This window comes from Convolutriloba macropyga, chromosome 11 (assembly GCF_964194025.1).
Source record: "Convolutriloba macropyga chromosome 11, txConMacr16.3, whole genome shotgun sequence".
Classification (NCBI taxonomy): domain Eukaryota; kingdom Metazoa; phylum Xenacoelomorpha; order Acoela; family Convolutidae; genus Convolutriloba; species Convolutriloba macropyga.
Window position 1 is genome coordinate 15384285 of NC_134478.1, and position 71844 is coordinate 15456128.

At 35.4% G+C, this 71844-nt stretch overlaps 4 protein-coding genes across 5 annotated transcripts in view; all 4 read left to right on the plus strand.

Moving 5' to 3' along the window:
- The first annotated feature begins 2006 nt into the window (after positions 1 to 2006).
- On the plus strand, positions 2007 to 19095 carry LOC142350051 (histone PARylation factor 1-like). The gene is made up of 3 exons (XM_075401965.1): positions 2007 to 2232; positions 2594 to 2774; positions 18255 to 19095. The coding sequence occupies exons 1-3, from the start codon at positions 2049 to 2051 to the stop codon at positions 18994 to 18996; spliced, it is 1107 nt and encodes a 368-aa protein (XP_075258080.1). The 5' UTR covers positions 2007 to 2048; the 3' UTR covers positions 18997 to 19095.
- Positions 19096 to 21723: 2628 nt separating this feature from the next.
- Positions 21724 to 33157, plus strand: LOC142350028 (RNA exonuclease 1 homolog). Its single transcript, XM_075401933.1, has 4 exons — positions 21724 to 23750; positions 24173 to 24315; positions 29728 to 29829; positions 32449 to 33157. The coding sequence occupies exons 1-4, from the start codon at positions 21997 to 21999 to the stop codon at positions 33015 to 33017; spliced, it is 2568 nt and encodes an 855-aa protein (XP_075258048.1). The 5' UTR covers positions 21724 to 21996; the 3' UTR covers positions 33018 to 33157.
- Positions 33158 to 42951: 9794 nt separating this feature from the next.
- Positions 42952 to 45069, plus strand: LOC142349828 (mediator of RNA polymerase II transcription subunit 17-like). The gene has a single exon (XM_075401626.1). The coding sequence runs from the start codon at positions 42990 to 42992 to the stop codon at positions 44979 to 44981; it is 1992 nt and encodes a 663-aa protein (XP_075257741.1). The 5' UTR covers positions 42952 to 42989; the 3' UTR covers positions 44982 to 45069.
- A 4695-nt stretch (positions 45070 to 49764) lies between these two features.
- The window catches only part of LOC142349241 (protein disulfide-isomerase tmx3a-like), a 28271-nt gene continuing 6191 nt past the window's right edge, over positions 49765 to 71844 (plus strand). The window contains exons 1-6 of one of the 2 annotated variants that reach the window (XM_075400675.1): positions 49765 to 50410; positions 55556 to 55694; positions 60358 to 60590; positions 63500 to 63743; positions 69916 to 70151; positions 71252 to 71385. In XM_075400675.1, coding sequence (XP_075256790.1) covers positions 50219 to 50410; positions 55556 to 55694; positions 60358 to 60590; positions 63500 to 63743; positions 69916 to 70151; positions 71252 to 71385 — 1178 coding nt within the window. In that variant the 5' untranslated portion in view covers positions 49765 to 50218. Of the gene's footprint in view, positions 50411 to 51733; positions 52323 to 55555; positions 55695 to 60357; positions 60591 to 63499; positions 63744 to 69915; positions 70152 to 71251; positions 71386 to 71844 lie in introns of those variants that run through there. The other variant, XM_075400674.1, reaches the window with a different exon arrangement.

Genomic DNA, 71844 nt, shown 5'->3' on the forward strand with positions numbered 1-71844 from the left:
CGAGTTTATCAACTTTGCGTTGGGGTATCCTTATAGTTATCTCAATTAGTTTGATATACCAGAGAACTAGCCTAGGAGACCAACGTCTTAGTAGTATGGCGTCAAAGGAAGCTCGTTTACTTCGTAAACCGATAAGGTGGTAACCTACTTTTGACGTTCAGTTTATATTCAAGAACTAATATTGAGGTTTGAATGATGGGGGTTTAAATCATAATTGGCCATTATTCATAATGATAACTTGCACTGTATCTTTTGGTTGGAATTGATGTCAATCATGTAGACGATCAATAAAAAGGAGAACATTTTATTATATACAATGAAATAAAAGAGTGTATAGGTTGACAAATAAAAGCCTTCATTTTTCAAATTTAAATTTTTTTCTTGAAGATGAAGTCACTTTTGCTATAATTGAGTTCCTTGAACATAAATGAAAGAAGAATCGCTTGAAGATTTCCTTAGTTTTATGGCAATTTTGCCATTTTTAAGATTTTGGGAATATTCATGGATTGCTAACCTTTTGAACATGAAATTTCCCAAATATTTTGATTTTCGTATGCTACAAAGAACCTTCTTTGACCGTTCTTTTATTTTTGATGCAGCATATTCTAAAATTTATGTGCTGGGAGTTTTCTCGCAATTATTTTCCAAAATAAGAAAACTAAAAAAAAACTAATATCCTGTCTAAATGTCTGATAGGCAATATTTTGTGTTTTAGATCCAGAAAACTATCGGATTTTTTTGTACGGTCCAATCTTATTCTTTTTCGAGTAAAGTTATCAGATTGTTGTTGATTAGTTTCAAGAAAACTACATAGTAATGAATGCGACTAATGACAAAGGCATTTGGAGTTAAGAGTGTTAATTGTTTGGTTGTACCTCCAGTGTGGATTAAAGGGCTTCATATTATATTCCATTTTATATAGATTGTGTTGACTTCATCTTTATCTGTTAAAAGTGATTCGATATGTACCCTAAGTATTTGTACCATTCGAACATTTTCCGAAAGTTTCAGATTTTCTATCAAAAAAGGAACTGTTTTCGAGGGGTTTAAAATTAGACTGTAATTTGCAAGAACAGAGTTCAAGGTTTTTCCAATGCTTCGTTTGCCTCTATCAAAGCATGTCTGGATGAAAAATAGGAGTATCGTCTAGATATTCCACTAATTGACAATTTTTTTAAATCTGAGATCATTTATATAAAAATTTTAAAAATTGGCCTAAAATCCAATCCGATTCAATGCCGCCAGCCTTTGTTTTCTGAAGACATTCGGACAAGTAGTGAGGTATCAATATTTAGGGGCTGGGGTTGATTCCTGTTTCTTCAAGCTTTGATGTTAAAATGTTGTGATTAAATGAGTCGAATGCTTTAGATTGATCTCGTAGTGCTCTTATTGTGCATTTGTTTTGTTAAATAAGAAATCTTTTGTTTTCAGTGCTAACTATTACAGCCTCCATTGTGAATTTTTCGATCGAAAACCAGACTCAGTTTTTGAGAGGATATTGTTTTCCAATAAAATTTCATTTTATGAGCAAATTTCTATTTGATCTCGATGTAATCTTGCAAAAGCTTTGGGAAGTGAAATAGTTATTGACATAGCGTTGTATTTTTCAGGGAAAGGCGAGCCCCTTTTTTGTATGGCGGTACAATAATGGCTTTCTGTACCAAAGTAATTACCTAGTTCAGAGAAACGATTATTTAACAAATTAAAGATAATTTTAACAAGTTTGAAGGTAATTTAACAAAAGTGCGCAAAAGTGCAAATATAACAAAAGTTTGATCTGCTCAGAAATCATAAGTGTTAAAAGAAGCAGTTTTCAAACTCTTAAAAATCTAAAGGGTCACAATAAAAAAGTACAATTATATTCTTTGCTCTGGAAAACATATGCTATGCTTTTTGTTTTTCTTAATATTGGTTTCCAATAAACACAAACTGGAGGTTTCATTAAACTTAGTTTTCATAGAAAAATTGTTGATCTTTTTTCTCATTACATCTTCAAATGAAAAAGCAGAAAGCAGACGGAATCCTATTTTCAGAGGCGATTAATTAAAATGATGGAAAATATGACACCGCCTAATGAGGACAAACCAGGTAAGAAACGGAAGACTGATGATGCACAAGATGAAGCTCCAAGTGCTACCAAGGGGAAGTTCCAGAAAAGCATCCAGAATAGCTTTGGCTTCAAAAATTCTTCAGACGTTTCCAGTGCTAGCAATATAACAGATTTACTAACAAGTGAGTATAAAGTCTTCCTTGATTTGGCTTAAGACGTATTTTAAGGTTTATTCATTCAAATGAGCTCCTGTTTAATGCGATGTGGTCTCTCAATTAAGGATAAGTGTAGTTAATTAAGGTTGGACATGATATAGATTAATCTGCATAAAACAGATGAGCTAATTTTTTATTGATAAATATCAACATTGGATTTTGAGTGAGTCGATTACTCACTCAATACTTTTCAGTCACAAAACTTTGTGACTTCAATATCATTACAATACTCAATAACTCGATTTAGAGGACTGTTATGAAAATTTTGCTCGGATTTGATTTGGATTGATGACGAATGTCAATTTAAAATTGGATGCAACGATTTTAGGGGTCAGCAGCGTATACAGAATGGAGTTTCCGCATGATTTTTCTCTACTTTGGAGATTTTGTGTGCAGATCTGTCCTTCGTGTCCTAAGAAAGCTCTGCTAGACCCGTTGGGAGTTTCACTATGCGGACCATACGACATCTTGAGTGGCAAAGAGATTTCGGAACCTTTTCTACATTGCAGGTTAGTAGATAAAATATAGCACATTGTTTTTCCGTCTAAAAATTTGCACATTCTTAAGATTTTAGACTCCTAGTTTTTGCAATTAAATTGCCTGATAAATGTTTGATTCTGTTGATTAAATATTTTCTTGGTTAACTATTGCTTGCCGAAAAGTTGGCTGATTTTGCAGTGCAACGTTTTTAGAGTTGTCCTCATTTGTATTTCAGCCCATGTCTAGTATGATTTTACCTTGCTAACTTCCTTGCTCTGAGCTGCCTCAATTTTATTGTCAATCGAGGTTCAATCTTTTTCAAATTTATTTGATGATTGATGCTTAACGCATTTAGCGATACTAACGATCAGAAGCTTTAAACTTTTTCGTAATTTCGTTTTTTGTTAATCCAGTTAGGTTTTCAAGTTAGTTTGTTTATCTGTTGTTAATATTTTATTACGCCTCAGCCAAGTAACTTTTTTGCAGTTGTAGGATATATGGCGATTATAAAATTGTTTTTACGTGAAGTAAATGAAAGAAAAAATAAAAGCGCAAGTGATGAGGTTTGTTCACTGTGATATCCTTGGATATCAAGTAGTCCTGAAAAGGATTGTTTTGATGATCATAGAGTTAATAAACATTTGGTTGTTTTAAGTTACATTTCTTAACCGGTACATTTAAATTATAAAATTATATTTGTTGTTAAATTTACTATGCTGTAAAACTATTGTACTCAATGCCCATATATGCTTCTGTTGAATCCGGATAAATGTTTATTGAATGCACATAACAAAAGTAACTCACTGAAAGCTATTAATTTATAAGAGAGAGAGAGAGAATAAAGTCTTGAGAACAGTTGGTTGTTTTAAAGAGAAGAAAACCGTTGCAATTAAATTGCCTGATAAATGTTTGATTCTGTTGATTAAATATTTTCTTGGTTAACTATTGCTTGCCGAAAAGTTGGCTGATTTTGCAGTGCAACGTTTTTAGAGTTGTCTCATTTGTATTTCAGCCCATGTCTAGTATGATTTTACCTTGCTAACTTCCTTGCTCTGAGCTGCCTCAATTTTATTGTCAATCGAGGTTCAATCTTTTTCAAATTTATTTGATGATTGTTGCTTAACGCATTTAGCGATACTAACGATCAGAAGCTTTAAACTTTTTCGTAATTTCGTTTTTTGTTAATCCACTTATGTTTTCAAGTTAGTTTATTTATCTGTTGTTAATATTTTATTACGCCTCAGCCAAGTAACTTTTTTTGCAGTTGTAGGATATATGGCGATTATAAAATTGTTTTTACGTGAAGTAAATGAAAGAAAAAATAAAAGCGCAAGTGATGAGGTTTGTTCACTGTGATATCCTTGGATATCAAGTAGTCCTGAAAAGGATTGTTTTGATGATCATAGAGTTAATAAACATTTGGTTGTTTCAAGTTACATTTCTTAACCGGTACATTTAAATTATAAAATTATATTTGTTGTTAAATTTACTATGCTGTAAAACTATTGTACTCAATGCCCATATATGCTTCTGTTGAATCCGGATAAATATTTAATGAATGCACATAACAAAAGTAACTTACTGAAAGCTATTAATTTATAAGAGAGAGAGAGAGAATAAAGTCATGAGAACAGTTGGTTGTTTTAAAGAGAAGAAAACCGTGATCCACCACTCCGAAGAGCTTTAAGAGCTCAGGCTGAAAGTTAGACAAGATTATTAGTTGGTGACAGAAGTAAAACGGTTGATCTTACCTTCCATTGAAACTTTAAACTTCTGATCTTTTATTTCTCATTATTTCGGCCAAAGTCAAATTGTCATCATCGCTTTCATCAGAGAGCTAAAAATTCATTCAAATTATTAACAAGCCATGCAAGTCATGCAAATTAATATTTTCAAAAGCTAATTGTTGAAAAGATTGAAAAAACACTTGTTGGATAACTTGCAATTTGTATTATTTGTTGCTGTGGAAATTCGTTATTGAGAATTATTAAGAACGATTTTTATTGAAAACGGCTCTTACTATAAACACGGATCATCAACAGACGACAACCATAAACAGGCACAAAATGAGAAGAGGCCACACAATAAAACAACCGGATTTGGGAAGAAAGGAAGAAAACAGTTGGCTAAGAACTGCAAAGGGCTGAGAACTACAGAGAACAGCCAGAAACGGACTTCAAAAGCTAGTAAGTTTACAATGTAGTAAAACCAATTATCTCAGTGTAGTTTATATATGTCATCAAGTGCTTTCACTGTCAATCTATCCATAGCTAATCACTCCGTGCTGTCAGTGCTTAACTAGTCATCTTTTGAAACATTTAAAAGGGTTTTTGATAGGCGCATACAAGTAAAATACCGACTCTCTCCTCCTTATTTATTAGGATAAAAGTTAAAGAAAATATAATTTAACAAAACGCATGGCTTAACCACATATCTCTCTCAGCCCATTCTCGGGCCTCGAACGTGAAAATTGGCGCGAGTTTGAAGCTTTATTACGCAGTATCATAGCAGTAACAGCAGTCCCTAATGATCAACAAGCAAACTTCTAGCGACTTCACTTAAAAGACGGAGCCCTTAGATTTTTTCTAAAACTAGCTGAAGCTACTCAAAACAACTCAGAAAATGCACTCACAGCACTAAGAAATCAGTATTGTGACCCAAATTTTAGAGAAGTTCATGCAATAAAGTTAGAGAACTTTAAGTTTATACCGGGAAAAACAACGCCAGAGGACCTTCTAGTACGGATTCAAACATGCGCACATCAAGCTTACCCAGATCATATTTTGCCAGTTGTAGCGCCAGCTGCAATTGACGCAGATAGTCCTAGGTTTGACAGCGAAACCGCTGTAAATGCGGAAAGGTTAGCAAGCGCAGGCAGAAACAGAGAAAGTCAAATTAAAAGAGCATTTATCAGAGCAATGCCAAACTGGCTACGCTTTAAACTGTTTGAACTTCCTGAAAATGCTACCCCACAAGAAGCATGTAACGCAGCCCGAAAAAATTTAGTTTTGAAGGACCTTTGTCCCACAGATGAATGGTCACCAGGATCAGTTCGCGAAATTCAACAAGGAGTTACTGAGAATTTAGTAAATGCGCTCACAAAAATGGGCCAAGCACAAGATTCAATAGACAAAAATTTCGGAACTGACACGTAATTTTGTTGATAGTCAAACCCGACAAGAAGGAAGCTCGCAGAAAAACATTACTCAGAACATACAAGGTGGCGGAAAATTTTTTAAACCGCGAAATTGGAATAACTCAGGTCAGCGTTCGTTTAGACCAAATAACAATCAGTGGGGCTACCAAAATTATCAATAAAATACAAATAGACAAAAACTTCCAAGAAATAGAAACCTACAATGGCAATTTGCATTCCAAACATCTCCCCAGTAGTTTTACCAGAACCAATTTCCAGCACCAAATCAATATAATCAACAAACAAGTCAGAGCCAATTTTCCGAGCAAAACCCCCAGGTTTCCCAAAGTTTCCAGACAACAGATCAGAGTTTCCACTACCCACATGTGCAATCGGCACCAAAAATATGCTTCAAATGTGGATATCCCAACCATTTAGCAAAGGACTGTCAAACTTCAAGTAACCAAAATGCTAATCAGTACAAATCTGAAACGTTACCGTTTCCGATGCAAAAAAACTAACTAAGCCACAGCCAAATGAGTCCAATAAAAAACAAAAGAATATAAAAAAAACTCAAAAAATTCATCATAATCATCATGTAGAGTCATCATCTATAAATGCTGTTATAACGTTAGAAGGAGAAGAATTCTATGTTCAAATTAATTTCTTGAAAAATTTTAAACGTCGAGCACTACTTGATACAGGAGCAACAACAAGTGCATTGTCGGAGTCAGTTTTATTGGAGCTACAGAAAAACAGCGTAATAAATAAAAGCTCTTATTGTGAACCAAAATTCAGTCAAGTTAAAACAGCATCAGGCCAAGAAATGAACATTGATAAACAAGTGTCAGTCGATTTCCACATCGGAGACTACAAGTTCGCAGAAGACTTTTTAGTGCTACCTAAAATGAATAACATAATTATTGGAAATTCATTTTTCATAAAATGTAATATCCAAATTTGAGACAAAATACTCAAGTTTGAAGACGTCTGTTCATTTGAATGAACTCAAACCTGTATCAGGCAGACGTAGAATATTGAAACCTTGCAAGTTCAATTTAACTGCTGCAAGAAAAATAACTATTGAAGCACAGTCACAGAGAGTCTTAGAATGCAAATTTGAGGACTCACAGCCTGAAATCAAACATTGTAGTAGAGTCGTTAAGCCTCAAAAACAGTTTGAAACAGATAAAGAGTTAGCTCAGCAATAGTAACAACAACTGAGACAAACACAGTTTTTCTCCCAGTTATAAATTTCAACACTCACCCAATTACAATAAAAATAAACACACCAATAGAACAATTTAAAGTTTTAAACTTCCAGGAGTTACAAAAACTTCAGCATGTTAGTGCAGATACTATACAATTAGCAAAACTGAGAGATGAATCAAACTACTTAGCAGAAGTTAACAAATTAATAGAAATACCAAAAGCGCAACAAATTGAGAAACCAGCACCAGAATACGAGAAATTTTGGTTTCCAACTCCGGAAAACTGTCCAGACATAACCTGTCTATCAAATTGGCAAAAACAGGTATATGATGAAATAAGTGAGTACAGAGAAAGAGAAAAAATTAACCCAATAGAAAATCAGAGAGATAGGAATGAGTTTTTACAACATTTTTCTTGGCAAGACTCAATCTTATCAGACACAGAGCGTAAACAAGTTGAACAACTCCTAGTAGAAAATTTTGACGTATTTGCTAAACACAGATTTGATGTTGGCTACAACTCCGAACTGCAAATAAAATTGACACCATCACATGAGTTACCTGTGTATTTACAAAGCCTTCACACTCCAATTCATCTTAGAGACGAACTTCTGACTGAATTAGCTTTGATGCACTACTTTGGACTAATAACAACTTTGTCAAACTCAAAGTACGGAGGTCCTATTTTTGCACAACGTAAAGAATCGGGTAAACTCCGCATTCTCATTGATCTCCGTCGAATAAACCATTTACTACGAAACGACTACCTAAATTTAAAGTTTCCAATTTCAGATATGCAAGATGCAGTTAATCATTTTGCTGGAAAGAAGCTATTCTGCAAGCTTGATTGCTCTCAAGCTTACCACTGTGTACAGATGGCTGATGATGTTTCTGTACAACTACTATCATTTAACTTCGCATCTCGAACTTACGCATATAAGTGTCTCGCACAAGGATTAAGCAAATCAGTAACTGGATTCAGCGCTTTTATTAGACATTACCTGGATCCTTGCCTAACAGCAAATGTGTGTACCCAATATATGGATGACATAGGAAGTGGAGCTGAAATTGTTACCGAACTTCTGAGAAATCTTGAGCAAATAATTGATTGTGTCAGAAAATCGGGGTTAGAACTCTCACCCAAAAAATGTATATTTGGAACAACCAAAATTAAATTTTTGGGAAACATACTTACGCCAGCTGGAATTCAACCAGAAAGTAAGAAAATAGATAAATTTCTGTCAAAAATGAAAATGCCACAGACCGTAAAGCAGGTAAAGAGATTGATTGGATTTGTCCAGTTCTTTCGCAATCATATACCTAAGCTAAATGAAGTCTTGATACCTTTTTACGAACTTCTCCAAAATTCAGCATTTTTTGCAACAAGTGATCGTCATCAAGAAGCTCTAGAACAGATACGTAATGCCTTGAGGAAAGCAACAACTGTTGTACTCAGATTTCCAAAACCAGGGCTCCAGTATGTTATATTATATGACGCAAGCTACCATGGAGCTGGATACGTACTTCTAACTGAAGATTATCTGAAAGATGACAAACACAAAGAACAGAAAACATATGCTCCAGTTTATTTCGGCTCGAAACTATTTAACAAAGCACAGCTTAAATTGTCAATCTTCTGTAAAGAATTTCTTGCATTATATTTCGCATTGGAAGAATTTTCTCACTATATTTGGGTAGCAGAAAAGCAAGTTTTAGTTTTCTCAGATAATAAAAGCCTAACCCAGTTCTTCAAGGCATGAACACTTCATCCTTCGCTTTGGGGATACTTGGACAGAGTACTAGCGTACAATATTGCCTTAGCACACATTCCAGGTAAAGCAAACGTTACCTTCAGAGCAACATTACCCAAGTGATGTAATGCAAATTGATATTATAGGTCCGTTTGACAGTAATCAATGCAGATTTGCACTAACAGCAGTCGATGTATTTTCTAAGTACATTTTTGCCATTCCACTTTCAAACGCAGATGCACCAACAGTAGCAAAGTCCTTAGTTTCCATTTTTTAAGACATAGTTACATACCGTACATGATAATAGCAGATTTAGGCTCAGTTTTCACTTCTGACTTTATGCATGAATTAGCGAGTCTTCTCGAGATCAAACTAAGACATGCAACCCTTAAACATGCACAATCAGTGGGAGTGGTTGAGCGATCTCACCTTTCTATGAAAAGAATCCTTAGATTGGATTCAAATCAAACAGGCAGTGACTGGCATAAATGGTTAGACATAGCAGTGTTTATACATAACACATCTTACTCCTCAGCTATAGGGTGCTCAACAACCTTAGTCTTTCATGGCCGAGAACCTCATAAAACACTGGATGTTAGATTTAACATCAAAGCCATTCAAGCAGCCATGCCAAGTTCAGACTTTCTTGTTACCTTACAAGATGCAATGACACAACATTTTTCTCGAGTCAAAGAGAAACTTGTCACAATGTATCACAAGAAGTTATTACGATGACAAAGCGGAAGCTAAACCCTTAGAATTATTTTCCTATTGTCTTTTGTTTAATCCGCGCTTAGTAAATCAATCTGATCTTAGTCACAAAGCAGTCCAAATTTGGCTCCCGCTATACAGAGTTGAAAAAGTTCTTACAAACTCTAACTATCTGATCCGAAAAGTTGAAACGCCATTTGCGCAATGTGTTCATAGGATCAGAATACGACCAATAGTACCACAGACCAGAATAGACAATATTGATACATTAACAACCAAATTTGTTGCAGACCCCAGTTTGAGCAAATTTAGACAAGAACCTCAACTTTTTGACGAAAAAGTTGGGAAATTGTTCGAAGAAGAGTACTATGAAGATGGAACAACAAGCAGTAACGAAAACGGTCTTAACACCCCTTCAGCGCAAGTATATTGGAGTTATCCTATAGGTCATCCAGAACCAGCACTACCAAACGGCCCTGGAACACCACCAAGGGCACCAAGTCCCCCAAATATTTTTGAACCGCCGGAAGTACAATCTGACGAAGAACTAGTCCTATTTGTTGACGATGCAGCCCCTGCTGAACCATTTGAGGATCTATCAGTTGCCAATCGTAGTATTGATGAGTCTGAGGAGCCATTAATAACAATACAAGGCCATAACAATGTATTGAAAATTGAAAGTCCAAGATCAACAAAATCAAAATTCCCATTAGAGATGCTAACTGGAGCAGAGGACCTGATTCACCGGTCAGCACTACGCCAACCCCATCACCAGTGGCTAGCAATCTTCGTAGGTCGTCGCACATACCCAAAATGCCAATACCAATCTACACAGAACCAAAAATTTCAAAGGAAAAAAGAGTAACATTCAAAGAGCCTTCAACTTCGAAATCAAACAGAGGAGATAGATCTCGTAAAACTCAAACGGTAGATGAAGCACTGAGCGAATTTGGTATGCGAGACTATAGCTCTATAGGTGATCTAGCAAAAACTATAGAAAAACGTAGAAAAGAAATGGAAAACGAGAAAACAAACAACCCGTCAACTTTGATAGAATCAAGTTCAAAGCAAGATACTTCAAAAAAAAACAAGTCCAAAAAAGCAAACTCAGTAGTTCTACGCAATCTCTGACAAAAGGGGACTACCCTTGTTTTGAGCTATGCAATATAATTTGCATGAGAGCGGAAATGAAAGAAATAAACGGCAATATTGTACAAAGTACATTTTCTGATTCATTTTTTTCGAAACTTGGCAAAATCTTGCAAAATTTTGTCCTAACTTGGTAAATAATGACGTACCAACTAACAATAACCTTGCACCCGGCTCAATACGTGTTCATTACGATAGTTACTCGGACCGATTTGTATATAATCTCACCATAAAACAAAAAGTTTCGAAAAATGAGTTGATAGCAAAAGTTTACCAATCGCTCATTTTACTAAGAAACCATGCCGTAGAAAATCGTTTGACCCATATTTTTGTACCAAGACTAGGCATTGATCTCGACGTAGTGCCCTGGCAAGCAGTGAAGCAATTTTTTCAGAATATCTTTGGACAAACAGCGCTAAAGGTTGTGATAGTTTTTGCAACAGCAATTATTTGAACTTGAATATCTCGCAAACTTAACAACAATTTCGATCAAACATTAGAAAAACATGGCCCCCATGGCTTCATCTTATTATGTGTCAATAATTACAGCCAGTTTGTACCATTTGGGCAAATCAATTAAAATATCAAAAAATCACAAAACTGAAATTTTTGACCAAACTTTGAAAAGCAAATAAATTACAACTGATAGATAGATGACCTCAAAAAAGCGCTTAAATCTCCTTACAATATGCCGTGGGGAAGCAGGGTAACAAAAAAATGCAAAAGTTTGTGTCAAAAACTCAAGAAAAACGAAAAAACCACCCAAAATGTAGAAAAAACGCAAAAACTGCCCGTTTTTGCCCAAAAATACGCAAAGTTCTATGTGAAGGCATCCCTGTAGGAACACCAAACCCTACCATTGTTCCTGTGACTGCCTGCCACGTTTGCTGAAATTTGAACAATAACTTACGAGTTATTAGCTTTTTGTCAAAAAGAGAAAAAAATGGAAAAATTAGAAATTTAGGATTTTTCCATTGGCTATTTTCCCAACTTATAATCACACTAGAGTCCCGTCTTGAACCATACTAAAAGGAATTAGGAACAACAATTCCCTATCTATTATAAGTTAGGAGAACTGACCACCAAAAATTGCCAAAAATCGGATCCTAAAAAGTGCGATTTTCAATGCAAAGGTAGCCCTAGAAAACTGAAAAACAAATCACCATTTCTGACTACACTCAAATTAAGTTCACATCAATACCTCACTACATGCAAAAAATCTCCTTAAAATTCGCTTTATTTGCAGAGTTATACATCTTTCGTGGTCAAAAATTTTCAGACCTCAAAAATCGCCATTTTTGCCGAATTTCGATATCTTTACAACCAATATAAAAAAACACATTTTAGCTTGTTTTTTTTGGCCCAGTATCGAACTTGGTTAGCACAAAATTAAAGCCACACCAGTGTAAGGTCAAATGTTGTTAATTTTTTGAATTTTGAACTTTAATCGGATGTCCAAATTTTGACCCCGAAACTTGGGTGAAAAATAGGCAAATTGCAAGTTATCTCACAAGTTACTGGTTAAATCAACGCAAAAACCACATCACAACTACGCTCTAATCTGATTGTTAACTAGAAACTCAGTTAGCATGCAGTTAAAGCCCACCATCAAAGCAAATTTTCACTCCAACCTGTTAATACTAGATGTGAAAAATAGCTTAAATTTTGCAACTTACAAACAGAGAAGCTACAGGCCCTTCTACACGGCGAGTTTGCCTCCGTTGTTGAAACCTACCCTGAGTTATAGCCTTCCTCGCTTTTTCTTGCTGTTGGGGGCTAATAAATGTAGAGACTGAGAGTAACGAAGTCCATTGGTTGTCTTGCGCAGGAGTCAAAACACAATGGTAACATCCAAACGGTAAATAAATAGTGTCACCAGGAAGCTGCAACCCCTGCGCGCAGCTAGTTTTGAGCTTTGGTAATAACATTAAAAGGCTCTCAAGAGTTCCACTTAGCCTCTCGAAGTCACTGGCTAACTTTCCAGGAGAAAGAAAAATCCATAACTTTTTTGAGGTGCCGTGAAGGGTTATAAAAGCGTCTGCAGGATCTTCCCAGTCGCAATGAAAACTTGTATACTGCTTGCCGCAGCTTAAAACATTAAACCCAAATGACCAGGGTGCTTTTGTGTAACCATCAGGAAGTGAAAAATTAATAAAACTCTCCGTTTTCAAAGGTAAACAATCATTATAGATAGGAGTTTTAAAATAACCAATTTTCTCTTGATTGCATGTTAACTTCTTTAGAACTGTCGAAAATTTTGATGCACTATACAAAGACTGCTAAAACGACAAACAAAAACGATGATAAATTGCCTAGCCCATACTAAAAATCTTTAAAAAAATTGAACTTCTATACTTACATCTAAATTTTTGTCCGTGTAACGAATTAAAGGCTCGCGAATAATAAAGGGCTGATTTCGTACAATTTCATGCCCCAAGCCTTCCCTTACAGTAGGAATTTCACTTCTTACAGTCTCAGAAACGGCCTCAAGTTTATCCGTTGGATCTCAAATACGCCAATCTAGAGTAGTAGCGAAAAGAAGCAAATAGCCAAGCCAAATTAACTAAACACACGAACACAATTGCTCAGAAATTTCAAATTTCCCCGCATGTAACGATAAAACAACACACGTTACGTTAACGCAACAGACTCAGTACAAGTGCTTAATAATGACCTCATGTAAGATTAAACCCATCATACGTACTTAACAACAAACATGCTGTATACTGCTTGTAACTACTTAACAACTTCGTGGCTAAATTTAAATGCAAGAAACATACGCAGTCAGAATCTAAATTTGTCATCCTATTTTCCCAGTCTCCGGATCAATGATCGCATACTTCTTAGCGCTGCAGAAAGAATTATCAACAGAGGCAATAGCAAAATGAGCACGATCCAGGAAAAGTCATAAGACTGTTCTGATTGCACATCAGCTGGAAGCGCAGCAACAGGACATATTGGAGCTTGATCCCGAGTGGAAAAAATTGTCAAGCCTGATTGATCCCATTAATGGGTTCCATTTAAGCAACAGAGTACGCCGAATACCCCAAAGGAAATGTTGAAACTTTTTTAACTGAAAAACTCAATCCACTTTTAGCTACCAATTTCTTCAGATCGGAACGAAGTCTACTGAAGTGAACAAAATAAATTTAAGTAGAAAAGATATGGAAAAAGGAAAACGCTAGAAGTGATTAAAATTTATTATGACAAAACACTCAGTGATAAACATTGCAAAACAAAGCACCAAAAACAAATCAAGATCACAGGATCATCAGTAATCTCTGTTGCTCTCATCACAATCATCCGAATAGTTTTCTATCATTTGTCTCATGGTCCACCTAAGCAGTACGAATATAAATGTTTTTAGGAAAATGCGCTTAACCCGGTTGGTGGGATGCAGCATAATTGCTGCAATACTGTTTGAAATCGATAAAAACATGGCATTCACGCAAATTGAGGAAAATCGAGAAAACGCAGAAAGTTTGTCAAAAGGAGTAATATTCCACGAAAATTCGAAGATTCTCCTAGTGGAAAAATGTGTTCCTGTTATATTTCTCGTTCCGTTCCCGCAGTACCATTTTACAGTGAAGGCAGATCTTGAAAAACTGCTAAGAAAACTTAAAAACATGTGGCATAAACCATCTCTTTTCTGTCCTCTAAATTTTTCCACAAACTTTCAACATAATACGACTGAATTCAACGTGGATTGGATTCTGCGAAAAATTGAGAATGAATTGGCAATTGCTAGAACAGAGGTTAGCTACCTGCATAAGGAAACACAGCATTTCTTGGAGTCAATACAAGACACAGTTCCTAATCGCAAAACGAGCAGCGCCAGTTCTGGCAGGATTGGCGGCAATCGGACTTTTTGGAGGAAGAATTGCCTTCGGATCATCTGGTAGCTGCGGAATTATTGGAGTATTTGGAGGTTGTCACGATAAATCGAAGAAAAACGCAGAAAACATTCAAAAACTGGCCGACTATACAGAACAGATAGCGACCTACGTCTCACTTGTAAAATCAGAGACAGACGACAAATTCTTTCTCATTTCGAATGAACTGGCCACTCAGCACAAGATTCAAAATGAACTTATTGAGAACCAGAACACAAACTGGGAAATAATTCAAAAGCAGTTCGATTTTTTCGAGAAAAATGTTAGATTGCTTCAAGATTGTGACCAATTACTTTTTTCAAATCAGCAGATAAACTTTAATTTTGACACTTAGGCATCGTTACTCAATATGATATACTCAGATGTCAGAAGCTATAGAGCTGCACTTACTGGATTTTGCATGAATCTACTCAATTCAATACCAACACTGTTACAGAAAAGATTACCGATGTCCTTAGTACCTCGAGATTACCTAATGAACATTCTAGACTATGTTGCACGCGAACAGATGAACGCTCGTGACCGACTGACCCTAGCAATTCCCATGGATGATCTCCTGTCTTACTATAATGCAGAACTGTTGACGGATGCACTATCGATTAAGGAAGGGCTACTTTTAACCCTTGCGATCCCGTTGGCTTCTCGTCAAACAGTTTTCACAGTTTTTACTGCAAAAATTGTACCAATGTCACAAAAAGACACTGGACGTGCAATTAGATGGAAAATAGAAGCTCCATACTTAGCCGTATCATAGGACTCTGTGGAAACAGCAGTGCTAAGCAAAGATCAACTAGGAAAATGTTTAGGATCTTCCAACTACAGAATTTGTCATGAGACAATTCCAACGGAGTTGGGACACTCCTCATGTCTAGCCACACTTTTTTTGGGAACGACTATGGACGCCTTACTAACGTGTCCAACCGAAAATGTTTCACCAGTGATAGAGGCAGCAGAAAACCTAGGATATGGTATCTGGGTAATCTTGTCAGCGACGGACACATTTACCATGCGAGAGTCTTCCATGGATAGTTCAAACGCTTTCCAAGTCAGAACTTACCCTGGTTGCCAAATATGTATTATCGCATTGGAATGTGGTAAGCAAATTACGACTCCACACTTGAAAATTAAGATCTGACCTAGGAAGCTGTCACAAGATTCCAGCAATTAAAATTCAAGTAGAACTTTCTGACCCTCTCCAGCATTTATTGACTGAAGCGCCAGAAATAGACCAACTCCCATATTTCAACAATAAAGATCAGGCCAGTCTTACTCTTATTAGACAAGTGCAAGAAAAATTAGTAAAAATACCGTCAATGAGAAAAACAGAAAACCTTGCACAGATAGCCAAGCCAATCGCCATTCAAATGACACATTTGAAACCTGTCTTGAGTAACACCTTTGAGAGCTACATGCCGTTTAAATACGCGCTCCTTATGGGAGTGGTATCATTCTTAGTTTCATTGGCCTTGCACTTACTATGCATGTATCTTTATAACAGATTTAGCTCTGTACGCCGTTTAGTCCCGAACTTTATGAAGGTAGGTAAACAAAAGGTTCCAGTCAAACCAATGGTCGTAGTGGACAGAACTCACTTTCGAAAAATAGCAGGAGAGTGAGATAAGTGGGAAAAGCGTGCACATGTTGTCATGAAAAAGTCCAAATCGGAAAACAGCCTTAGAGCCCCTGACAATGAAAGGGAGGAAGAGCTTACGGAGCGGAGAAAAAGTCTATGCTCGGTATATACAAAAGGTGACTCCATAAACGACTTCGAAGAAGTCAATGTGTAAATTTTTCATTTATAAAATGTCTATCCTTCTATATTTGAAACTTTCTGTAAATCATTCATTAATATTGCAAAAAATTTGGACTCAATTAAGCTGTGGTAAATTGGTGTAAAGACATATCTGTAGCCGTATATTCTTAATTTTTTTTTGAAAAAATAATATGCTGAAAGCAAAAAAAGAGGGAGCTAGTGTGATATCCTTGGATATCAAGTAGTCCTAAAAAGGATTGTTTTGATGGTCATAGAGTTAATAAACATTTGGTTGTATTAAGTTACATTTCTTAACCGGTACATTTAAATTATACAAGTATATTTGATGTTAAATTTACTATGCTGTAAAACTATTGTACTCAATGCCCATATATGCTTCTGTTGAATCCGGATAAATATTAAATGAATACACATAACAAAAGTAACTTACTGAAAGCTATTAATTTATAAGAGAGAGAGAGAATAAAGTCTTGAACAGTTGGTTGTTTTAAAGAGAAGAAAACCGTGATCCACCACTCCGAAGAGCCTTGAGAGCTCAGGCTGAAAGTTAGACAAGATTATTAGTTCCACGACTTATGTTAACTGAAATTTTTTGAGTGCACAGATTTGTTTTTGTGCTCTGAGCGAGCTACTAATAACTTGTGTTAGTGGGAACATAGTTCGCGGGAGGTTAATGCAATTAAAGTTTGAGCTGAACCCGAGCTCGAACTGCCAGCGGTTTCCGAGAACTTTTTCTAGCCTATTCAGACCCAAATTTTGCTGCTCCAAAGTAGCATATTAGTTTTTGGTTTATTTTTTCAGTAGTCATTGGACTTGTAAGAATTTTTTCTAAAGTCTTGCCTAAAGTGTCTAGTTTTTTTGCCAAGAAGTTTACCCAGTATATAGCTCAAATTATGCTTGGCTTTATTTTCTTACAGTATTGGAGAAAGTGTTGGAACAATGTTATCTAGTTTGTAAAATGACATTTAACTACTTCAGCATTCAAAATAATTTTAAGTAGTTGTTTTGATTGCGCTGAAACGAACGCATTGTATCTTCTGTTGATCAAAGTGATTTTGTGGATTCATTTTATTGTGTCGTCTGTAGTCTTTCTTGAACATGAACTTCTGAATTTTGAAAAGAACTGTTTTTGTATAGAAGGTAGAGGCATATAACAGACCGGTTGATAAAAATTAATTTCCTCTGAGTTTTTAAAGTTTCCTTCGTACTTTTGCTGATGGTCTTTAAAAAAATGTCAATGCTCCGTAAACAGCGGTGAGTTGAGTTGAACGTGAAATCTGCCACGTCCATCTCGCCTCTATAGTCTCAAGTAATTATTCGAATTGTGAATTCAATAGTTTGTGATCAAGTTAAATAGTTTATGGGGGACTCAAATCACTGCTTACGGAAAACTGGCAAAAATGTTTATGCATTTTCTGCCGAAGTACTTATGGAATTCTTCTAGATTGTCTCCTACAATTTAAACTCCATCTCTTTCCACTTGATTCATATGAAATTGGAAACGGTCCTCAATCGGAATTGTACCAAAATACTTTTTGAAATCGGAATTGTACCAAAATGCTTTTTGAAATCTGGTCAAATGCAATTCATCTGTTGAATTCCATTTTTCGTATCTATTCCATTTCTAAAATTTACGCGTGAGAGATCACCCTGAAAGATCATGTTCGGACACTCTGTTTTTTTTGGGACGAAGTGAACCAGTTAATTCTGCAATGAACTTGATATTTTATGGCTTTGCAATATATAATTTCATATAATTATAAGGCAAATACTTAATTTCGCAGATTTAAGTTTTTTGCGCTTTTCTTTTTATAAATTGTTAAAACTCACGTATATTTCGCTACATAACAGATCCCAATTTTTATTGAGTTTTTTTTGCTTCAGATACTACCTTGATCCACCTGAAGTACAAACTGTCTTAACAGCTTCAAACAGCAGTGAGCAACTACATTACGGCTACTTCCGAGATGATCCTAACAAAATGCCAGCTTTTGTTGTGTCCGCGAAATCTTCCAAAGACTGTGTTCTAAGATACGCTGGTGACAACTTACTCGAATTTATCTACAAAGAAATCAACTTAAAATTATCTAAGGTTTCAACTGACAGCTCTGTTTCTAACGAGAGAAATAAACTAACAAATTTGAAGTCAAAATTGGAAAAGTTTGCTGCTACTTGTGATCCCGTTGTGCAATTAAACTGTAAGGAAAAGAATTTCCGAGATCGCAAAAGGAAATCTCAAGGAACGACTTTTCACAAATTGGGAATTTCCGTTTACGTCAAAAATGACATTGGTTATCGCCCTATTCATCACGATGACGCAACATTACGTAAGATGATGCAAAAAGTTGCGCAATGCGAATCGCAGTCTGAACGAGTTGCTGCATTTGGACCATTACATGAACAAATAACCTTCGTTCAATTTGCGAATGATGAATCAGATTTTGGTATGGGCTTGGAATTGGGGCTGAATTTTTTCCTCCAGGGAGCGGAATGTTTTCACAAAGCGGCGGGGAAGCTACTGCCTACTGCGTATAAGTTTTTGAAAAGAGATTTGTACGCCGAAATAATTGAGAAACATCTAGCCAAGCGCGAGAAAGATCCAACCAATATCTTGTATCTCAAGTAATTTTGCAGTGATATTGACTTTGAGAATGATGCTTTTCAGGTGTTCAAATTGTCTTTTCTATTTTTGATTACAAGTTTAATTTAGTGAACAGAGACTTTGTTTTCGATTGTAGCAATTGCAACTTGCTTGATTGAAAAGTTTCAACAATCGACCATTGGGAGTTTGAGTTCGCATGCACCTCGAAAATAGCTTTTTTTCGGTGACATTGTTGTATTTTTGGTATAGTTATCTTTCATAGAAATGAAAATATGACGGCTATTTTTTGTCCACGCTGCAATGGAAAACAAAATTTTTGCAATAGCAGTTTTCGAAGTAACTGAAATGCTTGGGGAAATGACTTTTTGTCCCTGCATCACAAATTGCCTTAAACTTATCAATTGACTCAGTTCACTGTTTGAAGTGTGAAGATTTTAAAATTTCGGAAAATAGTTGTTACAAAGGGATAAGAAATAATGTAACAAAATGATGAATGAAAGGAAAAGATGCAAAGTTCAAGGATGGAGTTTACTCATTCTTCAATATTTTTTACTTCGTTTTTTGCGTCACAATAAATTTGTACCTAACCCTGACGATTTTTAAAATAATTTTGTGCGACATGAAAAGTAAGAGTTTTGATGAGATTTTTAAAAATTTTCTGTTCAATTTGTATTTCTATGGGTTTTGGTTGTTAATTGCTCTTGAACGCAGTTCATAGCAATTATTGTAAACGTGTGTGTCTTTTTTATGCAAATTTTTCGCTTGACAGTTTTGCGCTTTTCTTCTAGATCATTCTTTGACTTCTCAAGTGATTTTTTCACGCTTTCGTTCTTCATTTTTGAGTGATCTCTATTGCTCTGAAGTAAAGCTAATATAAATCCGGTTGCAGAATAAGTGAGGTATGTGATCTGTAGCGCAGTGGTTAGTAGTTGTGGCTGTTGATCGGGAGGGCAGTGGTTCGAATCCCGGCGGGGGAAAAGTTTTTTGCACCCATAATTTGATCTAGGCTACAGCCCCTGAATTAATTTGCCTCGCCTGTCGTTCAAGAGCAATTTTTCCGACATTTGTCGGTTTATGTTTCAATTTTCAGCTCTCCTTTTTTACATCTCAACCATTGCTTGGTTTGTTGTTTTAAAAATGACATCATTCTCTGGGAGTAATGTTCTTTTAGACTGATTATTTGTGATATAAGGCAATCCCTATACAATCTTTTGCCTGGCGATATTGCAATTGTGTCTCGAGAAAGGTTGTTAGTCTCAAAACCCTCGGGGAAATTAGTGGCTTTGGGGTGCTCTGAGATTTTTTTGGTCTCTAAGTGTACGTTTTGCCCTCTTAGAAGCTTGAATTCATGGTGTAGATGGGCTGTCATATTATCTCTCAACTCCCTTACACAGTAAACCTATCCACCCTAATTGGAAGGGATCTATTCTCTTTCGAGCATCACCCCTCAGTGTTTTTATGACCCCAATTACAAATAATAATAATAATAATAATAATAATAATAATAATAATAATAATAATAATAATAATAATAATAATAATAATAATAATAATTTTGGTTCCTGCGTAATCGCAGCGGAACAGCATTTGGCTACTGAGGCCTGTTCTCAGCTGCCCTTCTTCCCCACATTCTTATTATTCCCCACATTTCAGACTGTTCTTTTCATGGGCAGCATTGCTCTTTTTTGGTGACTATGGCCAATTTTTTCGCGTCTGAAACTTTCACGTGGCGCCATCATTGCAGCCAACATTGGTCAGGCTATGGTCAACCTGAAACTATTGTTAAATAAGAGCTCATCCTCACACAGACAGCTCCACGGAGGCAGGGATTGAACTTTCATTTCTTGGTGTGTGAATCAAACACCTTACCTCTCGGCTATCACTCTACAAATTATATGTTATATAGCACGTTACTGTGTAAGAAAATAGCACGTGCGCCTGGGGGTCATAAAAAATTTATGTTCACTAAGCTGGGGGGGGGGGGTAAAACAGAAAAGATCCGAAAATTGTTGGAGCAGCAGTTCAGCCTCTATTTATTCATAACGAGGTCAGCCATTGAAATTCTCAAAAGGGGCCCAAATTTTTTTTCACTTTAACTTTTAGTGCTGGCGAAAAAAGCTTTAATAAGATGTTATAAGAATATACCCCCCCCCCCCCTGCTTGAGCAAGCTACAAATGAATCGACCTCCCGCCTGTCAATAGACAGCAGTTCGTCAGATTTAAATCGGTTTTCATTTATTTGTAGGTTTTGGTTGTAAATGATATGCAGTGAACTAAACATGGGGTACATGGCACAAACGGAGAGGATCCAGCTTATTTTTGAGATGAACAGTTCAACTGGCGGTAGCCAATCCTTCGTAAGAAGATCTGGAGCCGGATCTTTTCCGTCTGTGCCCCCCAGCTTAGTGGGTAGGGGCTCAGTATTTGCAACTCCATGTGCACGTGCTTTTTGACTTCATGATGTACTATGCAATGGCAGGTGCTCTGTAAGAAGTCATAATGTACCAGAGAGCACCAGCAGAAACATTCAAAATTACTTCTGAGATCACTGTTTTATTTGCCAAAATCTTTTGCGTTTGTGCCTCTCACCAGTTTTTGGTGGTTGCATGTTATTTGCACACCCCAGACGATTATACCATATTTTTATATAATGATTAACTATGTAAGGGCACGTGCTCTGTTACTGGGGGGTGCATAACGTACTGGGGGGAGGGACATAAACAGAGGAGATCCCAATTGCTATCTAATGGCACGTGCTCCATTTTGCCACATAATTCCTGATGACACAATGTTCTTGAAATGTGCATCTCTTTGTTATTTGCCGCCATTTATTCCGTCATTTTGGGTCAAAAATTGAGAGCAAAATCACATTAGACTATAATGTCTGGATTATCTGCGTTGATCAGTCAGTCGCTGTAATCCGTTAATAAAGTACACATATTTATGGTCGCATTGGATCCTCATTTCAGGTAAATTATGATTATTAGCTAATTAACCACCGACTATTATTTCATTCCACTAAATATGTTTCAAATTACAAATTCTCTCGACTTTATATTATGCCCGTTCCTTCGAAAGGGTCACTCGTGTCTAAGATCACATTGTGTTTTCAACCACAGAAGTCCAAACCATAAAGATAGGTTCAAAAATGCACAAAAATATCCTGGAGGGGTTTTGCTTCCAAATTTGGCTGCTGTTGACGAGCGCAAATCTGACCTAGAGTATGATCCGATCGATAATTTTGCAGTTTCAGGTTTGAGCCCAACTAAAGTTACAGTACCCAGTTACGATCCGAACTTTGTATTTAATACTTACGCACCGTTTCCGACTACAAATTCCTACCTCAGCGGTGTTTCTAAAAGCAACGCACAAAATTTATCTAATTTGGCCCTATGTCAAAGTGTGACCACAAAAACGGATCAATCAATTCAAGTTGAAGATGAACAAACATTAAAAAAACGAGGCTGCGAAACTTTGGATGAACAAAACTTGACATCTGAAGCTTCAAGTTCAAAAAAGGCAAAAAGTGACAAACCTTCAAACACAAAATCGAAGAAAAGTGAAGTAACGCCGAAGGAATCACCCAATAAAAAGAAAACCGAGCCGGTTAAAAGGAAAGTGGTGTCCGAGGTCGATTTCCTTTCAATCGAGGAGGGTGGAACTGATTTTCCCAAAAAGAAAAGGAAGAAAGAAAAATCTACGAAAGAAAAGAAAAGCTCCAAGGATACGGAACTCAAAAATCAAGATTCAGAAGAAATGACAGTTATCGATATAAGGGATGATTTGGACAATTCCGATCAGGAAATTGAGCATTCGAACTCCGATCAGGAATGGCCAGAGATCCAGCCGAAAATTACTATTCCATTCCCGGTGAAAGAAGAGCGAAAAGCAAAAACGTCAAGTCCTTACGACCTAATGCAAAAACGTCTGCAATTGCTCGGTCAGCTCAAAGCATCGCTCACAAAACCAATTAAATCTAAATTTTCATCTGTGGTTTCAAACTCGGTACCTTCAGCTTCTGATATTACCAAAGCGTCTACTATAAACTCGCTCCAGACTTCCGTCGTTAATGGTTCAGAATCAACAATTCCAGTTTCGGCGCCCGTTTGCAAATCTCGCGTGGCGCATCAGCCGAAAGACCAGATTGCAGAAAACGGACAACTTGTTCTGAACTCAAATTCTCCAAGTTACGCTGAAGCTGCAAAAGTAGCCAAACCTCCTATAATTGATCCGAAAGCGGGTTCTGCTAAAATACCTATTTTAGTTCGTCAGCAGTATTTGAACAAATTTTTTGAACAGTATCAGCGGTTAACGTCAGATAAAGACGCTTATACGAAATCTTCAGAAGCCGAGAAAGCAATATATGATCGAATTAATTCTAAAGCAGTTTATTTGAGTTCGTGTGTGAATGCTTTGAAACGACTGACGTCAATGACCAAGTCGGATTTTGCAGCAGAAAGCGAATCAAAAAGCAGTTCGTCATCGTCGAAAGAAAGTAAATCTTCTGTTTGGTCGAAATCAGTTTCCCATAGCCAAGTTCTGTTCGGTTCTAAGTACTCATTGGTAACACAAAATGCGAAAAAGTCTACTTCGAGTGGTAATCAGTTGAAAGTATCGGGTGAACAGTTTTACAAGTTATGTGAACGATTTTGTTTGACGGAAGAGCAGCTGAAGGAACATGGTTTTCCCGGTTTCGGAGAGAGCAAGAAGAAAGTTTTCAAGTTGGCAGAGCTTGAGAATGTTGGTGTTAATGACATTGAAGAGAGAATATGTGCAAGGTATGTGACTTGAGATCAGAAATCCCAGATTCTTGCGATCTCGAATGTGACGTGATATCCTAATTGTTCTTCAAAATTGATTTGTCAATAATTGTTTGTCAAAAGTAAGTTCGCACCCCCTTAGTCTCACGTATCAGATCAGTTTAGTCCATATTGTTAATCTGAGTCTTTCCTATTACCCATTATACCCCCCTCGTCATTACCTTAAGCATACGATAAGGAGGGTATAATGGGAAGGACGCCTTTCCTTTTTATCAACGCCCCCCCCCCCCCCCCCCCCCCAACTAAAGTCCTCTCATTTTGGTACTCATTTTGGTAAAATTACGTAAAGCGGGGGATCCAAAGGTTCTAGTCGCACAAAGCTTTAATGACGAAATGTGCTGATTGTGCGGTGTATTTATTTGCTTTGCTTGTGTGGTTAGATGTGGGAAGAGCTACTCTGTCTACTCTATAAGTGGCTCCCCAGTGACCAGTGTTGGGTGTGAGTCTGTCGAGTGTGTGTACCACTGGGGCAAGCTCTGGCACCAGAGAGGAATTAACGAGCACAGATTCAACTGCTGCCAAGGCATGAATTTTTAAACATCCTGATCTCCCCATAGATGCTGGAAAGTGATTCTGCAAATTAATTCTTATCCACGAAAACATCTCCAGATCTCTGTTTATAGCTGCGAAGCTGTAAGCTGAGCGTAGCTATATTGCGGTGCTCTTGGTTTTTTACGACTCGAAGAGGAGTATTGGTTTTCTCTCGGTCTTTTTACGACTCGAAGAGGAGTATTGGTTTTCTTAAGGTTTTTTTTTTACCGGAAGTACTATTCGTTCAGACGATGTTTTGACCTAAAAGCGAAAGCGAGTAAAATTGCAGTGTGAACTAATTTTTTCTGAGCGAGAGAAGTTTTTTGATCATGCGCTGAGTTTAGTGAATGACTTTTTGATATTGAAAAGTAATTTTTGACTGAATGGCACATAAGATAACCGTTTTTAGCCGTTTTTTCGTCTAAGTGGCCTAGTTTTTTTTCTTGTAATTTGGTTTTTTGTATAAATAATTTTTAATCGATGCTATGTTGAAATGTAAACCCCGGAAATTGATAGCACAGTATTTTGCATAGCCTGAAATTGCGTTTCAAATGCGAAATTGGCACATATTTCTTGATTTTTTTGTTAATTTTTGGCTTTTTTTCTATTAATTTCTTCATTTTTGGATCTTTTATCTGTTTTTTTGTCAAAAATCAGTTAATATGGCAACTTCCCTTTGATAATTCATATACTCAATGCCTCTTTCTACCTCGATGTAATTTTGTTATCATAAAATTGTACATTTGCTAATCCGATTTTCGTAGTTTTTTGCCAATTTTTTCAGTTTTTTGTTTGTATTTTGCTTTTAATTACTAGAAATAGTATTTTGGGGAACATGAGGGACTTTAATTTCGTTTCAATAAAAATGCAATCATTTTTTGGTGTTAAATTTTTGAAAAAACAGATAAATTTTTTTCATAAATGCAGTCTTAAATATTTTTTGACCACTTTTTTGCAAAATGTTTCAATGTTTCGCATGTCTGAATTTTGCTTTTTCTTGTTTTATTCTCTTGAGCAAGTTGGTTTTTTGTCTCGAATGACTCATTGTCTTTTCTATGTCTCGAATGCTGATCAATGAAATATACTCGTTTTTCTTGATTTTTTTAAAATTTAATTGTTAACTTTCAAAAATCAAGAATGTCTTTTTGTTACGGTGTTCCTAACATTGTGTCCACATTCTTCACATTCTCGATTGTATCATTCTAGTTTTGTCCTGGCACCTACTTTTATATTCGTTTTATTGATTTTTTCAGTTGTTAAAAAATTGAATGAATGCAGCTTTTTCTTAGATCTTGGTTTCTTCGGCTTGCAATTGATTTAATTCAAAATAAAGCAGTACTGGGATTTTGCTAGAAAGTCTTTTCCAACATTTCTACTTGTTCCTATTCATTGCAATTTTCTTCCGGGCTTGGTATTGTTTTTAGACGATTTTTTGCCTTTGAATATTATTCTGTTGCTTTTGTTTTTCTATGATTAATTTAATTTTTGAATTAGTATGAAATCTTGTTGTCTAGCATATATACAACAAGGAAGAATCATGTATTAATTTTGTCTTAATTGCCGTGATTAGAAATCTAATTGTTGTGGTTCTCTGATTCTTAAGTTTGAGCACTCTTTTTTGAATTATTTTGACTTTCCTGTCTTTTTTGAAAAGTTTTTATCTGACGTTTGCTTTCGCGATCTTTTTTAGATTAGAATCAATAATTATCTGAGGGCAATTGATGGCCCTGTCAGCTTTGTCAGGCTATCAGCTTTTCGACCATCCTAAAAATTTCAGACTTTTTTAACGTTACCAAACGTTTTCAATAATAAAATTTTGCTGCATTTTCTTTCTCTTGGTGACAGTGGTTTAAATTTCACCGATTTTTAGATCAGACCCGGGGAGGTAATGAGTTAATGGTTTAATACAAAAGGTAATGGCTTCAGCTTTTTGTGAAGTTTTGGTGATTCGAGTCGCTTCCGGAATTCTTCCGGCTATGTTCTTAAGGTTTTTTTTTAACCGGAAGTACTATTCGTTCAGACGCTGTTTTGACCTAAAAGTGAAAGTGAGTAAAATTGCCGTGTGAACTAATTTTTTCTGAGCGAGAGAAGTTTTTTGATCATGCGCCGCGTTTAGTGAATGACTTTTTGACTTTGAAAAGTAGTTTTTGACTGAATGGCACATATAGATAACCGTTTTTTCGTCTAAGTGGCCCAGTTTTTTTTGCTTGTAATTTGATTTTTTGTGGAAATAATTTTTATTCGATGCTATATTGAAATGTTAACCTCGGAAATTGATACCTTAGTGTTCTGCAGAGCCTGAAGATGCATTTCAAGTTCAAAATTGGCACATAATTCTTGATTTTTTAGTTTTTTTTGGCTTTTTTTTCTATTAATTTCTTCATTTTTGGATCTTTTAACCGTCTTTTTGTCCATAATCCATTAATATGGCAACTTCCTTTTGAGAATTTATATACTCAACGCCTCTTTCTACCTCGATGTAATTTTGTTTTATAAAATTGTACATATGAGAATCCGGTTTTGGTAGATTTTTTCCGATTTTTTCAGATTTTTGTTTGTATTTTGGTTTTAGTAACTCGAAATAGGGTTTTGTGCAACATAATGGACTTTACTTTCATTTCAATAAAAATTCGATCATTTTTTGCCGTTAAGTTTTTGAAAAATAGTTAAAACTTTTTTACAAATGCAGTCTTAAAAGTTTTTTTGACCATTCGTTTGCAAAATGTTCCGATGTTTCGTATTTTCGCTAATTTCCATTTTTTGAGTTTTCTTCAAGAGGATAGATCTTCGTACCGGATGGCTCGTCTTTTCTATGTCTCGAATGCAATGAAATGTATTCGTTTTTCTTGATTTTTTTAAATTGGATTTTAAACTTTCAAAAATCAAGAATGTCACGGTGTTCCTTACCTTGTGTCCATATTCTTCACATTCTAGTTATTATCATTCTAGCTTCGGCTTGGCATCTACATTTATTTTCGGTATATTGATTTTGTCAGTTGTTAAAAAATTTCAGCTTTTAGATTTTTGTCATTTCTCTGGTTTGCAATTGATTTCATTCAACATAAGGCAGTACTGAGACTCGCTAGCAAGACTTTTCCGAAAAATCCACTTATTAATGTTTGCTGCAACTTTCTTCCCGCCTTCGTTTTAATGTAAAACCAATATATAGATAACCGTTTTTAGCCGTTTTTTGGGTAAGTGGTCCAATTTTTTTGCTTTTATTTTGGTTTCTTGTAGAAATAAATTTTATTTGATACTATATTGAAATGCCAACCTCGGAAATTGATGCCACAGTGTTTTGCAGAGCCTGAAAATGCGTTTCAATCGGAAAATTGGTGCATATTTCTTGATTTTTTAGTTAATTTTTGGCTTTTTTTCTATTAGTTTTTTTTTGGATCTTTTAACCATCTTTTTGTCAAAAATCAGTTAATATGGCAACTTCTCTTTGATAATTCATATACTCAAGGCCTCTTTCTACCTCGATGTAATTTTGTTTTATAAAATTGTAAATACTCTAATCCGATTTTGATAGTTTTTTCCGATTTTCGTCAATTTTTTGTTTGTATTTTGGTTGTAATTGCTGGAAATAGTCTTTTTGTGCAACATGAGGGACTTCAATTTCGTTTCAATAAAAATTCAATCATTTTTGGCGTTAAGTTTTTGGAAAACAGTAAAAACTTCTTCATAAATGCAGTCTTTAAATTTTTTTGACCATTTTTTTGCAAAATGTTTCAATGTTTCGTATTTATGAATTCTGCTTTTTGTTATCTTCAGGAGGATAGATCTTTGTATCGGATGACTAGTTATCCTTTCTATTACTTGATTGCTGAACAATGAAATGTATTCATTTTTCTTGAATATTTTAAATTGATTTTTAACTTTCAAAAATCAAGAATGTCTTTTTTTAACGGTGTTGCTTATGTTGTACCAATATTTTTCGCATTCTGGTTAGTATCATTCTAGCTTCGGCCTGGCATCTACATTTATTTTCGGTATATTGATTTTTTTCAGTTAAAAATGAATGATTTCAGCTTTTTCTTAGATTTTCGTCATTTCTATGGTTTGCAATTGATTTCTTTCAACATAAGAGCAGGACTGAAAATCTGATTGCAAGCCTTTTCCAAAGTTTCCACTTATGATTATTTACTGCAATTTTCTTCCGGTCTTGGTATTAATTCAAACGATTTTTTGCTTTTGTTTATTCTTCTGCTGCTTATGTCTTTTCTATGATCAATTTAGTTTTTGAATTAGTATGAAATCATGTTGTCTAGCATATGTACAACAAGGACAAGTGTGTGTTGTTTTTTGTCTTAATTGCAACGATTAGAAGTGTCATTATAGATGTTATAGGTGTCATTATAGGTGTTTTCTGATTCTTAAATTTGAGCTTTCTTTTTTGAAAAGATTCAACTTAGTTTTTTAAGATTATTATCTGCCGTTTGCTTTCGCAACCTTTTTGAGAATAGAATCATGAATTATTTGAGGGCAATTGATAACGTTGTCAGCTTTTAAAGACTATCAGTTTTCTGACCACCTCAATTATTTCCGATTTTTTAACCTTACCAAACGTTTTCAATAATGTAAAATTTTGCTGCATTTTAATTCTCTTGGTTACAGTGGTTTAAGTTTCACCAATTTTTAGAGCAGACCTGGAGAGTTAGTGAGTTAATGGTTTTATAGAAGAGGCAGTGGCTTCCGCTGCAATTACGGTTTTGTTAGTGACGTTCTGACGCTTCGAGTCGCTTCCGGATTTCTTCCGGCTATGTTTTTTTGTTTCGTCGTCTGACACTCTTTTTTCGTTTTACATTTCACACAGCAAAGCTGAAAAAGTCAAATATTCTGAATTACTTCTTCCTCTCACTAACAACATTTGCGCGCGTGACGTCATTTCTCACTCGCTTTAGCGGAGGTTTTTAGGTTATTTGCGTGATTAGATTTTGATCATACGTGACTTACCTCACTCAATAAAATGACTTTTGCACTTTAAAACTTGAGTTTAATTTGAATTTGTTTAAGGTCAAAGGAACTTATATGTGCAGTTAAGGTCCCTAATAAGAGGCTTCTGTGGAATGAATGTAACAAGCTTTATTAATTAATCGCTGAAAGTATTTTGAGCGGAGTCGATTTTTTTTCAATTTAGATCTGTATCTGTTTCTATCTCTATTATATGGCACGCAGGTCTATTCTTTCGCAGCTATTCCGGCAATCTGCCGGCTATGTTTTAGGATTACACTTATTCATTAGAAAAGCAATTTTTGCTCACAAATTTCTTTATTAAGATATTTTCTAGATAAAGAATGTGTTCAAATGGAGAGACGGGTGTTCCTTTCTGATCCTCTAATATTTATTGCGGCTGTACTTGGAGGTAAATCATATATAAACCCTGACTAATGTTGTCTCTTAGGTGATGTTTCTGCTACTGGATGCTGCATATCGAAGGGTCACGTGGTTGATCGATGTGTCCTACGGAAATTGGGTTTTCGCAGTACAGACAGCATCCAATCAGGTTCTTTTTCGCCGCCTCATTTCCTTGCTTCTACATACAGCTTACTAATAGCCGCCGTCAGCCTCTCAAACGGCTATTATTTAGGCGCTCTCCTTTTTTTACAATTCAAAGAATTTGAATTGTATTGGGGCACTGTCTTTTTATTGCGACTCGAAGAGGAGTACTGGAGAAGTCCTTTTTTTAATCAATTTTATAGGAGTGAATTTTGAAGCACGAAATGAAACACGTGAAAAAATTGGAGTAATTTTGTTGAACAGAATGAAGAGTGGAGCGTAAAGAGAGTCGTTTTTTGTTCATATCGCTGTTTTCTAGAGTGCGAGAAATAGCGGTCTGAAAAAAAATGTAAGCGAGCGAAATTTTTTGTTCACGTGCGGCATTTTAAAGCAGTTTTTTTTAAATTTTTTTGGTTATGAGGTTTGGTTATGATATTGTTTTAATTTTAGAAGATTTTGGTAATGGTTTTAAGGTTTCTGGAAATTCATATGAATTTTATGCTAATTAGGAGGTCTTTCATGTATTTTGCTGATTTTTGGGCTAATTGTTGGGATTTTTTGACGATTGTTCTGCTTTCCTGTCTCAAATGGGTATTGAAACGACCCCTATTACTTGAGAAAATTTTAGATAACAAGTGGTTTCAGTGTTGTGGATATGAATCATTTTTTTGTTGAGAAATATGACAAAAATAGCGAGAATTGAAACTATTTTTCTTATTTTTTTTTTTAGAATTTTTCGTTTTTTTGTTTCTTAGACAAGTTTCTTATAATGACTTGCCTATTGTTTTCGAGCATCTGGATACCCTATGGGCTGAAAGGAATTTTTCTTTGGATTTGTGTGCTTTTGTAATTTTGAAAAATTTATTAACTATTTCCAGTTTTTTAGTCCAAGTTGTTTTTAAGAGCTTATTTTTTCATGATTTAGGCTTCATTTATTTAAAAAAATCTCATAAGTGCTTTTAGTAGGTACTAGTTGTTTTGATGAAGTAGTTTTGGCAGAGATAGTTATTTCGGGATCTCAATTTATGACAAAATTTGAATAGATTTTTTTAATCATATTTTAACAGATTTGGTTTTCTTATTTTAACTTTTTTGTTTTATGTTTTTGTTTCAAGATAATCATAAATTAGTAGAGGCACGTTTTGTCTGATGGGTAGTTGGATGGCAACTCAGTGGACTTCCACTTCGAGTCGTTTCCGGAATTCTTCCGGCTAAGTTTAGTTTCTAAGATCTGTTCACACATTTTCATTATTTTTGAAGTCACATTGGAGCAGTGATTTTGGTCACGCCGAAACAGGAAGTACAGCGAAACAGCGAATGGTTCTTCGCCATGAATTTTTTTTTAAATTTTAATGTGAGAAAACGGTGATTCAACAAAAATTCGCTTTCTCGCTAGTGGTTTTTTGTTCACATGCGGCAATTTCACTTTGATTTTTACTGTTTTTTCCATTCTGTGGATCCGTTTTTTCTAAAAAGGTTTTCCTAATTTGTTCTGAGTTCATTCTAGGCCTAGTTTTTTGTTTGAACCAAATTTCTATTTCCCGCTAGTGGTGTTTTATTCACATGAGGCATTTTGACATTGATTTTCTGTTTTTTTTCTGATGTTTTTGGAAGGTTTTCTCAATTCTTTCTTAGTCCGTTCTAGGTCTGGTTTTTTTGTGTGAACCAAATTTCCATTTCTCGCTAGTGGTGTTTCGTTCACATTCGCCGTTTTGACATTGATTTACTGTTTTTAATCTGATCTTTATAAAAATGGTTTTCTCAATTCTTTCTTATTCCGTTCTAGGTCTAGTTTTTTTGTTTAATCAATGAAATCTCATTGAATTGTACGTCAGGACTTGTCCTGCTATGTTTTTTAATTCGCATTACCTTTTGATTGCGTTTTTCGTTTTATTTCAGTCACGATTTTCACGTTTGAATTCTGACTTACTTCACTCACTGTTTCAACTGAATGGATTCTAAATTCTTTCAGGCATTGAATTACGCGATGCAGTGACTACGTTTAATGTCAAAAGAGCAAAATCAAAAGAAACGGGATAACTGATAGCCCGGGTGTTAAGCCATAGTGCATTAGGTTATCAAAGTTCATTAGAGCGATTGCTAGCTGATATTAGTATTAAGCTAAATAACCTTCAGTTTAGAAGCTGAAGTAAGTATAGGTTTAGAATCTAACTGAAACTGCACACTGAATTGGAATAATTTTTGAAACTTAGAAAATAATTTTGTCAATTTCAATCTTCTCTTTTTTCTTTCTGTTTCAATCCCGATGTGTGTCTAGCGCGTCAACGGCGGCTATTTTCCGGCAATCTACCGGCTATGTTATTATAGGGGTCATTTCATAGAAAGAGGTTATTTCATAGTAATAAAATTTTAATAGGCCGTTTATTAAGGTCATTGAAGTAACAATGAAGTCAACATACACTGAAGGCAGAGAATTATAACCAAAAAACTTCGAACATCACTTTTTTTAACAAATATTTAATCTGAAGTTTTTTATCTCAAATTTTTGGTAAAAGTGCTAATATGAAATACCTGGGAACTCTCATTTTGTTTGTCGCCTGATGTTGTTTTACTCACGAAGTAAGGCGATGATCTTAAACGAAAATGAGATATAAACCTGATTCAGATAAAGAAAAAGCCAAGAAGAAATCTGAGTGCAGAGAAGAATCTGATAAGAATTCCGAGCAGACTAATTTTTCCAACTTAGCAGTGTACGCTCTTGACTGTGAAATGTGCTACACCACAATGGGCGTGGAACTAACCCGAGTTAGTATTGTCAATGACAAAGGAGAAGTTTGTTATGACAAATTAGTAAAGCCTCGCTTTCAAGTTGTCGATTATAACACACGATTCAGTGGAATTACAGAAGCCATGTTGAAAAATGTTTCGACCAATCTGAAAATGGTTCAGAAAGATATTTTGAACTTGATAAGTGCTGATTCAATTCTTGTGGGACATTCGCTAGAAAGTGACATGTTTGCGTTGCAGTTGAGTCACGGGAAAGTAATCGATACGTCAGTTTTGTACCCCCACAAAATGGGGTTGCCCTACAAAAGGTCTCTGAAGAATTTGGCTCTGGATTATTTAGGCAGAATTATCCAGGAAGACATAAATGGTCATGATAGTAACGAGGACGCAGAAACTTGTATGTCATTATTGAGATGTAAGATAAAATCAAATCCATTATATAAATAGTTAGTGCTAAGTTATAAATCAGAGAAAAATGTCTCTTGCCTTCAAGTCTACTTCTATTTGGCTGTATTACATGTAAATATAGTGCATAAATATCATTTGTTAAACTGATGTTGTATTGTCTAATTTAGAATTCAGACAGGTGGGTGTTTTGAAAGTTCGCTGCAATTTTCCATTTAATGAGGTACAAATTTAGGACTCAAAGTCACAGTAATGCATTAGTAACAAGAAAATTCGTTCTTGTGTGCCTGACACAGAATGTTCCCACATTCGCATTTGAATGCGTAGCATATATATCAAATCACTATATCGAAAATGATGTTTCAGAAATATTTGTTTTAGCAGCAAACATGTTTTTTATCCAGCTGCTACGAAAAAAGCTATTGATCTAAAGAAGTTTAGCTGAAGTTTGAAACAGAAACAACAGGGAAAAATATTTGGGTTCTGAGAGGAACCAAAAAACCTGAGTAATCTTGATTACGAAATACTTATTTGACCTTAATTTATGTTAAATGTTATTAAAAGAGTTTTCCTAAAACGTGTTAAAACTCTACACGAACCCTTTAAGTTTCAATTTTCGATTGTTGACAAATTTGATTGAGCTTCATCAGTCTTTTTCAATAACTCTGCGAGAAATTAAGATTTTTTAAAAACAATTCTAAAGTCAAACTGATGGGCTCTGATTCACAGTTAACTGTTTTTCTTACTCTCTAATTTTCTCCGCAGGAAGGTTTAAGTCAAAGACAACGGTAAATGTGGCTCTAGAAGTTACAATAGTTTTAAAATTAATGTTTCCGTGCTTTATTGAGACAATCGAAGACGAACCCAACAATCATTAAGGAAACAGATGCACCATGTCCCTTGTAATCAGTGAAACCCTTTTCTTTTAAAGCTATTCGTAGCCGTAGCACTTTGTTTCAAATACAAAATACTGGAAAATGAAACAATTTTAAAATGTATGTTATAAATATTGGGATTATGTGGCTTATTTTATCACAGAGACAATATTGTCTCATCTGTTCTTACGTTTTTTATTGCAACACCTTCTAAACGGTGTTTTCGTAAAACGAAGGAATTAAAGAGCACGTAGAAGTCGAAATGATTTGACGCTGTTTTATAAACATGCGGCCAAAGCAGGTGAAACGAATCAATCTTTGAGAAATCACTAAACATAACAGGACAAGTCCTCGAATACAGTTCAAACAAAAACAAAGAAATTGTAATTCCGGATAACTGATTGATTCCATGACGGCTGATGTGTTTTGTTAACGATAAAGCAAATGGTTTTCCAATTTAGAAAGAAAGGTTAAATATACTATTTGAAACCCTTGATTTCAAAGTAATCAAACATTTTTAATACCCAGATCGAGCTAAGAACCCTAACAATGTACCCATACAACATAAAATTTATTCCAAAACATGCTAATTTTAATAGCTTTAAAAAGAAATTATTGATAGTTATAAAGCAGAAAAGCTGCATGTGAAACTGATATTACAAAGTAGCAGTAAATTTTATGCGATTTAAAAAAAGTAAAAGAGCACAGCTGTCTTCTTCATATCGTGAGAGGAAGTTTTGCTATGCAAGAAATCTGAATTAGTTAGACAGTTTTTGTAGCTTATAAGCCTGGGAATTTAAATAAAGCTCTTTGAGGCAGCGTAAATTCTAGTAATTGTTTTATGCTGTAGTCTTTTTGTTAACAATCCGAAAAGGAAAATAGCATTTTTATGTGAGAATCGTTTCTAAAAATATCGTAGTTCTTAAAAAATAACAGCACGTGACAGAACTATAAGCTACGCACAAGAAGGGTAAAAAGGTAGACCATATACAAAATTAAGGAGTATTTCAGACCTCTTTATTGTTTGTTCTGAAATTTGATCGAACAATTGATTTCCGAAATGTTTTAATTTGTTTAACTTTAAAAATCGAAAAAGCTTTCAATAACAAGAAGGAAAAAGAGCCACATAGAGAACACCGATCAGAGCGAAATTTAAAAAGAAATTTTTTTGTTTCGAAGAAACTGTCGTTTCGAAGCAGGCAACCTCCATTAGTAAATGAAATTGAAGGCACAAAAAACTGCCTCTTTTCAATGCGAACTGACATTGTTGATGATGATCGAGCAAGCCGCCAATATGGTACTATGAGTTGGAGAACTAGAATTAAATATCGACAAATTTTTTTCAGCAATTTTTCAAAAATTGATTAGATTAAAGTAATTCACACAATTGAAGCGCGCTGAGGGATAAAACTTCTTTCTTTTTAATAAAAAATCGTGAAGAAATAGGATATTGGAAAGGGGTAGCGCTAAAAGCAGCTGTCAAAGCACGACTCGTCCACAAAAACTCGCAAAATTCTGTTTCCCGTCTTCAAGCCTGACGGTTTTGTTACCTGTGCTGTCTGTGTTACTATGTTCTGCTACCTGATGCGCACCCTAAAACCTGACTTACTATTTACCTCAAATTCATGAGAAATTTGAAGATTTCAAAGACCGCACCCAAAAACAATCTAAATTATATAGAATTGGAACTCAAAAATAGCTGACTGAGTTTGTGGAGCTGCTCCTGACAACTCACATTCGTTGTTGTTCTAATGAATGACACAATATGAGAAAAAGTTTTTTGGCATAAAAGGTGATCAACATTTTAAAAATGCCAAAAAGGTTATCTGATTTCCTTTTCAAATCTCAGTGTAGTCCAAAAATTTACAGAATGCAGAACGGGTCATTGTTGATTGGTGTTCAGTCAGTTTTTCATGCGGACAAATTGCATTCTATCACTAAAATTTATAGATTATTTTATTTTTTCAGGTTCGATATGAAATGGCTTTATTCTTTTTTTTTATTTTTTCAAAAATTTTAAGCAAATAGAGAAATCTCTAATTTTCTCACGGTTTGTCGAGACTTAAACAAAAATTTAGAGCGAACTGAAGAGGAAAAGTTTGTTTCAAACAGGTGAGGGACGGGTTGAGAATTCATAAATTGTGTAAAAATCTGCTGAGAATTTGTGGCAATTTTTCAACTAAAAAACGCAATTTCTTCTGTATTTGTGTACTTGATCAGCAGATATATGCTGATCAACGATACCTTCGAAAAAAACCCTCGCTGTCGTAAATAATTGAATTTTGGACAAAAGTATAGCTAAATTTTTTCAAAAGATAGTCTAAATTGCCTGAAATTGTGGCTAGAAAATGGTGAACTTTTTTTCCAAAGAAGCATAATTCCTAGTATTTCTTTGTTATGAAATTCTAGACGCAGAGAGCTTCAAATTGATACCACATATTAAATGACTAGCATAAAGTTCTTCCATTTCTTTCCAAAAAAATGTGGAAACAATAAGGAAAATCTAGCAAGTTTATCCAGAAATAGTATTTAGTTTATTGGTTAGGTATCCGAGCGATGGAGGTTAGGCTAAACGTCAGTAAAGCGAAGTCACTAAGGCGATATTTGAACATGGCTCAGGATTTGATACCATACAACAAATGCACATGTCCAGACCGAAATTAAGGCATCATTCAAAATACATGGGCTGGATACATAAATGAGAAGTTGACATGACCACACAAAAGTTTCTTACAAGTCTTACCTTTCTTCTAAAATGTTTTTTTTTTGTTTTTCTCCGTCTGGGCGTGTTCTTAGGAAATGATGTTTTAGAACGCGCGATTATTATGGACGGGACAGAAGTCTGAAATCACACTTTCGGTCTCGCGAAAATTCTGTAATCGAGTTCTGTGTAAAATGTTTTTTGAGGCACACGTAAAACATTTCTCCCTCTAAAGCTGCTCCCCCTGTAAATTAAATTGCCCCCGCCTGTCGTTCCAGAGCAATTCATGCAATGTTGGTTGGTTTATGTTTAATATATCTAGCCAGCTAACCACACTAGCAACTAATTGCTCAGTTCCACTAATTATTAAGTTCCCCAGTTATTAAATTTCAGTTATGTATTATTCTCTTTACTTATCTGCGTTATCAGTTCCAACTGAACTATTAATTTTTGGATTATTTTTGTTGAATTTTTTGGCTAATGTAATTTTTGATCTAATTTAGGTAATATGATAACTTTCTTCTTTTGTGCGATCACTTTTTTCCTATCTTTTCAAAGAGGTACTGTAGGTGCTAGTGCTAAGTACTATATTAAGCGAAGACTGAGCTATTGGTGCAATTTCCTTTCTTATAAAGTCTTTCAATTGGGGTTTTTGCTAAGTTCTATCCCGAGCTCCGGTCCGCTAAAAAGGCTCTTTTTCTGCTACAAGATTTCTGTTCGAGTATTAAGGCAATCAATTAAACTGGAATGAGCAAAATCTACTTTGTGAATTTCAAAATGTTAAATGCGTGCTGTATAAATTTACAAAAGTGTTTTTTAACCAACCAAATTTTAGCATCGTCATATTACGGCTCTTTAGAAAAAGCGCAGGCGATTGGTTTCGAAATTTTTATCTTATGATTATCAACAGGTTGCTTAGCATGCGGCGCCTTATAGGCCTCGGTTAGTGGTCTTGTCAAAGTCAAGGGCTTTACTTAATGTGTTAAGTATAAATGGCCACCAGCAATAATAGTGGTTTGTTTTTATTGAGTTTTCCAGATCAAAATGCTTAAATTTTACTTTCTGTTAGCTCTGATTTGTTCTTTTAATTTCTCGTCTGATGTATGTGAAGCTTTCGTTGAGCTTTGTTGAGCTTTGTAACGCGACTGCTATATGATGGGAGAGGAATACTTCTTTCCGCGTTGTTTGGTCAAGTTGATGTGAGTTTCATGCCATTTCGGAGCCATATTTGTCCAGTTGATGAAGGAGATCGAAGATTTTTGCTGTGTTTTAATTCTGAATTTGGTAATGATGTTCGTGTTGGTCATGGCAGGCATAGTACGCGTGCAATAGAAGAATAGAAGCGTGAAAAGTTGTGGAATTGGTAGAGAAATAGTTAGAAATTTCGTATTACCATATGTCGTGACAGGATGTTCAGTTTCAGTTGTTCCTGACCGCCAGAAACTCTCCTTAGATGAGGCACATTGGGCTCCTCCGGTGTATCATAGTGGTTTTCCGTAAAAGGTGGAGATTGGTTGACTCGCCCTGCCAAACGTATCTTATCTGCATATATGTCTAGTATATAGGAGTTTCAGGAATCCCCTTTTTAATGAGCAGAGGAGCCCCCCGTCGAACGTTAAGAGTTGTGGGGGTCAGGCTGGTAGTTCATTTCGTGTGTAATGTTTTCTGTAGTGATAAGTTTAGTACTGATTAAATGAAGTGATGAGTGTTTTCTTTTTGCTGAGTAACGTTAAAGTAGGATGCATTTAAATTTGTATTAGTGTGACAGTTGTTTGATAGACAGTTTGTTTGCATTTTTTTTTCAGCTTTAATGAAGCAGTGATCTGTCAAGCGGTGACATCTCCCGATAATAGGGTGAGCTGGTATAAGTAATGAAGTAATTACCCTGTCTGGTTTGTGATATGACAGTAATGAAGTCCTAGGAGGAAAATTAAGTTGAGAACAGATTGATTGACCGCTCTATTGCTTTTGTTCGGATTAGGTTTTCTGCAAAGAGGTAACGTATTTTATCAACTATTGGATGTATTTATTTGAAATGTTGGGTATTGTACTCTATCAAAATCTGGACGCTAAAAGATTCGTTAATTATGACCAATGGTTTGTTTAGCATTGAAGAAGCTAGCAATAATGAGCGATATTTTTTTGTTTCATAGAAAATATCGTGCTTAGAACTACACGCCGTAGGCGAGATTTGCTAAATGAAATTACCGACTTCGGAAGCGAGTATTACGATCCGGAGAAAGTTATAAGTCTCGGGTGGAAAGAAGTAGAGACCGTGCTTGGGCGTTGTATTAATTGTTGGTACTCAATAAAGTTAAACGAAAAGTGAGAGTGGTGCTAGTCGGAGAGAATGGTTGGCCGAAAGTGCCATTAGCAATAATTAATGAAGGTATTGTTGGATTACAAGAAAGTTCAATAGAAGGGTTCCGGGGCTGTATAGATCGGGACGATTTGTACAATTAATTGTAATTTAAAGTTGGAGAATGGTGATAGCAGGTTATAACAAGAACTTGGGTCGTTTGATGGTTTGTGTAATTCAATGGGATGGACTTCTCGTGTGGATATTTTGATGATTGGTGTTTTATGAATGGTGGTTTTTCTAATGTCAGGAGAGATGCAATGGTACAATGGAATGAGTGATAGACGGCGACACATTAAAATTGGGGGAATGATAGTATTTCAAAAACACCGTGTGGGAAAGTTGTTTCTGAAATGTGATAGTTATCAGACGTCAAGGGATTTTAATGTTGTTATGGGTGCTACGCAATTTTTTATGAAATTAATATCAATGAATTTTATTCAAGTGGTTTCGGAAAGGATATATGGTTTTTTATTCCCACAAAAGACAATGTGTTGTGTCAGCCATCCTTGTGTGGGCAGGCTGTGTTAACTTTCACAAAAGGTGTATCGTTGTAACTGGATGGAAGGGGCGTGATCAATCAAATCAAGTTGTTGTCGATCGGACTTTGGGATCGTTTGATTATGGTATGCGTAAAAGAGTGGTAGAAAATGTGTAATGTCGGATAATAAAAAGTCGGTAATAGATTGGGCTGAAGAAAGTGAATTATCAACTGGTGGTGGTAGTGCTAAGTACTAAATTAACTGAAGATTGAGCTATCGGTGCAATTTCCTTCATAATAATCGCTTTCAATTGCGGTTTTCGCTAAGTTCTATTCCGAGCGCCGGTCCGGTAAAAACGATCTTTTTCTGCTGAATTTTTTTTATGCGAGTATTCCAGCAACCAACAGGACTGGAATGAGCAGCAAATACTTTTTGAACGATAGTGTGTTTTTTATTTCTTAAAATTTTTCATCTTTGCACCCGAGGAGAATGATGAGCCCAATGATGCGTAAGTTTTTCAGTTTTTGCTTCGAAACTTTTTGTTTTCGAAATTCCCTGCGCACTCGTGTTTTTTAACCCGCGTTGTAACTCTCTACCCGGAGGTTGGTGGAAGAGCAAATTAGCGCTGAATCAGTCTAGAGGCATTCTCATTTCCTGGATGGCCATTACTCTGTTCATGTCTCAGTTTTCACTGGCTAGTCTTCATTTTTGAGTAAAATTTACTGCATAAAGAGTATGTTCAGCTTAACTCCCGCCAACAAGGTTTGCTTTATATGCGATTTGAACTTCCGCGTGGGTACTTGTAACATTTATTTTGCGTAACAAGTCGTGACCACTTAGCTAAATAGGCTTTGTGGTAATTGCCTGCAAACTGGCGTAAGTAAAAAGACTGTATACTACTATAGTAATTACCAGTTATAAGCTACAACAATATTTCATTATTCTGCTCAGACTGAATTTTGGGGTATGAAAAATTTCGAGACTCTACATAGATAGATTTAGCCTGGGTGAACTCTATGACCTCAACATAATGTTAATGATGAAAATCTGCACATAAATATGCTTAAAATATTCTGGAGATGCAAAGTTTCAGAACTGAATTAAGTTTTTACTCTAGAAATGTGGTGGTTCAGCACTGAAATGCTCTGCGACTCAAGTCCGGGTAGATGAAAGCTAAATACCGACAGCCAGGCGTAATAGAACCGCAAAAGATGGACATCTTCTGAAACATTCTTCCTATTTAAATAAACGTAAATGTATTTATGCCTCTGATGCTCAAATTGTTTGCGGGAAAAGCCAAAAGAGCATGAGTCAGAAGATATATTTCATGAGACGTTTCATTTTCCCTTAGACTTGAGGATGCTAAAAAGACTTGAGGGTGTTAATAAAGACTTGAGGATTCTCGATTTGAGGATGTTTATGAAACTGCTTAGTTTTAACAATTATTAATACGGCTGATTACAATTTACTCGAAAAAAAAACAAGTTCGATATGCTGGAAGAAGCCAAATGATAAGACGTTGATTCCACGTCAATGTAGAATTTTTCATCGACAAATTAAGGAAAAAAAGTTGTTTACTACCATTTTTAGAAATGTTGAATTTCCGTTGAATCCAATATATGTGCTGTACTGTGCTGTACAAGCAATAATGTGAAATAATGTTTTAAAATTATTGTTTTTTTAAGAAATTTCTTTTGTTCCGACCCACTGTAAATGGGAACTATATACTCGACTGGGGTTTTTTTTGTTGAGTCGATTTTCGCCGTTCGATATATTTCTTATACAGGATTGTGAGTGATATCATTCGAAAGCTTTTCAAGCGTACGATTTCAAATTAAATAGATTTTTTTGGAATTTTTGATTTCTCCGAGGTGTTGCGGAGGTTTTAAGATTTGTGAACGTTAGCCTAACTTCCGTTGTTTTGTTCACATTTTTCGTAATTTTTGCTTTAACTTTGATCAACTTCCGCTGGATTGTCAAAAAAATGTTCACGATAGCCTCAATGATTTTATGTTTAAAGAAAGATGAGAGTTGGTGAATAGCTTGAATTAAATGTTTTTGCAAAACTTTATGCTAAATTTTTGAAAACTCGGCATTTCTTTCTTTTTATCATAAAGATGGCATTAAACACGCCTATTTGGCTCACTTTGTCTTGTTTGACCAGTCTACAGATATAAAAAATGATAGCACAAGTTATTATAAGTCTTAAAGTTATATTAGCCATAAAGTCTTATAACGCTGTTTTATTATTTAAATGATTGGTTTTTAGCGTTGACACGAGTTTTCATAAATTTTTGTTTTCCATTTTTTCAATTTTTCAGTTTTTGAGTTTCTGTTTTGATGTCTTGTCCGATCATCACATTAATGGCACATTAATGTCAAGTTGCATATCAGATTGATAGCGTTGAAATCAGGCGCCATTGATTATATTCCATATTGAATAGATTTGGTTCTTATAGGCCTCGACACCGTTTCCTCGCAAAATTGAATCGACTTTGATTTTCGCCCGTATTTGTTCTTTGTAATCTTGTTACTTTCTAGAAAATGAAAGGTCCAATGTTTTGTATGAAGGTATAAATGAAGCCATTGAATGGTTCAGTTGATTGCTTATTGTTTTCATGCACTTGAATTTAATTGTTTTCAACGTATTTTCTAACTTTGCCCTTTTGTGTTGTCTGTCTACTTGTTAATTATTCTCAATAAAGACAGGTCCCAAATCTTTTCTGGTCAAATGCAAGCCATTAAAAAATGGATAGAAATACAGTTTTGGTCGTAGGTAATACTTGTTTTTATTTTATTTGTTGTTTGTCTGGTCTCTTACTCTCCTTAATGGCAGTTATAATGAGCCTTCTAATGACTTATTGTTTCATTTGTATAGTGGTTAGAGCTCAAAATAATTTTTATGTATAAACCTATTATTTTTGAACAGTAAGTGATTTTTGAAAAGTTTTTCTCTCTCATTTGTGGACAATTAAATCAAAAACGTCGTTGAGCGGGGCCGGAACAATATGTGCAAACGCACATTACAGAGCCTGATTGTTTAAAATGTGGAATAAAATTGTCAGCTAGATAGCACAAATTGTTACTGAGTATTTGTTGTTGCTACAACGTCAAATTAAATATAGATGGATTGCCATAATACTCGTTTGTTACTGCAGGCTGGGTAAGGTTTTGAAATTGGACGATATAATGTCAGTTTTAGAGAGATTAACCGTAATCAGCTATATTTTCGAGAAATTTTGATTTTAAAGAGACGATCTGTTCATTCCGAAAAGGCCTAAATTCCTATGATTTTTTCAATAACTTTTTGAAAAAAGATTTCCAGATTTTTAATTGGAATTGGGTTTAGCAGGCAGAGAGCTTTAAAGATATACCGTGAAATAAGTTTAACTTGTCTGAAGAGAAAAGCCCATTTTTTAAGTTTAGGAACAATAATGGTTGCTATCGATTTTTACTCGACAATTGATTGCTCCTAAATAAGGAAGTCAAGAGCCGTTCTGAAGTTGCTTTCGTTGCCGAACCTAGCGTTCCTGGATATGTTTAAGCTACCGGTTGGAGTTGGTTTGTTCTCAAATCTGTTTTTCAGATGTAGTCAATATGGACGATTCAAAGAAAAGATCTGTAGTAGTAAATTTAGAGCCATTACAAGAGCACCAAATTGTGGAAGTAACTTATGATGGACAGGAAGTCTACAAGCCACCTGAAACTTTTGCAGAACACTTCAGCAAAATTCTCCGTCAAATTGATTTCGGAGAAGCTTTGTTCTCAACGAGCCAAGCGCAAAGGCTAAAGTTTGCAGAAACTTCTAACGAATCAAGCGAAAAGGAACATCTGAAACAGGAAGTCTCGGAGGATGAAGGCGACGTTTTTGACGAAAAGAAAGTTCCAAAAATGTCTAAAAGTTCTCTGAGCAATGTTCGCCAAAATATACAAAACGCGTTGACAGAAGTAAGCGTGTTATACGACGTACTTCAACTTGCCAAAGATCGAAAATTTCTGAGCTCTGATTTGTGCTCACCGAATGTTGCAATCAACAGTGCTCAAAATAATCAAACGCATATTCTACCTCAGCATTCGCCGGCTTTCTTAGCTGTTGCGAAAAGAACTAGTTTTGCCGACTCAATATCTTTGCTTTCAAATTTTGCATCGAAACTTAAAAGGAAACAAGCCGCTCATTCGAAGAGTGATGGTGAATTTTACGGGAAACTGATCGAGTTAAGAAAACATTGGAAGATCCGTAAAACTCCGCACACTTTACTTGGTGATTTATATGTTCAAAGTTCAAATTTTCATCACTCGAGTGTCTTCGAAATTGTGAAACGTGACAATGTTTTAGACGTAATTTTGCCCAAAGATTTGGAGTCGTTTAACTATGAAATCTACGCAGACTTTGTAATGAAATCGGACATTGATTCCTTGCTCAAATTCAGAAGACGTCCAGAAGTGGATGTGAGATCTGAAGATGTGGAGGGAACTGAAAGTGAGCAAAGTAAAGAGGTTACTTTAAAGCTGAAAGCAGCTCAAAAGTCTTTTCTGAATAAAGAGATTTTCTCACAAATGTGCAAGGAAGCTACACATGTGAAACTTGCATGTCAGTGTACAGTTCTTGACGATCGAATCATTTGTCGTTTATCTCCAAATGTTGATATGATTTTGTCTTTAGTTCGAACGACAAACTCCTCCAATGCGGAAAAAGAATCTGTTAGTGAGAGAGAACCATCAACTACTGTCTTGAAACGTTCAGAAAAGTTCCGAAATTTTGAGAAACCTTTGATTTTGTTCATTAAAGAACTGTATTTGAGTTACCTCGAGAAATCGTCGGTACCATACGCCATACATCCAGTCAGCTCGCCTATTGGGGTCAATCCTAGTTATTTAAGCGCTGCCGTTAGGGGCTTCAAAAAGTCCGCGTTTGATCAAATTAAAAGTTCGAAATGCGTTTTAGAAAGCGCAGTTAATTACGCTTTGCACTTCATTTTGAAATCGAGAGTTGATTCGCTTATTGAAAGCCTTCAAGAACGTTATCCTTGTATAAGTTTTGTCAGGAAATTTCAACTAGCTAAAAATTCTTTAAATTTGAAAACTGAGTCGAGTTTAACTCTCTCTTTAAACGTCAAGAAATTCCAATATGCCAAGGCAGCAAAGTTGATTAATATTGTAATAAGTGAACAAACAATTTCATTCACAAATAATGATTCTTGGAGTTACGCAACGTCATTTGCCTGTCTAGAGAATATGCTTCTCGAAAGCGTTTCCGAAATACTTGTCGCCATTTTCTTGCAAGTCTCTGCATCCTTCTCTTGGATTCAACTTACATTCTGTGGAAATGCTTTTTCGTCAACATTCGGAGTTATTGTCCAACACCCGGAAAGTCTGGCCAAGTTGAAGTTCACTGTGTATAAAAATGAGAACTTGAAGATTGAGTTCTGGAAGCTGAAAAAGGCGCCCTTGGTTCCCGAGGACTCGGACGTTGTTCAGGACCAGGCACTTCATGAGTTGCAAGGAGAGTGGATCAACATCAAATATTGGCGAATTCCTGGGAGTGATATTTATGACAAGTTCGAACACTTGTTTGCTTCATTTCTGTAAATAATGAGAATGCCAATTATTGGTCTCAGTTGTGATGTTTGTTTGTTATTGTTAAATTAATTTAAATTTAGTCAACCGATAGTCTTTACGAACCTCTATTTATATTAACATGAAAAACGGGGAAAGTATGTTGAAGACTTCCTCAAAGTATAAAAGGTCCAAACGGTTTAAAAGTTGGTTATATCCTATGAAGACACTATTTTATATCCTATTCAACATACGACACCTCAAAAATTTTCTGTACGGCTCTTCTTAATGACTATATGAAAATGTTTTTCTCTGTAAATTTTAATTGTTTTGTACTGCCTGAGCTGTCTCAGACTAGAAAATGCAATTTCTTGTGACTGAACGCCTTCGCATTTGAATAAAAGTGTGTAGCTTATGTTCCAAGATGTTCGCTGAGGATATTTCCTTGTGCAGCTTTTTTCAAATAAAGTAGATACTTGTAAACGAATTTTCCACTAAGAAAATTGGTGGGTCACAAAATTGTTCTTGTGGGTTCCTTGCATAAAGTTGTGTAATTTTGTTTCTTTTGAAAACGAATTGTAATGTTTTTTAATCAACTTATTTAACTTCCCGAAACAACGATTTTCACAATTTTTTACGACAAAAGTAATGTATGCTTTATTTGTTCTTTCAAAGTCAAATTTGGACCACAGTAATTGGTTGTGTTATATTTGTACCTTTTTGCAACAGTACAACAGTTTTTGTCAAACCCACCATCTAAAAAACACAAATTGGACCCTTATTTTGGAACTAAGGCTAGTTGTTTTTGTAAATGAGATTGCAACTGCTTGCAGATGCTCTCCCAGCAATTACAATTCAGTTCGTAACTTTTTGCTAAGATTAGTTTTTTCAATATCGAATCAGACTGGATTGCTACGGATCACACAATACGGGATCTCTGTATTTATACCAGTTCAATCCGATAGAAAACCAAATCGGAGACAAGGATATATGTCTAAGACCTGTTTATGCAAAAATATTTAAATTTAAACTTATGTTGGTTTTGCCTTTTGTACTCACGAGTTGAAATACCAGAAGCTGGTTTTCGTAACAGTTGAATTACAGCTCCAATATTTCCTGGATACCAGACAAGATTACAAATAATTTAATGCTCAAGAATAACTTTCAAAACAAGACACAGTAACAATTTACTGCTCAAGAATAATTTAAACGCAAGACAGTAACGCGTTCTTTACTGCTCAAATCAAATGTATAGGAAGAAAGCCGTTTTCTGCGGCTGCTTTTGCTGTGTGGTGTTGTGATGCTTTTGTTATTTCCCCCTTTTTCTCCAGATCACGTGACTATGACTGTACTAGTAATTGTAACTAAAACTGCGACTATTACGATGACTAATAGACAACTGAAACAGAAGAGTTTTGTATCTCAATTTTTATGCTGACGTAATTTCCTAAGCATGTTGTGAAAGCTCAGAGTCAACAGAGATTACAGATTTTCTTAATGAGATATTTATTAGATATTTTAAAATGGGGGAGTATATATGCCAGGCTTTTTTCTTTTCAGTCAATTTTTCACTTTTTGTATAGGCTTCGTAGCAATAAAAGAGATGCTTCATTTTGTAGCCCATTGAGGCTAGTTTGACGTTTTCATAAAAAAACTACAAATTTTACAAACGGTGTGAAAGGGCGAGCAGTTTCAAACATTGCGGGTAAAACGAAAAGCAGAGGTTTTGGGGCGTGGGGGTAGGGATAAGGTTGATATGGATAATGAATTTTAGTATGTCTGTCATCAGAATTTGGATGCAAAGTTTTATTAATGAGACAATTACAAGATGACTCAAAGAAAAACAAAAAAGGAACAAAGTTCTGAGATGTTTTGGAATTAATTATTCCGAAGTGTTTTGGAACCTTGCCCCATTTTTTCTTTTTAGTCAATTATTTATTTCAAAAAATTGATTTCAAAGTCAAAAACATTTTATTAAAACTAGTAATTTCAAAACTTATAAAACTCGTAGTAGTAAGGCATTACAAAACCATTAGTTAAACCGTACGACCGCTACAAATACGAAATGTTTGTTCAAAGGAAAGAGATTGCCACCTGTATCTATTGTTCCAACTTTTTAAAAATGGGAGAGTATATATGCCAGGCTTTTTTTCAGTCAATTTTTCACTTTTTGTTTAGGCTTCGTAGCAATAAAGAGATGCATCATGTTGTAGCCCATAGAGGCTAGTTTTACGTTTTCATAAAAAACTACAAATTTTACAAACGTTGTGAAAGGGGGAGCAGTTTCAAACATTGCAGGGAAAACGAAGATAAAAGAGATGCATCGTTTTGTAGCCCATAGAGGTTAGATTTTTGTTTTTATAAAAAACCACAATTTTTATAAACGGTGTAAAAGGGGAGCGGTTTCAAACATTGAAGGGAAAACGAAAAGCAAATGTTTTGGGGCGTGGGGTAAGGGGTATTGATAAGGTTGATGGATTTTAATTTTAATAAAGTAACTGCTGGAAAAATTGTCATTTAAGTAGATAACAGTGTGATTCGATTGTACAATTTTGTTTGAAAACAAAACGAAGAAAAATTTTCTGGACAGACAACTGAAAAACTGTTTTTTTTTTACTTTTCGCTCTTCTTCCTTCTTTGTGCAAATTTTAGGCTTTAGACTTTTTTATATTTCAATAGATTTTCAAATTAATCAAAATCGAAAAACGTTATATGGGAATCGAAAAATTAAACAGCCGATAAAAATTTGAGAAATCTAAAACTTTTTTCTTTTTTTTTGAAGTATTAAATGAATTTTTAAAACTATCTATTGTAGTATAGTTTGCTTCTCTAAGGTATTTTTCTGAATCAAAATCTTGTATCAAAATGATGTTCTGTGATACTCTTTTTATGCCATTATGCCAGCAACTACAGAAAGCTTTTTTTTCTAGAGAAGGAAAAATTTTAATGAAGTTGAATTATATATTGTTTATCTCTTTGGTTTGTTCTCCGGCCCCTGAAGCAAACTATTTTTCTTTGCTGAGTTTCAACTCAAGTTTTTGTTGTGGCCCTAAGTTTCTTCCCAAATTGCTGCAAAACACTTGCTAAAAGTATTTCTCCAGTCAATTGAGGCTTGTTTATGACAGTGGTAGGCCGAAAACAGTCTTCCCAACTTCTGCTTGGTTTAGTTTATTAAAACTTACTATCTATAATTTACTCAGATCTGATTGAATCATCATATTACTGAAACCGCATGTTTGCGCCAATTAAAGTACAATGAACATCAGCTTGGCAATAGGCAAAAATATTAAAAAGAACTTATTCGTACGTTTTCATCCATTTGTCACGTGGATTATGAGTATAAAAATTTTGATTTGAGTTGTTCTGATTTTGGAATTGTTTTATAGTGGGACAAATGAATTGAAGATAACTTCAAACAGAGCTATTACCATAAGGTCACAACTTGACACAAATAACTCTTATTGCTGACATTTTTTGATGTTTTGTAACACCTATTAAAAAATCAAGTGGATCTTTAATCTAACTAAATGGTAAAGAATTCAGCGGTTAAACAATTTTTCATTGAGGAAAAAAATCAGATGTGAAAAATATCAGTTAAGGGTTTTCTGTTTCTAGCATATAAACTGATGCCTTCACTTTTTGAAATAAACTCTTTGTTAATTTAAGATAAGTTCTCTTTGCGATTAATTGCTCTTGTTGAGCATCAATTATAGCTTCTTTATGTTGCAACAACATAATTGACAGGGCATCTTGTTTAATGCCTTCTAAGATAATAACACAATCAGGGTTGTGATTTTTTCAACTTCCGTATTAAAGAAAAATTTTAATGAAGATTGCGCTACAAAAGTGCTTTAATCTATGCTTGTTAAAAGTATTGGTAAAAATGACTTTTTCCTCAAATCAAGAAAGTTGAGAACGTATATTGGAACCTTCTGTGCTACGCACAGTGTCGCACGAGCCTTCTTGATGATACTATGCAACGTTGCAAGAAACTAGGAAGGAAATGTTGGCACAGATAAGATAAATTTGTCAAAAGTTGAAAAATTCAGTGATGTTTTCTCAAAACAAAAACTGTCAATGTGATAAGAACCATTAGGTATCATCTCAAAGCTTTTTATAGGGCACTTCTACCACTTAATGAAACGAGTTCGATCTTTATTTAGTGAAACTAAGTCCTGAGATTGTATAAAGAATAACAAATTAAGTGCAACCCAAGAATCCATTTAACTTTAGGAGATCACTTTATGCAAGCTGTAAAAACTATGAGCATTTCTCTGAAATCATTAAGTATTTTCATATGGCCTCATTTGCTCTTTAATGGGATCTGTCAATAATTGAGCTTTATATGAATTCATTCTGATCTGTAATTAAAATTAAAAAAAGAAGAATTGAGAAAAAGATTTGCAAACCGAGATTGCCCAATTCTCTGTAATCTTCTTCAGACCCTGTTTGTTGAGTTTAAAAAATACTTGTCAGCAATTGCTACAAAGTAGCGAAAGGAGAGAGCTGCGCCAATCATAAAAAATGACAAAAATGGACTATTTTTGAGGATGAATAAAGTGGCACTAAGTCTCCCATAACTACTTTGGTCAACTTCCTTTGGCAGAGCCTAAAAAGTTTTCAGTACCAAAAAATTCATTGAGTCGCGAATCAGTTCAGTTTCATATGTATTTCAGCATTTTAGCTGAATTCAGTGGAGTGTCCCCGCTAATCGACGTTAAGTTCCCTCAACTGTCTGATGAACTGACACCATCGTACTGTCCCAAACTAAAATGGTTTTCAGAATACGCTCATGTTTGTGTGTATGGTTGTCTACATCGTTAATTTGTTGTTTCAGAGGTTGTGATGTATTAGCGTTTTCACGTAAAATGGCCGCCCGCATAGAATTACCAAGTGGTAAAGTAGATTACATGTCACGGTAGTTTCCTGCTTTCTCTATATTTGTTTCCTTATTTCTTTTTTTTTACATTTATTTCCCGTTTTGTGTATTCGTTTGCTTGCAATATATCACTGTGAAAGTGAATTCTGGTTTTTAGTAGCAATTAAAGTGTTTGTGCCTCGCTTACTTGCAACAATTAAAATAGCTTGAAAGCTTTTCCCCGTGAATCAGTTTTTTAGTAGTCTATTAATTATAACAGAAGAAATGGCAAAATAAAAAATTGACTTAGTTTTATTAGTTTTAGTTACACGCGAATTGGCAGAATACTATTTTGTTTCTAACTTTTGAAATCTGTTGCTCGCAATCACATCACTCGGATTTATTATCGACAATGAGCAAGTTGCACAATTCTGCCTACTTATTACTGGGCTTTATGGGCCTATGTGCCCTTCTTTATCTCCCTCCTCGTGTGGAGTGTTTTGGTGCTGTTCTGGAATTGGGTCCCGACTTCCTCCTCAAGAAAGCGGAAGGCGGAATGTGGTTTATCAAGTTCTACGCTCCTTGGTGTGGGTATTGTAAAAAGGTACGATTTTCTGTTGAAGGGTATTTCGCGAAAGAACTGGGATGGATTTTTAGTACCCCCCTTCCCCCAATAATGTAAATTTAATTCTTAGCGAATCATTTTGTTATTATATCACGTGGCGTCGTAGTTTTCAAATGCTATGCGCCTACTAAACTGGGGGGGGGGGGGCAGAAACGGAGTTATTATTCTCGGTCCCCCTTGAAGTTTAAGTTGTTTTTCACAAGTGTTTTTTTTGTGTGTGAAGAAAGCAGGATAGTTTTTCATTGATGCTTGTTGGTAGCGCATGATAAGATGTGACTGCAGATGTACGATAGTAATTCTGCGGGTCTTTCCCTTTATAGCTCCCCCCATCCAGCTTAGTGGTCAGATAACCTATAGCCCCCCAATCATGGTAAACATAGTGGAGGGGGGCTATATTTTCATGGGGGGCTATAATGGGAAAGACCCAATTCTGCTACTAAGGTCAAACGTGGGCAAACAAGAATCCCATGTGGGCAAATAAGATTTCAAATGGGGTCTTTCCTATTATAGCCCCCCCATGAAATTATAGCCCCCCATTATGGTATAATTACTATGATGGGGGGCTATAGGTTATCTGACCACTATGCTGGGGGAGGGGAGCTATAATGGGAGAGACCCTTCAAGTAGACTAAACTTTTCCGGCCAGTTTTTACAATTTGTGAGTACAATCTTGATAATGAATTTAGCTTGGTATTAAATAGACGGAAGCATGGTTATTATATTTCATTCAAGCACGTTAGTATTTAATCTTTAAGTTACAATTTTAATTACATTTGTTAAAAAATTGTTTTCATTTCATTGGTGAACAAATTTTTTGCTTTCGCAGAGCTGCGCTTTAGCATGAAATTTTTTCCGCAATATGTTCAGTAAAAATAAACTGCTCGAAAGCGTTTTTAAAACCTAAACTGTTCAAATGCTATTTTAATGGCTCTGGAACGAAGGTTGAAGCAATTATTATAAACTATTATTATTATATGTGAATTTTTAATGCAGCAATTTTGTATAGCCGTTTTCTTCTTGAGCATTCTTTCGATTTCATTTCTCGAGTGACTTTTTGTTTTTTTTTGAGTGATTGGAATTGCTATCATTCCGATGTTAAATCTGTTGCGAAAATGAAAGCGGTTGTAAGCTGTGAACGAACGTGGTCAGTGTAGCTTAGTGGTTAAGTAATGGTTACGTAACTCTGCTTGAAGTCACTGAGAATTTCTGGCGTTTATCGAGAGCCGCGAAGCGGTTCAATATATGAACTCAGAATTTCCAAGTGACTTCTGCAGAGTCACGTAGCGTTTTCACGTAAAATGGCCGCCCGCATAGAATTACCAAGTGGTAAAGTAGATTACATGTCACGGTAGTTTCCTGCTTTCTCTATATTTGTTTCCTTATTTCTTTTTTTACTTTTATTTCCCGTTTTGTGTATTCGTTTGCTTGCAATATATCACTGTGAAAGTGAATTCTGGTTTTTAGTAGCAATTAAAGTGTTTGTGCCTCGCTTACTTGTAACAATTAAAATCGCTTGAAAGCTTTTCCACGTGAATCAGTTTTTTAGTAGTCTATTAATTATAACAGAAGAAATGGCAAAATAAAAAATTGACTTAGTTTTATTAGTTTTAGTTACGCGCGAATTGGCAGAATACTATTTTGTTTCTAACTTTTTGAAATTTGTTACTCGCAATCACATCAATCGGATTTTTTATCGACAATGAGCAAGTTGCACAATTCTGCCTACTTATTACTGGGCTTTATGGGCCTGTGTGCCCTTCTTTATCTCCCTCCTCGTGTGGTGTGTTTTGGTGCTGTTCTGGAATTGGGTCCCGACTTCCTCCTCAAGAAAGCGGAAGGCGGAATGTGGTTTATCAAGTTCTACGCTCCTTGGTGTGGGTATTGTAAAAAGGTACGATTTTCTGTTGAAGGGTATTTCGCGAAAGAACTGAGATGGATTTTTAGTACCCCCTTCCGCCAATAATGTATATTTAATTCTTAGCGAATCATTTTGTTATTATATCACGTGGCGTCGTAGTTTTCAAATGCTATGCGCCTACTAAACGGAGGGGGGCAGAAACGGAGTTATTATTCTCGGTCCCCCTTGAAGTTTAAGTTGTTTTTCACAAGTGTTTTTTTTGTGTGTGAAAGCAGGATAGTTTTTCATTGATGCTTGTTGGTAGCGCATGATAAGATGTGACTGCAGATGTACGATAGTAGTTCTGTGGGTCTTTCCCTTTATAGCTCCCCCCATCCAGCTTAGTGGTCAGATAACCTATAGCCCCCCAATCATGGTAAACATAGTGGAGGGGGGCTTTATTTTCATGGGGGGCTATAATGGGAAAGACCCAATTCTGCTACTAAGGTCAAACGTGGGCAAACAAGAATCCCATGTGGTCAAATAAGATTTCAAATGGGGTCTTTCCTATTATAGCCCCCCCTATGAAATTATAGCCCCCCATTATGGTATAATTGCTATGATGGGGGGCTATAGGTTATCTGACCACTATGCTGGGGGAGGGGAGCTATAATGGGAGAGACCCTTCAAGTTGACTAAACTTTTCCGGCCAGTTTTTACAATTTGTGAGTACAATCTTGATAATGAATGTAGCTTGGTATTAAATAGACGGAAGCATGGTTATTATATTTCATTCAAGCACGTTAGTATTTAATCTTTAAGTTACAATTTTAATTACATTTGTTAAAAAATTGTTTTCATTTCATTGGTGAACAATTTTTTTGCTTTCGCAGAGCTGCGCTTTAGCATGAAATTTTTTCCGCAATATGTTCAGTAAAAATAAACTGCTCGAAAGCGTTTTTAAAACCTAAACTGTTCAAATGCTATTTTAATGGCTCTGGAACGAAGGTTGAAGCAATTATTATAAACTATTATTATTATATGTGAATTTTTAATGCAACAATTTTGTATAGCCGTTTTCTTCTTGAGCATTCTTTCGATTTCATTTCTCGAGTGACTTTGTTTTTTTTGAGTGATTGTAATTGCTATCATTCCGATGTTAAATCTGTTGCGAAAATGAAAGCGGTTGTAAGCTGTGAACGAACGTGGTCAGTGTAGCTTAGTGGTTAAGTAATGGTTACGTAACTCTGCTTGAAGTCACTGAGAATTTCTGGCGTTTATCGAGAGCCGCGAAGCGGTTCAAAATATGAACTCAGAATTTCCAAGTGACTTCTGCAGAGTCACGGAGCCATGCTTAAAACACAAAATGAGCGCGTTTTAAAATGACGGAGTTCAACTTCTGGCTAAGCGGGAACTTCTGGCAATGCAGACTTTCGGCATTTTAAAATGTGCACTCAAGTTCTTTTTAACTCGGGTTACTGTATGGCCGCTAAAGTGACATTTCGCGACTAAGATTTAAAACTTGAGAGGTTTCTGGCAATATTTTTCACTCAAATCTGTGCTATAATTGGGGAATTCTCGTTGCATAACCCTAGGATCCATTACTTTGAGTGTCATATTTCTTTAAATACAAGTAAACCACTCGGTCCTTCAGAAATAATTGCAGTGGCAAAAGGATGAAAGTTGCTACATCAGCAAAAGTGGAACTACTGTTATCTCACATCCTGAAAAAAATTTTCTGAATATCTGAAAAACGCATATCTAAATTCTCTTAAAACGTAAATCCCGAAGACCCACTCAATTAAAGACCTGTTTCGTCACTTCAGCTTTGTCAAAATTTTTTGAAAAGGCATGAAGTTCTCAAGTAACATATTTCGTTCAAAAGGGAGCAATTACTGTCTGTCAAAGAGTTGGGTTGTAGAAAACGGTTTTCAACAATTGGTGGTATTTTGAAGTCTACAGAACAAAAGAGATTGGAACTCAAGAGAAGAAAAACGGTTACACGCACGTTTTTAGATCTTTCAAATGATTGAGACCTTCGTTACGAGGACTGAAAATTATAAGATTTGACGAACACGCTAGTTTTGAGATTTATTTGAGTAAAACAACGAGAAAAGTTGTGCTAGAAGGAATTCAGTTAGGCTGAATGCCAAGCTACTAATTTGGGTCTTCTCTTATTCAAAGTTTACGTGAACAATTTTTAGCGAAGATTGTAGAAGATTGTGCGGTCGTCCTGTATGAAGCCGACACTTTTTCTTTTTACATTCAACATTGATGAAATTCCGTCAAAAACAAAACTTCTCTGAATTTTTTATTCTTAGTCCGAGTTAATGGTGAAACAAACAAAAGACAGAATATGTAGTACTCAGCACCAGGAAAAGTTTGGCAAATACCGTTTTGAATGTCGGCAACGAAATAGTAGCAGAATCAACTTTTGTGAAGTATCTTGGCGTATTTATTGGTAGCAAGCTACACTTTAATGAAGTAATGGAAGATACAGCACAGAATGGCTTGTGGAATAAAAGTGGAGTACAATAAATAAAAGATTGTCGGCGAAAACAAAAATTATATTACTTAATGCAATTGTAGTAAGTCACCTACGCTCAGCTTTGAAGAGATTCGAAAAACATAATCGCAACTTTTTAAGAAGCAATTGAATTGAAGAATAAAAATCAGTTTTGATAGGAGAAAGTACAATCGGTCCACAGATCTCTTTTCATTTTAGTTTTTTTTTAATTTAAAGTTTCTTTTCATTTCCAAGTTTCTTTTCATTGCCAGTTTCTTTTCATGTAAAGTATCTTTGCGCAAAATGTTTTTCTCGCATGCTCAGCATCGGTCTTCCAGCATATAAATTGAATCTTCCTGCAATGAGAATAAGAAACCGGACAGGTCAAAGAAAGATGCCTGAAAAAAAGTTGAGAGAAATTTTTGGAAATGTTCTTTTTAAAATATATAATTTTACGTAATGATTTTTTTCTTAACTGTACATTGGCTCCTTACCTTTTGTATTTTATTTTTATGGATATTAGAGGAAATTAGCAATGGTTTTTTGAACTGGGTCATTGACTGATTATTAATTGATGTAATTGAACCTCAAATTGGAAAGGATTCATGCTTATAAAAACTTAGTTTTCTGTTTTCGCATTTCGTTGTATACGTTTCCAGTTTAATATTCTCTTTTGATATAGCGTTAACTAATGTATCATCAACTTATTTTACATAGATTAAGCGTCTTCTTTTTTTTGGGGGGGGGTGTTGATTACTCTGACACTTTTGTTTCTCTTCAGTTAGAGCCTACGTGGAACGAGTTAGAGAAGAGGGTTCGTACCTTGGGAGTGGTGGTGGGGCGCATAGATGCAACCAGGTTCGAGGAACTGGCGCACCAGTTTGAGATCAGAGGATTCCCAACTCTCATATTCTTCAAAGGTTAGTTCCAACTCACACTATAATGTACTAAAATATTTGTAAGTCTAAAATGGGCTGAAATATTTTTGAAACTATCTCAATGTTGACACTAAAGAGTCTAAAGTTTTATTTGCTCTGGAACGAAGGTTGAAGCAGTTATTGTGTGTCTTTAGTGGAAATTTTTCGTTCTGACCTGCTTTTGGATTGAATTTTAGATGGCTTGACTTGTCAGTTTCACAATTTTAAGTAGCCGAACTCAATCTGCTGGCTACCAAAAGTCAAATGAAAACGAAATTTGTACGACTCGAGGATTTATGGTGGAACTGAAGAAAACTGTTGAGGAAATTGCTGAAGAAAACTGAGGAATAGAAAGAAGAAGAGTGGATTTTTTATTCATGCCGCAGCTTTGAGAGATATCGAGAAAAGTCATGAAACTAAAGTTTATTTAACCGAGCAAACTTTTTTCGTTGATTTTTCAAAGCAAACGTTTGTACGTTTGAAAGCACTTTTGACCATCTGAAGCCGATGCTATGCTTTTAGCTGCAGTTTTAAATTATAATAACATATTGCACGCTTTTCTTATCTTTCATCAAAATTTTAAATTACTCGGAAAGTTCTGTTTGTAGAAGATACTTTTTCCAGAATTTTTGTTTTCCATTTTGTTTGATTGATTTTATTTAGTTCGTTTTGTTAAAGAAATTTGCTTAAATTTAGTCAAGATTTGGCCTAGGGTTTTTCGCCATTTTTCTGTTTTTATGATTTTGGCAAATGTCTTCGTTGTTTAATGGTATATTCTTAACTATCTTTTTTTAATGTTGTTACCAAGAGGAGACTGAGTATTACTGAGTGTTAGCTAGCACGTTTTTATAGTACAAAATTGAAATTTGTATGTAAAATTGTCTTTTTTTTTGATTTTTTCGGCCTTTTAATTGTTTCTGTCGGTCGGGTGTTTGGTGGGTCGCTGATCGAATGATATTTAGGCGTTTGGACATATCATTATTGTGGCGTTTGGACATATAATTTTCTAGAATTTTTTTGTAAAACTTGTTATTAGATACTGAATTTTTCCTTCTTTTTGTTCTTTGGTTCTCACTATGTATCGTTTGTTGTTTTATCTTTCTTTTGATGGTTGTGTTTTGAGCGTAAAGATAACTGGTTTGCAATAACTTTTAGGAATAATTGTGAAGAATTTTTTGGGGGAAATGTTATCATAATTCTCTTGTTCTCAGATTTTTTAAATCCAAAATGAACGGTATAATTGATTAAGATACGGTATAATTTTCTACTTCGAGTTGATTCTGGCTTTTTTTCTTTTTGAATCTGACTAGCGGCCTATGTACGATTTAATAACATCTTTTGAACCCTGTAATTTCATATTGACCCTCTACTTAGCCCCGGGTGATGCAGACTACAAAACAATTGAGCCCGTCAGTAGTTTAAGAGCGATTCGTCCGTCATTAGTTGGTTATGCCAATTTTGTTTGTAAACAAAGGGTTAATGGTGTAACCAAAGGGTTAAAAGTATGGCATGCTCTAATGTCATTGATTTTTCTCTTTTCTTGTTTAACTACAGGGATTTTTAATCCCTTCAATTTTCTGAACTGATATGCGAAACTGTTTAAAGGGTACATAGAATTTTCGTTAGAACATGAGCTGTTGAGCTATTTATTCTTCTTAAAGTGTATGCATACAACAGGACTCTCAAATTAATATAGCAAATCAAATTGGCGTTGTTTTTTGTCATCAACATTGCGTTGTTTTGGATCTGTGCCTAAAGAGATACTGGCCCAACATACACAAGCAAAGTCAACATGCACAAGCGAAGTCAACCCAACATGCACAAGCAAAGTCAAATCAGAAGTCATCAGCAACAGTAAATTATGTGATCAAAAAGAAAGTGAAACTAGAAACTGACAAGGAAGCTCAGTAATGTGCGTTCGCACATAGAGTTCCGACCCCGCTCATCCACATTTTCGGCTTAATTGTCTGCCAATGAGAAAGGGATAGATTCAAGTATTTTTTCGAAAATAACTGGTGTATGAATAAAACATTGCTTCAAACTCAAATCACTCAATGGAATTTCAAAAATGCCGCTTGAGAGCGCCATGGAGATTTGCCATTATTAAGAATACGAGACCAGACAAAGAACAAAATCAAATAACAACAACAACAACAAAAATTAATAACATCCAAAACTCGATTTCTTTTTTTAGAAAAACTTAATAACAAAGTCTAAAAACCAAAATTAAAAAATAACTAGTTCATTTTTCATCACTAGAAATGACATGGAACCAGCCTTTAATGAGACTCGGTAACAAAAAGACAATAAACAACAAAAACGGCTAACTTAAAAATTACTGTCATAATTTTTGAAAACAATCGTTTCCAAAGTAATGAAAACCATTAGATATGAGCTGAAGTCGTTAAATACGTTTGTAATACGACCATTTAAAACTTCATTAGATGGGACTTTGGGACCTGTCATTATTAAGATTTTTTCATACAACTACAAAAAAAACAAATAGAGAAAAAAAGTCAAAAATAATTGTTGTTTTTGTTTTGGTCATGAAAATCATTAGCTAAAAATTGAAAGCAAAAATTAGTTTTTTTTCAACCCTCTAAACGAGGTCATTGAGACTTTGTTGATCAGAATATGTCCTACTTTTTAAACAAAGAACGTCAAATGATGCAGACAAAAAAATCAAAATTATTTTTCGAAAAACCTTTGTCGAAGCCGTTAAAACCATAATTAATACTTGAAACATTAGATATGCTAAACTTCGCCTTCTTTCAGCAACGTGGTATTTGACCTGTAATTAATCAGATTAGGTATTTAGCAACGGACAAAAAAAACAGAAGATGCAATATCAAGAAATACTTAAATTTTTTGAAAATAATATTTCTCAAGTCATGAAAACCATCAACCTTCAGCTATCAATTCAAATCATGAAATATGCTCCTTCATTCCTGCAACGGAGGCCATTGAGACTTGTCGTTAATCAAAATATGTCATACGTTTACAAAAAGAACCTAAAACAGACGAAATTCAAAAAAAAATTTGCAAAAACGTCGAAGCTGTTAAAACCATATATTCACTAAAAATTGTTTTATTCATTTCCGCCTTCCTTCGTTGACGCAAAATTTGATATCAGACCGGTAGTTAATGAGACTGGGTAACAAAAAACAGAAAGAACAAAAGATGGAAAGCAAAAAACTTTTTTTTGAAAACAATCACTTTCAAAGTCATGAAATTTTATCACCTGTAAGTTTAAATGTTTAAATATGTTTGCTTTTCCCCCCAAGGAAGCCACTGAGACCTGCCACTAAGCAGAATTTGTCATGCTATTAAAGAAAAAAAATTGAAATACAGAAAAAAAATTTACGAAAAACCGTTGTCGAAGCTATTAAGACCATAATCATTTCACTCTTAAACCATCAAGAAAGTTATCTCCAAATGTGCTTCCTTTTGAAGCTAAAATGTGATATGTGAGCTGTGATTATTGAGACTAAATAACATTTAGAAAAAATGAATAGAAGATGAATAGAAGATAAGTTAACAATAGTTTCATTTGTTCAAAAATTATTTTTTAAGTCATGAAAACCATCAGCTATTAACTAAAATCAGTAAATAAGCTAATGCGTTCCTCCATTAAGAGCCATTGAAACCTCTTATTAATTCAGAAATTTGCATACGACTACAAGAAAAAGTCAATTAAAAACAAAGTGAAAAAAATTCTTTTAAATTCTTCTAAAAAACGGTGTCAAACCGTTAAAACTATAACCCATTCCTTCATAATTATATGTTCAAGTGTGCCTAATTTTTATCAGCAATAAAGTGATAGGTGATTTTTGAACAATTTGATAGTGTGACAAAACTTGAAAAAAATTTAACGTGAAAAATGGGCAAAGGTCCAAAAATCAAATTTTTTTGCGAAACTAGTAGTATCGAAGCCAGAAAACAGTTTCTTGAAGCGTCACGCCGCAATATAGATTCAAATTTAATTAAGTAGAAGACAATTTTAACCTTTTTTAAAACAATTTTAACTTTTTTTGGCAAAACTGACAGAAATTTATGCAAAAATTCCGGAAAGTTTGTCTATTATTCACAAAACTTTAAACCTCGTTAACTCACTGAAAAAATCGAAAATAAAAAAGATCTTTTTAATTCCATATTCTACGCTGGATTGGGCTTTCTAATGAAGCCACTCACAGCTCTCTTTGATGAATATATCGATCGGCCAAAATTGGCTGAACAAAAAAGCCCATGAGTATATAGTTCCCCCCCCCCCCCCGCTCAAGTGGGTCGGAACAATTAATTTTTGTGGTGATATTGGATAGTTGAGATGGACACTATGCTATAAATTAAGTTCATGTGACCATTGCTTTCTGACTTTCGTTATCAGTAGTTTCACTGCCTATTGGACTTGTTTTAGTCCATAGAGTACTCCTCCCCCCCCCCCCCCCCCCCAAGTGCTTCATTTTTTTACATAATGACATGCTATATAACAACAACACAACATTTGTAACTAGTTGTCATTTGAAGAATATTTGGGAGATCCTAAGTCGATACTTCACAAGGCAGTAAGTCTGATATAGACATAAACCTTTTTTATCCATTTCAATTCAATTAATCCAATCACAAGTTTACAAAACCTCTTAACGTGCCAATTTTAATGTTTGTCCAGGCGACAAGCAGTTCACATATTCTGGTCCTCGCACTCTGGACAATTTGGAGGAGTTTGTGAAGAGAGTATCTGGTCCGGCAGTGGACGAGATAGCGACAGTGGGCCAGTTTGTCCAGCTGAGACACTCTGAGAAGCCCTTCTTCCTCTACTACGGAGACCTCTCTCCCATTTCTCCACTGTACGATGCCTTCAGAACAGTTGCAGATAGTATGCAGGAGAAAACATATTTCAAGGTTTCGCTTTCTATTACGAGTTTCTTCATTCCTTCATTTTAACAGCTATCCTTTAGGTTTTTCTTTGTTAAATACTCTCAATCGAAGAACGTAGCAAGTATTTGAGCCCTGTTGACCTTTTTGTGCGTTTTTTACTTGATCGTTTTTTCGTCTGAACAATTTGACATTTGAAAACGAGATAATTTGGTGAAGTCCATAAAGTGGAGAAATTGGGGAAAATGTCATAAAGTTACATCATTACGCTAAGGGATTTACTAGTTTCTGTACGTTTCACCGAAGCTGCCAAATTAAGTGCTTCCATGAATAAATTTAAAACGCCGAGTGATGAAAGTGGTTGTTCTGCTCAAATCGGTTTTTGAAAAAGCGCAAGATAATTTTTTTGCGAGGTTCTTCTCAATCTGTTTATTTTGCATGCATAGCTGATTGTAACGTTATTCTGGAGTTGTCTTGACGTTTCGAAGAAGTACTTGACTTTCAGAGTACTGGACAGTTTAAAACTCCTGTTTTCGCGGTTTTCGTCTCGAGAGAATTTAGAATCCAAGGGGATTAATTTGTTGCTTTTAGTCTTGCTCATGTTTGCCCCGGCTTAATTGATTTTCGCTTTGGTTTGTCTCAATTTAAAAAAGATTTTTGGAACACTTTAACAATATTAATCATTTTTCGGCTGGTTTTTAAAATCAATTTTTATCAAAGGTTTTCAGCAAACCATTTTTTGTAGATGTTCTGTTGATGAGAAGTGGCTTTTCCTGCCATTTTTGATAGCCTATCTTTAAACCAGAAAGTTTTTATTTGGTTCTAATTTGGGAAATTTTCTCAGTTTGGTTTTCTCTTAGATACTGGCAGAAATTTTAACCATTCTATTATTAGCATAGACCTGTAGAAAATTGGAAAATATCTTTCATTCTAATTGAGAGTGAATATCATCTTGAATGCATCAACTGGAAATATTTATTGTGCTTGGACTACTGGCATACCACTTACTTGGTAAATTTTCAAGCTTGTGATGTTTACTGCCAGTTTATATCCATTTTAGTAAAAATAAATTTTGTGTATTCAGTGTGCAATCGATAAGGATTGTTTTGTTGGAGTGAATTTGAAGCAATAAATGCACTGCATAGAAGCGGTTATACCGAATTAAACTGAAAAGCGTGGAGTATTGAAAGTTTTTTTTTACAATTTGCAATTTTTTTACAATTACAAACTCACAGGACATCAGTGTTGTTTTTTAGGGATCCAGTTTTGTTTTTTAGAGATACTTGGCATACAATAAAACTACGCTCAGGTAAATGGAAAAGCTTCAGAGAAAAGTCTAAAATGGATACGTTCAAGCATCTTCTGATAAAGAGTACAATAATTGTCTTGGCCAGTAAATTTGTTCCCAATCTCATATCAACTTGTCTTCGTGGATCTTGTAATTTTTTCAAATGTGATAGGTAAAGTTCCACTTCGGGCAGAACAACTTTGCGAAATGGACATCCCAAAACACGATCCAACGAAAAAATATTTTTATACTCAAAAGAATTTTGTAATTTTTTCTACAGAGTTACAAGCTACAACAATTCGATGTCACTGGCACGTGATTTTTGCAATTAAAGTCTTTATTCAAGTCCTCCCAAGTTCAAAAGAGAAGTCAGAGAATATCTGTACGATTTAGCTGAGAAGAATTTTAGGTACAAATTTAACCCATTTGGATGGACAGTTTAAAGAGAAATTCAAGCGACTTAATAAGGATGGCGAAACCAAGTTTTGTGAAATTTATTATTATTATTATTATTATTAATCGACGCCTCAGCTTCTCAGCCGGCTAATATAGGGCTTTTATGTTTTTCGTCGTACTAATTTGTTTCGCTTTACCTTAGTTCACGGCTTGTTCATCATTTTGCTTGAAATCTTTTTGACTTCTCTGGGCTAGTTTCACTATTCTCTCATTCTGCTCAGTGTATTTAGACACCAGTTGCTGAGCAAAGCAATTCAAAATGAACAGAATCAGTATTGAAAATCTAAATCAGAAACAAGAAACGAGATAAACCCATCAGTTTTAGATGCACGTTACTCGAGCTTTGTTCTTATAAGTCCTGGTTACCTTCTCTAATGCTTATTGGCATTGATGCTAGCTCCTGTATGGTCTCATTGTGAAAGAAGATTAGATTCAACTAGAAAATGACCTATAAATAGTTCGCACTTTAAGATTGTTTTTCTACAAAATTTATTTTTTCGTTTTTTCCCCTCTTTCAATCCCAATCGTAGTTATTGGAATGAACGGTGGCATTTTTCCGGCAATCTGACGTGTATCTTTATTATATAAATCAAAGGATATGAATTCTATTGGGGTGTTATCGTTTTAAGACCTCTTTTCATATTTTCTGATTTTCTGAAGTCAAATTAAAGTGTTGATTTTTTTTCACTCTTAAAGTAGAGTGAGAAAAAGATGTTTGAACAAAAATTCCTCTTCTCGATTGCAAATTGTTGACGTGCAGCAATTTAACTTCTGTTTTGCGAGCTTTCTTTTTTGTTTTTTCTAAATGGATTTTCCGATTGAATTCGTCGTCATTTCTAGGTCTTATTAATTGATCAATCTATGAAATTTCTGTGAATTAATTTCTTCCTTATATTTTTGTTGATTTTTTACACGCAGTAATGCGGTTTCAACTATGTTTCTTTCTTCAGTTGAATTTGTTTTCGCTCATCAAAGTACAGTGTCGCGTAAAGTCTTGAAGGTTTGAGTTGTCATTGATGAGCTTAATTTTCTTAGATTCGATGAAAACTTGCTATTTTTGAAGATTTTTGTCTGCGTGTTCAGTGTATTTGAACAGATTATTCAAAATGGTTAGTTTGATCTAAAAATTTCTTTCAATTCTCGTTTCATTATTTTGATAAATTTTAGCACAGTGTTTTAAATATTGTTGCAGTCGCTCCAAAAAACAGAATACCTCCCGAATGACATGAAATCGGACGATCATTTCATCAAGAACTCAGTGGCGGTAGTGAAGGGGGCCACTTTCTACAAATTCGAAGAGCCCTCTGAGAATGTGTGTAAGCTAGAAACCAAACACGAAGAATGCGTTGACACTTTGATGTTGTGGATCAAGAAGGAGAGGCTGCCAAATTATACTCCTGTTACCCCGGAGACCTTCCACGATTTCCAGAGCAGTGGTATGTTTGATAATTTTGTGTTAATGTACATTTAATTGTATTGCGTCACAAGTAGTTTGTGTTTGGCTTCGTCGTGTGAAGATATTTATCGTTTGGCATTCTTTCACATCTCAAACCTCCAAACAGAAACTTTGTTTTCACGCCGCTCTTCATCTGCTTAACTATGCACGACGTCACTGTATCGGCAACTCAACTGAGATCACAAGTTTAATTAGCAAAATAATAGAGAAAGAGTTGCCTTGCAAAACTCAAACCCAATATAAAACTGATCTCAGAATTAAAACAGCTGGATGGAGTGTAAACAGGATTACTTTTGAAATTTACAGGAATGTCTCTTTTGATTGGTTTATAATAGCCGCCTCAGCTTCTCAGGCGGCTACGATAGCGCTCCTTTTTACAATTCAAAGAATTTGAATTGTATTGGGGCGCTGTCTTCTTTTTAAGATCTGTTCACATTTTCATGGTTTTTCAAGTCAATTTGTAGTAGTGATTTTGGTCACGCAGAAACAGGAAGTGGAGCGAAAAAGCGAGTGGTTTTGCGGCGTGAAATTTTTTTCTTTCTCATTTTAAAGTAGAGTGAGAAAACGGTGTTTGAACAAAAATTCGCTTTCTCGCTAGTGGTTTTTTGTTCACATGCTGCAATTTTACTTTGATTGTGCTATTTTTTTTCAATTTTTTGGATAGGATTTTTCTGAATGGTTTTTCCAATCCATTCATAGTTCATTCTACGCCTAAATTTTTTTAAACCAAATTTCCATTTCTCGCAAGTGGTTTTTTGTTCACATGCGGCATTTTGACATTGATTATCTGTTTTTCGTTTTTTGATCCGATTTTTTAGCAAATGGTTTTCCCAATTCATTCATAGTCCATTCTAGGTCTAGTTTTTGGTTTAGTCAATAAAAGTTCTTTGAATTGTACGTCAGGATTTGTCCTGCTATGTTTTTTTACTTCGTCGAATAAATTTTTTTCGTTTTAACTTAGTTCGCAAGTTGTCAACCTTTTGCGTGAAATCTTTTTGAGTTCTCTTGGCTAGTTTCACTATTCTCTCATTCTGCTAAAAGTGTTTTTAAACAGCAGTTGCACAACAAAGCAATTCAAAATGGACAAAGTCAGTGTCAAAAAAAACGAAATCAGAAATAGAAACGGGATAAACCCATAAATACCAGTTTTAGAGGCCCGTTACTCAAATTTTGTTCGTGGTTATCATCTCTCATGCCATCTCTTATGCTTGTTGGTATTGATACTAACCCCTGTGTCGTCTCACTGCGAAACAGGAGTATTTTCAGCTCCAAAATGACATCAAAATGGTTCGCACTTTAAAATGGTTTGTGTGCAAAATAATTTTTTTTAGTTTTTTCTCTTCGTTCAAACCCAATCTTGGTTAAGGGAATCAGCGGCGGCTGTTTTCCGGCAATCTTCCTGGTATGTTTAGCTAAAGATCACTTGTCTTTTTTTTAGAAGATAAGAGAATATTTTTATTGAATTTTTTTATGAATTGCTTTATATTTTATATGAAATGAAATTCACTTTTTAAACATTGCAGATTGCAGAGCAGTTTTCTCGGAGAACATCAGAACAAATGTTGAGTCTTCTTCTTCTTTTTCTGCTGTCTACGAGATCTTTCGTATCCATCGAAAACCACTTATTTCAAGAGCTTTTCTTAGGCTTTTCATGCTCTTCGGAATGGTCCAAGTTTTCGAACAGTACGACAGGATGGGGTAAGCGTAGCGTTTTGTGTCTGCAGCTGAAGGACAACTTATGGTTCTTAAAGATGTTGCTCATCTTAGAGATGACATTTTTGGCCAGGACAATTCCCACTTTTGGTTTGCTCAATTCGCTTGTTTAGCTCTTCTGTCTCTCTCCAGTCAGATGAGATTCTAACCGATGTTACATTTGAGGACGTTCTCCTCGGAGAGTGTCATTACTTCAGTTTTCTTTACCTTGATCTCCTATCCGTATTGCTTGCTGACTGTGTCCAGTTGGTTAACAGTTTTCTGTAGGTGTTCGCTCGTTGCAATCATATTTAAACTCACATTTAATTTCACATTTAAACCTCCAGCAGAAACACCTCGTTAAGCATCCAATGACCTCATTATAATTTCTCTGTAAATGCAGAAGAGGTCATGGGGGATCACACAGCCTTGTCTTACTCCGTTCTCTATAGTAATTACTTCGCTCACTTCATATCGCACTAATGTTGTAGCAGTTTGGCTGTAATAGAGGCCTTGGACCAGAATTTTGTCAACATGTACGCCGTCTAGCAGGTGGATCAATTTGGTCGAAGGCTTTCGTGTGTCAACGAAGCACAAAGTTATGTCGTTCAACATTTCCGTGGAACGTTGACATACATTTTGATGGGTAAAGAGCGTTCCGTGTGCCACTGTCAGAACTATAACCATACTAAGGGCCTATCGATCCGTTCTCAATTTTCGCTTTCCTGCACAAGACCTTCAGCAAGACTTTAGTGAAACGCGACAGACGACTTGTAGTTCTGTCTTCTTCGCATCAAAGTTTTCTAGTTTTTTTGGTAAACCGATGAACGCTGATTCTTTGATTCTTTTCGACAGTGCACCTTCATCGTAAAACTGATTAAGAACCTGAATAAAATCGGAAACCCTTCGTTACCGCTAGCATCTCGGAGCTGATTCCATTAGACACAGCAGCTTTCCCAGTCTTTGTCGTTTGTAGCGCAGCAGCAATTTCTTCTACAATTGTCATAGGTCCACTGAGCTCCCGTCGAAGTTTACGGTGTAAGCTTTTCGGTTTGGTTCTTCATAGAGCTCTTTGACATATTCCACCCACCTTTTAAGAACACTCTCCGTCACCTTAGAATTTCTCCTGATCTTCTTTTCACACAGCTGAACTTTGTCTGAGAGCTTCCATATTTAATTATTACCTCTCGTTTTTTCTGATGAGCATCTCGGGGGATAATTGGGAGAAATCCTCCTTACACGTCCTATTAAGAAAATTTTTCTTAGCCTCGTTGCATGTCTTCTTAACTTCTGAAATGACTGATTCTGTGCGGCATAGTTGTCCATTTTGCTTAAAGTTGCAATTCCTTCTCTCATCCATCAAATTCAAAGTCTCCTATTTCATACATTTTTGGTGGTTCTCTCGACTTTTTGTGTAAAAAACCGTGTGTCGTCTTTTAAGGCAGAACAGATTTTATCAGGCTGTTCTCTGCTAGTGTAAGGTTCGAGGTTTTTTGCCCTTTTCAGGCGTGACATGATTCTATTGCACAAGCTGCCTCTGGGTTTTGAACTTCGGTTTTTTTCAAACGCATTCCTAATTTCGCAATCAACGGGCTGTGGCCTGTATCGCAGTAATGTCGAGTACTGAGTTGAAAAACCTCTTGGGTATCAGAAAGTAGTCAATCTGATTTTTGGGTTTTCCATCTGGACTTTTCCAAGTCCACAATTTCGCCTTTTTATCAAACCTGGTATTGAGAACGCAAAGGTTTTTGCTTTGGCACCATTCCCGAAGGAAAGTACCCCTTGTGTTCTCTTCGCAGAGGCCAAATTTTGTAATTAAGGCTTCGCTCTTCCGCGCCAAACTTTTCTTTGAGTTTGCCAATGACAACTAATTCCTGGTGTTCAGTTAACCTGATTGCATCCTCCAGCTAGTCTGATGGTCTTCCTGCGACAAGTCTGACGTCGGGCATAAACTTGAATGAATCATATGGAACTGATATTGCAACACAATCTGATAACAAAAAATCTCGTGATGTTTTTGCTCAGCGACCGATCTACAATAAAGCCAGCCCCACTCTTGTGCTGTGGTTGTTGTCAGAATGCAGAACCGCATGTCTGTCATTGATTATCTTTGCGGTTCCGTTCCATCGCTTTTCTGATAGACGAGCACACTAAATTTCATGCGTTGCACTTCGCCTAACACATTTTTAGTGTTCACTTCTGATACAGTGTCTCCAGGTGCCGACAAAATATGGGTTATTTCATCTCCGGCTCATTGCCCTTCGTTTGGAATCAGTAGTTGTGAATAAAACATTTTTACACATCAGTCATTTAGCTCAATTTTAATCTGTAATTAAATGGTTCTTAATTGTTAGGCAAATAAAGCTTAAGACTAAATTGTTTGAAAGCAAAATTAAATTCATTCGCAAAGCAGTTACCTCATCTAGTCCGTAATAGGGTAATTTTGAAGTGGATCAAACTCCAAAACGTTTGTTTTATTGCATCCTCAAATCAGCATGATAACTACCGACTTTGAGTTTACCTTTTCTCCCGAAAACAAAAACGTTTGGTTGTACAAAGCTGTGAGTTTTATTAGTTAAAAGAGTAAATAAGTTTATCACTGCCTGTATTTGCTCGAAATATCATAATGCGCCTATTGGAAAGCCGGCCACTCGAACAATCATAAGGGAATTCAATGATCATAGTAAAAATTTAACCCCCGCAGGAGCCGTAGCTTTCTTTAATCTCTCAACATAGTATGCGTTGCTGTCGAAACAATTTAATTCAAACGTCTTAGCGATTAAATAATATACAAAGTTTCAATGCTTGAACCGACGAACAGGCATTTTGTTATACCTGTTAGATTTAACGAGTTTGATAGCGTATGGCCAGGAGCCCATCTTCTTTTTTGGTAATCCATATAATTTTTCCTGAAGTTTCTGAGTAGTGGCTCGCGGACGGAACTTCTAAGTTTTTACCAAAAAATTTCTACCAAATTTTCACCTCCACTTATATGTTCTCGGTATTGGTCTTGCTTGTTTGTATGCTCTCCTTCTGAACGAAACAAAAAACCTGAAGAGATGCCAAAAAACTTTTATTCGTGCTCTAAAAGCAGATTTCAAGTTTTAGCTTTGAGTTTCAGTAGTTTTGTGTTATTTGAGTCCTTTGAACTTAAGCTTTGTTCGTTAGGACGCCGAAATTGCTAAAAGATTTCGATGTTAAACCGATTTCTGCGTAAATTATGTTATATACGGTTCCAAATTATTAGTTTAATTAAATCAGGGCTAATGAAATAGAACCATTTTCAGCAGATTCAAATTTGACTTGGTGATAAACTTGCTTAATCTTGTCTATTTAGAAAATTTCTATTCAACTAGATATATAAGGTTACGAGAGAGAGAGAGAGAGAGAGACAGCAGCAAACAAAAAGAACTGTTATCATTACGGTAGAAGTTATTTTCTCATTATTTGGCTGAAAATTGTAAAAGTCGCCTTTTTTGTTGATAGGCGTTATATCAAATTATCAAGGGCTTTTGTTCAGTTATCCCATCACAACTCGTTTTGTTTCTTTTGCAATTGTTACTTTTCTAGTTTTGCATGTAGAGTTTTTCTAACTTTCGGATCTACGTTTTAATGTTCCGCTTAATAGCGAACTTCAAAGCACCAGTTGTTTTTCTGTTAAACCATAATCAGCGGATTTTACTTAAAACGTTTTTCTGTTTTCCATGATTTCTGAAGAATACCTGCTCGAAGAAGTCTCTACATAGGTCTTCGGTTGTTTTTTAGCTGTTTATAAGCTTATTTGAAGGAATTGATAACTATTGACATCTTAAAAAACTTGATAACTATTTTAGTAAAATTTTGTCGATTTTTTATTTAACGAAATCTCAATAGTTTTCCGTACGTTACTTTAAGCAGCTTTTGAATGGTCATGAACTTCTTTAAGCAGAGTAATGATTTGCAAATGTTTACGCTAATACCAGCAGCAAGTTATAATAAAGAGTTTTCCTTTGTACATTTTAAGTACCTTCCGATGTACACATTGTACACTGTCAATATTTTCCTATTTTTACGAAGGCGGAAATACTCTCAAAGCTGGTCGACTATAATCAGTTTACAAAATTTAATGACCGAGCGAATTGGTCTGTGCTTTTTTTGTGTTCTGCAATATTTGTAAGCGATGTGAGTAAAAATTGTGTGCAGCCAGGAAAAGCTGGAATTTTGAGAGCTCATATGTTACATATAGCAAAGTCATTTTCATTTTTCCTTTTGCTTTATTTTTAGGAACAAGTTTTTTCAAGATGAAAGAATTGACGTAATCTTAAAGCTTCAAACCCATTTTTGAAACATGCTTGAAACAAGCGAAATCGAGAGCAACTTATCTAAAATCTCAAAATAACCTTATGATCTTTTGTATAATATCTTTTGATCATGAGGGTAGTATTAGTTTGTTGATACTACGCTTACTCGTGCTGTTACAGGAAACATGCTAGCCATAGCCATAGTGCCAGAAAGTGCCCCCAACAGTGACAGTGTCTTCAAGTGGACCAAGCGGATCTCTGAAGATTTCCGTCCATCTTATTCTACACATTTCTCCTTCGGTTTCATGCGAGATCCCAAGATGTTCCACGACATCACTCTGGATTCTTCGGTCGAGTTCCCAAACTTGTTCGTCCTGGACACTTCAACGGATCACTACTACATTCCGGAAGTCAAGGTTATCCCCATTTTCGTTATGGTTTTTGTTTTGTATAGTTCTCGATGTAATTGTTTGACGCTCGCAATATTGTTTTGTAAGCATTTTTTTTCCTCAATGTGTTTTACATAAATTGATTAAGGTTGACAAATGATAACCTGAAAATTATTCTATTCGTTTAAATTGCTATCAAACAGTGTATGCATTTTTTCGTCACACGCTTTCAACTTTTGCTCCTGTTCCCACCTGTCTATTTGGACCCGGTCAGGTGTTTAGACACTTCCGCGTGCAGCCCTCCGAAGCCCCCGTCCGTGCCCCTTCCCGTGCTTTGAAACAGAATGGTGAGAGCTAATTGACAATAGTTTGTCTTAAAAAAATCTCATCAAAGCCCCATTTGTAGTTCAATAGTAAATTCAAGTCAATTTAATTGTCAGTTTTGACTTCTCATGTCTTGATTTGGCGCAGTTATAAAATTGGGATCCTATTCGGTCCCTAGAAAAAGCTAGACAATTCCCTTAACGAGGCCAGCAACTTACTCATTTGCATATTTGTGAGCATTTTTACTATGTGAGTAGTTGGTGTTGGTACGCATAATTATACTTTTCAGATTTTACACAATACTTCCATTTGTCTGAGCCACATTGAGTATAACTAATTGAGTAACAAATTGGTTGCTATTTGGGTTTGTGCACTTTTCGTGTTTTAAGGAAGGTTACGCGACTCTGCTGAAGTCACTTTCGAAATTCTGACTAACGCGCTCCTCGATAAACGCCAGAAGTTCTCAGTTGTTCGTCCGAACATGGACGAAGTTTATGTTTCATTATACTGATAATTCCGTTAAATAGCTTTCAGTAATTTTTTGTGTAGATTGATACTAGAAAAATTTTGGGGCTGTTTGTAAAATAGACTTTTTTAGTCTCGTTATCTCTCCGTGCGTTTTCACTTGCTGTAATTTTGTTCAAGAAAAAGCAAATAATTTATTTCTTTCTTTCTTAAATCTATATTAAAGGAATTAAAAATGGGCGTTTTGGAAGTTATTGGAGGTAAAATATTAGTTTGTTCACTGTTGGAGAGAACAATTTTTTTTCACGGGGAAAAGGAATTTTTTTGTGAAATTACAGAGCTCAGAGCTGACAGAGGGGAGTATGATGCACTTTCTGGACGATGTGAAGAGTGGCAAAGTGGAACCCAGGGGAGGATCTTCCTTCTTCCGCAAGTTCAGACGCGCCTTCCACGAATTGTCCAAGGCTTTATCGTAAGACTCTTTCAAAAACTTTTTGCCTAAGCAAATAGTTTTGTAAATGCATTCTGTACCAAGAACTGTTCCCCTTTTAGCATAGGAAGGATATGTTTATTAATAGCCGCCGTCGACCTCTCAACGGCTATTATCTAGGTGCTCTCCTTTTTACAATTCAAAGATTTTGAATTGTATTGGGGCGCTGTCTCTTTTTAAGATCTGTTCACCTATTTTTATGGTTTTTGAAGTCAAATTAGAGTAGTGATTTTGGCCACGCCGAAACAGGAAGTGGAGTGAAAAGCGAGTGATTTTGCGACGAAAATTTTTTTCACTCTTGTTTTAAAGTAGAGTGAGAAAACGGTGTTTGAACAAAAATTCGCTTTCTCGCTAGTGATTTTTTATTCACATGCGGCAATTTCACTGTGATTTTTACTGTTTTTTCGTTGATTTGGATCGGACTTGTTTTCTTAATGGTTT

Bases quoted from the DNA above. Each gene is read 5' to 3' on its own strand.
- LOC142350028 (XM_075401933.1), top strand. From the start codon at position 21,997: ATGTTTCAAATTACAAATTCTCTCGACTTTATATTATGCCCGTTCCTT. The intron at 24,316-29,727 runs GCATGAATTTTT...GTTGTCTCTTAG, and splicing joins CAGATTCAACTGCTGCCAAG to GTGATGTTTCTGCTACTGGA. The intron at 29,830-32,448 runs GTTCTTTTTCGC...AACCTGATTCAG, and splicing joins TACAGACAGCATCCAATCAG to ATAAAGAAAAAGCCAAGAAG.
- LOC142350051 (XM_075401965.1), top strand. From the start codon at position 2,049: ATGATGGAAAATATGACACCGCCTAATGAGGACAAACCAGGTAAGAAA. The intron at 2,233-2,593 runs GTGAGTATAAAG...CAACGATTTTAG, and splicing joins TATAACAGATTTACTAACAA to GGGTCAGCAGCGTATACAGA. The intron at 2,775-18,254 runs GTTAGTAGATAA...TTTTTGCTTCAG, and splicing joins GAACCTTTTCTACATTGCAG to ATACTACCTTGATCCACCTG.
- LOC142349828 (XM_075401626.1), top strand. From the start codon at position 42,990: ATGGACGATTCAAAGAAAAGATCTGTAGTAGTAAATTTAGAGCCATTA.